Below are 71,835 nucleotides of genomic sequence, written 5' to 3' on the forward strand. Positions count from 1 at the left end.
CAGCTCACTTCGGTTGCCTGGCTGCTGGCCGCCATCTTGGCTGGCAGTTAATTTGCATATCTTGCTGATTAGCGTATGGGAAGTGTAGCGAACTTATGGTTAATTACCATGTTTCTCTATTATTAGATAGGATGTACATTTGGAATGGGTGAGTTTGATGGTAAAGGGTGTCCCAAAATTCATGCAAGAAGTAATTTTGACAGAAAACACAGGTTTATAATTAACAATTGTAAATTTTTTATTCATTCATAGAGTATACAGTATAGGGTTATGTAAGCAATACCATATCCGGTAAGTAGCCTCCACAGCTTTGCTGACACATATGCACTCTTTTGTTGAAATTTTCCCTGACCGTTTTGCATAAATGTGGCTGAATTTTGATGAGGCTCATTTTCATCTTGATGGCTTGGTTAATTGACAAAATTGTCACATTCGGGGTTCAGAAAATCCACGAGTGATTGTTGAGAAACAAATGCATCCACAAGGTGTCACTGTTTGGTGCGTATTTGGGGCTGGAGGCACCATCGGACCATTCTTTTTCGAAATGCAGCTGCTCAGGCAATAACAAAAGAGTGCATATGTGACAGCAAAGCCGTGGAGGCCATTTACCCAATATGCTACTCCATACATAACCCTATACTGTATACTCTATGAATCAATAAAAAATGTACAATTTGTAATTATAAACCTGTGTTTTCTGTCAAAATTACTTCTTGCGTGAATTTTGGGACACACTTTATGTGAATTATATCAATAAAAAGCCAACATTTGAAGAAATAGCAACACGGGATATCTGTGAAGTCTCTGTACTGTTTCTGCAACTTTTCTCTCAGTATGACATTATTTACAGGTTAAAAGTTAAAAGAATAAATAGCCCAGGAGTGTGGAAGGAATGGCAACTGACCTGGAGAGGAGGGTGACTCAGAGCACAGGGCCAGGAGGGAGGAGCGCAGGTGGCGGGATCAGTGGGAGGAGTCGGGGATGCGGGGAGCAGGAGAGGAAATGCTCGAGATCTGTGGGTAGTGGTGAAGGCCCCGGAGGAGGTCAAGTACTGGATTGATGTTAAAAGGCTGCAGAGGCGGGAGAGGGGATGGTCTGCCTGAGAACATCAGGTTTATCAGCAGTGATGGCCACCAGCAGAGTTGGTTTATTTCTTCCCAAGTTGAAGGACAGTTATATAGACAGCATGAAATGATGGCTTTCTCTTTCTTTTGTTTATATTTTTAGGATTTGCTTTATGCTGGAAATGATGTTGGTACTGACGGACAAAGACATGCAGAGGGTTCTGGGCTATGACGCTGAGCCTGTAGAGAAACTGAGGAAATTGCAAAGAGCTTTGGTGAGTCACCTTTACTCATAAGTGCTTTGAGTTCCCTGTGGACGTGAACCCACGTGAAAATCTGGGAGGTAGTTGGAGCTGTGAGTAAGGTGCCAGGCCTGGTCAGCAAGAGTTCCGAGGGATCCAATGGCAACTGTGTTTCTGTGGTGAGACCCTGTGAGTGACTCGTGTGCAGTGAGTCCCTGTGACTTAAGCAACCCCAACACTTACCCTGTGGGGCTGGACTTGGCTGTGCAGCAGAATCAACCTGGAACCTTCTGATCACTTTGGAAGAGGCCCCATCAGGACCAGAGGTGTTAGCCTAGGAGGAGAGGGGGCTTGTCTGCTTAACCTCCCCAGATTTTTTTACATGAGACCCACTGCCCTCTCTGTTTAGGGCAAGTACTCTGTAACTTTCTTTTTTATTTTTATTTTTATTTTTTAAGAGAATTTATATATATATATATATTGGTTTCAGAGAGGAAGGGAGAGGAGGGAGAGAGAGAATCATCAATAAGAGAATCATTGATTGGCTGCCTCCTGCATATTTCATACTGGGGAGGAAACCCACAACTGGGGCATGTGTCCTACCTGGAATCAGACCATGACCACCTGGCTCATAGGTCGGCACTCAAACACTGAGCCAGGCGAACTATGTTCATGTGTCAGTAAAAATGTTTGTATAAATAAAAAAATCGTATTGCTGGTTTACTTCTCTTCAAGGTATTCTTTGAATCTACTGGTAAATTTGGCAAGAATTTAAACTTAAAATTGGAAAATTACCTTCTAAGACCTAGTGGAACTCATTTTTTCCTTAAATCTTATCCCAAGGATATGCTTACTGATTTGAGAGAGAGGGGCATTGATGTTAGAGAAAAGTATCAACTGGTTCCCTCTCACACACACTCCCACTGGGGACTGAACGCGCAACCTAGGTGTGTGTCCTGACCAGGAATTGAACCCAGAGCCTCTCGGTATGCAGAGCGATGCTCCAACCAACTGAGCCACACTGGGAAAGTCATGGAACCAAGTTTTAGGAAAGAACATCTTGGATTGCTCCTAAAATTTCTGCATATCTCAGGTCCAATGTACAGGTAACTCAATGGGAGTTCATGGAGCACCTTGATGACTTTGAGCGGGTTAAATGAGATAGGATGTATGCAACATGCTCATCACTGTGCCAGGCTGGCACTCACGCTATTGTAGTTTCAGTTGGCCTCATCCTGTTTTTTGCATCATTGTTATGAAGTTTCCTTAAAATAGCTCTAGGTTCATGAATTTTGCATCATTCCTCTGAAAACTTGGCCCTGAAAATTGGTAGCAGAGAGTTGGAAATTTTAGCATCTAGTTACTATCTCACTGACATAAGCTCATAATTCAACAGTTATTAAATCTTGATTTGCATAATGATAAAAGAAGTAATTTTCAATATATCAAGATTCTTTAAATTATATGTAATTTGCTGTGTTCTCAGGTCATCATGACATCTATAAATTTGTTTCCAGTTTAGATCACATTTCGTTTGACATCATTTTAAATCTCATGACGCCTCCGACAAAATGAAGCATGTTGAGTTTATGGGACATATTTTACAAGAGGAATTGATTGAGGTAGTTATGAAAAAAAATAAGAGCTTTAGGTGTGATTTCTTTTCATTTTTGCACTTTTGTTAGGGGCAGGAATAGAATATTGGGGACTAGCTATAATAATAAAAAATATTAATCTGGCTCTGTTAACTGTGATTGTTCTGTTCTGATCAGAGAAAGCACATTCTAATCTGTTTGAGAGTTGTACGCCCTGGGGCATGGGAGCTGACAAGGGAATGCAGCCATCCTCCTTTCCCCAGAACAGCCTAGATTAACAACCTGGTTGCCTTTAAGCTGGTCCCTGAGGCACCAGCCCCTTACGAACCCCCAACCCGCATTGCCCCTAACCTGTAATCACTGTACCTTGCCTACTTCCCCTTGCGTGTAATTTCTACTTTCCCATGGAGTCTGTATCATTCTACCCAAGAGAAGCAGCTGGCTTATGGGGAGAGTAAAGCAGGTGTTTCTGGATGACCTGCTGCTCTCCCATTCTGCCCACATTAATGGAATAAACGCCATATATTAGTCAACCCAGTCTCTGCTACAGTCGTTCAAGTATTAACCAACAGCCTGGGCCCATTAGGTTGTCTGTTTCACTTTAAGTAATTGTATAGCAGTTAGTGAAGCTAGGTAATTAACAGAAATGATAATCAATACTCCCCCATCATAAGTCCAAAGATTTCATCTATTTAAAATAATTTACATTTATTTTAAATTAAGAATGAATTTTTAATTAACAACAATTAAAATCAGTACTAGTTTAGAAATAATTAAAACACTATTAGCTCATTTATTTACAGCCTAAATGTTTTTTTACAATTAAATCTTTATTGTTCAGATTATTACAGTTGTTCCTCTTCCCCCCCCCATAGCTCCCCTCCACCCTGTTCCCACCCCACCCTCTGCCCTTACCCCCGCCACCCACTTTCCTCATCCATAGGTGTACAATTTTTGTCCAGTCTCTCCCCGCACCCCCCCAAACCCCTTCCCACCTGAGAGTAGTCAGTCCATGCCCTTTCTATACCGCTGATTCTATTATATTCACCAGTTTATTCTGTTCATCAGATTATTTATTCACTTGATTTTTAGATTCACTTGTTGATAGATGTGTATTTGTTGTTCATAATTGGTATCTTTACCTTTTTCTTCTTTTTCCTCTTCTTATAGGATACCTTTCAGCATTTCACATAATACTGGTTTGGTGGTGATAAACTCCTTTAGCTTTCTCTTACCTGTGAAGCTCTTTATCTGACCTTCAATTCTGAATGATAGCTTTGATGGATAAAGTAATCTAGGTTGTAGGTTCTTGCTAATCATCACTTTGAATATTTCTTGCCACTCCCTTCTGGCTTGCATGGTTCCTGTTGAGAAATCAGCTGACAGTCGTATGGGTACTCCCTTGTAGGTAACTGATTGTTTTTCTCTTGCTGCTTTTAAGATTCTCTCTTTGTCTTTTGCTCTTGGCATTTTAATTATGATGTGTCTTGGTGTGGTCCTCTTTGGATTCCTTTTGCTTTGTGTTCTGTGCCCTTCCTGGACTTGGAAGTCTATTTCTTTCACCAGGTAGGGGAAGTTTTCTGTCATGATTTCTTCAAATAGGTTTTCAATATCTTGCTCTCTCTCTTCTTCTGGCATCCCCATAATTCGGATGTTGGTATGCTTGAAATTGGCCTAGAGGCTCCTTACACTATCTTCATATTTTTGGATTCTTTTTTCATTTTGTGTTTCTGGTTGGGTGATTTTTGCTTCTTTATACTTCAAATCATTGACTTGATTCTTGCGATCCTCTAGTCTGCTTTTGGAACTCTGCATAATATCCTTTATTTCAGTCAGTATATGCTTAATTTCTAGTTGGTCCTTTTTCATAACCTCGAGGGTCTCACTAAATTCATTGGCGGTTTCTAGAAAGTTCTTGAAAAACCTTAAAAGTGTGCTTTTGATCTCATTATCCAGTAGTTCGCTTTCCTCAGTTTCTGTCATTTGTGACTTGTTTCTTTGTCTCCACATTTTTTATGCTTCCCTGTGTTGATAGAGTAACTTTCTGTGTTAGGTGTCCTATAGGGCCCAGTGGCTCAGCCTCCCCAATTACCTGAAGTGGACACTCTTGGTACACCACTTTGTGGGCTTTGTGCACAGTTTTGTAATAGTTAAGTCTTGATGGTTGTAGGTATCACTGGGAGGAATTGACCTCCAGGCCATTAGGCTGTGAGAATCAGCTGTGTCTGCAGTGGGAGAACTTCTGAGCTGGAGACACTCTTCTGGGGCAAGACTTGCTTCACTGGGACTTTGGTGCTCACTGAGTCGGCCCACTGAGTGTGTCCCTTATGGATCTGAGGAGTTGTAATCTGGATGGTCCCACTCTGACCCCTGGGGACAGTGGCTCTTGGATCTCTAAGGTGCTGCTAATTTAGCCTCTGCCTGAGGCTGCACAGCAGAAGCTATGGAGAGATTCCTCTTCTTTGTTTGGGGTTTGGAGGTGCCCAGATGAGACCCAGCTGTGAAGCAATGCAAGCTGCTGTGGGGCCTTGGACCTTCTTTTGGACGTTCTGGGTCTCTCTGATTCAGCTGCAGTTTGTTAGGTAATTTTCAGGTTGCAAAGGGCCAGGCCTTTCATATGCAAAGCCTCTGTGCACAGCTTGGGTGGTGTGGGGTCTCAGGGGATCAACAGGGTGGGAGCAAGCAACTATGGCTGCTCCCCAGTCCTACCCTAAGAGGCCTGCATCTCAGTGTCCCTTTAATCACTGCAAGCACCTCTAAGGGAAAGCCACCCTCAAGTTCTGCCTGATGCCAGACAGTCCAGTTTCTCCCTGTACGAGTCTGGGTCCCCAGAGACTCAGATGAGCTTCAGAGCAGTCTGGAGCTTGAGACTCCCTCCCGATTGAAAAAGACAACCAAGTCCTCATCAGCCAGCCCTCTCCATGTGCGCCACTCCTCAGTTGCCAGCCCTTTTGGCGTGCAACTCGGTACCTCTGCACTTTACTTCTGCACCGCCTCTGAGTCTCAGTGCTTGTCTCTTTCCTTCTAGTTGTAGAATATCCACTCAGCCAGCCTTCCTGTAGTTCTGGATGATGTCCATTTTGTCTTTTAGTTGTATTTTTGAAGTGGTTGTGTGATGCAGCAATTTCCGGTGTTTACCTATGCTGCCATCTTGGATTCCCCAGCCAGCCTAAATGTTTAAATTCTGTTCAGAGGATACCTGCATATTTGCTCTCTAAATGTCTTTCTTGCAGGTGCTAATTTAAGACTCCTTGCACAGAAAGCTATGTACAATATCTTTTTGTTAAAGTATTTTCCAGTCAGGCTGGTGTGGCTCAGTGATTCAGCATCAAACTATGAACCAGGAAATCACTCTTCCATACCCGATCGGGGCACATGTCCAGATTGGGGGCTTGATCCCCATTACTGGGCATGCAGTAGGCAGCCTATCAATGATTGTCTCTCATCATTGATGTTTATATATCTCCCTCCTTCTTTTCCCTCTGAACTTAATAAAAATATATATTTTAAAATTAAGTAAAGTATTTTCCAAACACACAGCTTTACTTTGTTCATTTTTCTCATAAACTACACATTAGTGAATCATTTGTGAAATTGTTTTTTAGGTAGTTGGTTGGGAGCTGAGCTCTCTAGATAAGACTTCACAAAATAAAATGAATGTGTTGTTACCTAAAAGTAACAGATTGATTTCTATAATTCAGCTGATGGGAAAACAATAATTATTAGAAATGTGGTAGACAAAGTTAGAATGAAATAGTTAATTTCCATTTATAATCATGTAGGATACATATATATATCCATTTTGTTTCTTTATATTTTATATGCCCATACAGGTCTTAAGTTTCATAGGGAGAGTGTCCTAATATTTGTGTATTCCAAAGCAGTTAACATTGGGCATGAGCTGCTTGCAGAGCAGTTTAGAATGCGGCCCATACGGCAGTTTGAAATGGGTGGCATGGAATTTGCGGTGCAGAGTCGGAGGATGTGGAGTTGGTGGTGTGGAGTCGGTTGTGTGCAGTCGGTGTGTGAAGAGTCAGTGTGTGAAGAGTCGGTGGAGGTAGAGTCGGTGGACGTAGAGTCGGTGAGAGCAGAGTCGGTGAGTGCAGAGCCTCTTCATGTGTAAGAAGTGACTGTCCCTGCCTCCTGCTCAGGGCTGTTGAGGAGAGTGAATGTTTCAAGGACAGAGGGCGCCTAGTGCAGGGTTCTGGATGGGCAGAGAGACAGTGCCCAGGTGAATCCATAGTCTGTGAGCAAACCCTTCCGGCTGCCAGGCTTTGATCCAAACTATGTCCACTGATGGGAGGTCCATGGCTTCCCTTCTACCAAGAATCTTGGGTTCTGGCTCCTTCAAGGAAAATGGACAGGAGATGGAAAGGCAGCAGTTACTCCCCGTTCCCAGTCGTTAGAAATCCTGAGTGGGGTCAACCTTGGAAAACTGCCACTGAGAGAAATGGTCACATCCCTTGGATGCGTGTTCCCACACTGTGAAGGCATTCAAGGGAGACTCAGACCCCTAAGACACCCAGTGGTTCTGGGAGGGCTCAGGGGCGGGAGCAGAGATAAGGGGAAAAAGCCAAATGGCTCCCCCATGTGTGCTGGGCACTGGGACTGGAGATTCCTGAGTCTTCATGTTGATTCACACTAGGACTTGTGTTTCTGCCTCTTTTTTTAGCTTATATACCTATGCTCTATATGCTTATCCACTATTCCAATTACCAGCACCCTATTCTGGCACCTGGGCCTCCTAGCTCTACCCATCCACAGCGCCCCTCCCCCAATACACACAGAACTGGAAAGCTTACCTGGAGCTTACTTTCACTTTCTTTATTATGTTTTATTGCTTAAAGTATTACAAAAAATATTACATATGTCTCTTTTTTTATTTTTTATTTTGGAGCTTACTTTTTAGCCCAGATCTTTTCAGACTAGTTACCATTTGAGTTTGTTTGTTTTTTTTTTCCTGCTAGAAAGTGTTAGTTGGAAACATTTGAGCTGCCAGGGATATTCAAATAATGTTGCAGGAAAGGGCCAGATGATCATTTCTCCTTTGTTACAGGATCTGCACCCCAAGGTGACATTTATTCTGTTGAGCACCTTTATTAGGTAGTGGAAGGTCCCACATCACTCTCCCAGAGCAGTAGGCACCAACTTGCCTGAAGTTCCGTAATTGAGGTTGGCCCCTCAAGTGATCTCTTTGCCATAACAATGAAAGTTTCCCAAGTGACTTAAATTTACCTTAGGTTTCAGAGTATTTTAGATTATTCCTCACATGGAAGCCAGTCAACAGAAAGCTCTGAATCAAAAGTAGGTTATTGGTCCTTAAAATTGCTAAGGGCCCATCCATGACCGATAAATATCCATGGGTGACCAGTAGGATTGCATCTTCCAAGCCAATTGGGGATGGACAGGGAGATTAAGCATCGCTCTCATAAAGATCTGCTGGTTCAGAATCTGAGTAGTTAGAGAAGGAATAGTAGTAGTCCAGCCCAGGTCCTGGCTTCTATTAGTTTTCTTTGGTTTGTATGATTTGCTGCATAAAGAAGGGAGCATGGTGTTATCTGACTTCATGGGGAAATCTATTCGTACATTAATTTAGTTGTTACTTACATAATAGCTGAGGTACACTGAAATACAAACGGCAATGTAAGTACAGGTAATAACCAAAATTCATAACATTTTCAGAAAACTGCAACATTTGAATATGAGAAACTATGAAAATTCCACATTGTTATTTATTTGAGAATCCAAATAATTTCAAGAAATAAATGTCAGGACTAGATTTTTACTTTGGTTTAAATTTTCTGAGTATATCTTTTTGCTGTATCATCTCTTTTAATTCTCCTAGCAAACTTATAAAATAAGGAAGTAAGTTTCTTATTTTGTAGAGGAGAACTGAGCCAAAAATAAGGACTTGTTTGATAACAAATAGCTATTGGTTATAGAACTAGGGTGTCTGAGTTCTAGAAACTTATAATAATGTCAAGCTAACTCTAATTAATTCACTGAATTATACTGCTCTCAAATCATGACGGTTACAATTTTTTGTTTTGTACTTCATAAAACAGTTGTGGAACTTACAAATTTAAAGTGTATGGTATCATTAACATTGCAATATTAGCTCTGATATTATCTGAAATATCCTAAGAATTTACTATATTTTGAAAATATTTTTATATTAATATTAAGAGAGTAATGTTATTTATCACCAGTTTTGTGCACAGCAAGCAACAGCTAACTTCGAAATATAAAGAAGAAAGGAGGCCTCAAAAATCTGAAAATAGCACTCCCTGGTAAAACCTCTGATAGTGAATTCCTCTTGGAGTTCCTGCCATAGATGAAGTAAGAGTGAGAAAGTTTGATAATGAGAGAGCAGGGAAATAATACCAAACAATGTGTAAGTTGCATGTATAGTTTTTCTAATCTCTTTCTTCATAGCATAGTATTCAGTATTAATAACAACATTAAAATCTGGGGCAATATCATTTGAAAAGAAATTCATTTAGTTAGTCCTTATCCCTAAAATCCCATAAAATATCTTTATGTAAAAAAAATTATGTTTGGATGGTGTATGTTTCCTCTATGTTCATATTATTCCAAATTGGACCTGTTCTAAAATGGATCTTTTGTTTAGTTTTCATTGAAATGGGTTATATTTTGCAAGTACTTGTTATTACATAGAGATTTGTCTCACAAAAAAAGAAACTAAAACTCGGAACTCAACAATACTTTCCTAATATCACAAACAAATGGCAAAGAATAAGAACTATACCCCTTAGCCAGAGTGCAAGAATCTCAATGAGATAGTGTTTTAAAGATGTCTACCCATAGAGCGGAAGTCAGAAAAACAATACCTGTTGGGAAGCAGAGCGTATTGTTCACATTATGCCAAGAAGATCTCATTATATCAACTTTAATCCTCAGAAGTCAAAACAGAAGGAGATATGTTCACTTCATTAATTTGGTAATTATCAGGACACTGGCATTTCTTTAGAACAGTGGTTCTCAACCTTCCTGATGCTGTGACCCTTTAATACAGTTCCTCATGTTCCGGTGACCCCCAATTTCATTGTTACAAATTGAACATAATTAAAGCATAGTGATTAATCGCAAAAACAATATGTAATTATATATGTGTTTTCCGATGGTCTTAGGCGACCGCTGTGAAAGGGTCGTTCTACCCCGAAAGGGGTTGCAACCCACAGGTTGAGAACCACTGTTGTAGAACAAGATGCTCTATTGTCATTGGTGAAAAAATAATCATAATAAATATTCGCAAAGCCCAACGAGGGACTCAACAAATTACAGTAAACGTACAAAAATGTTTCTCAGTAACAAAAATGCCAGATATGTTACCTAGTTCATTGTGCAATCTGAATTGTGTGAAGAGTCTACGGCCATACCACCCTGAACGCGCCCAATCTCATCTGGATTCTGTGAAGACACCTTGGACTTAGTCGACTTTATCAGAGGACTTGTGTAGGTTGGTTTTGCAAGTGATAGGAAACACAAAAATGAAATAGTGTTTTGACCTTGAAGATATGTGTAATACGGGAGAGCTTCCCCAGGTTTATTTCTCTCTTATTTTTTTAAAACAAAATTTTCACAGAAAATATCAAAATTCAGTTACTCATTTTTCAGCTTAATGATACGCCATTTAACTCTCAGGCGTCTTTTAGGTACTTGTTACTGTGATGTTGCAGAATTCAAATACCGTCCCTGCCTCCAAGAGCTTGTTAATATCACGCCATCTATATTATTTTCTATTCTTTATTCAGTGCTTATTAGGTGCCATATCACATTAAGTGCTTACGAATATAGTTATTTATTCTTTCATATGCCTGAGTAATACATCAGTCTCTCTCTCTCTCTCTCTCTCTCTCTCTCTCTCTCTCTCTCTCTCCATATATATATATATATATATATATATATATATATATATATCACATATACAAAACACATATACATAACACATCATCTTTATTCATTTATCTATGGGAAGAATCCTGGTTGCTTCCATATCCTGGCTATTGTGAATAATGTTGCAGTGAACATAGGAGTGCACAGATATTTTCCCCCCAAAATGCGTGTTTATATATATCTGTTGGGTAAATACCCAGATGAGGAATGGCAGTTCTGTTTCTAATTTCTTTAGGAATCTCCATGCTGTTTTCCACAATTACTGTACCGATTTATATTCACATGAACAGTGTGTGAGGCTTTGTCTCTTCTCCATGTCCTCAAAAACACTTGCTCTTTATATTTTGAGAACAGCCGTTCTGAGAGGAGTGAGGTGGTACTTCTCTGTGGCTTTAATTTGCATTTCCCTGATTAGTGAGGTTGAGCTATTTGTTTCCTTGAATTTTTTTAAACATGTTTTTAATTATTTTTAGAGAGAGAGGAAGGGAAAGTGAGAGAAACATCAATGAGAGAGAACCATCACATCCATAGGCTGCCTACTGCACGCCACTGCTGGGGTTGAGCCTGCAACTGGAGCATGTGGCCTGACCAGAAATTGAACCAGGAACCTCTCAGTGCATGGGACAGCTCTTCATTCACTTAGCATTACTGGCCTGGCCTGTGGGTTTCTTTTAAATAGGGAAAACACTGAGAGACTTGGAGTTGACTTCCCCTAACTTTTGATGCACTTGGGTTACATCCCATGCTCATTCTTAAATCCTTAAGTGGTAAACCAGTTTCTTTAATGAGCTTAGTATAATCATAACTCTCTTTGGAGCTGGGGAGATAACACCTTCTTTGTGTATCAGAACAGTAAATGTCCAAATACAGTTGTGGTTCTCCAGCAATAAGGAAGACTAAGGTAGGGAGCCAGCAATACTTACTACAGGGATTCACTGGAGTTTTTGGCAGAAGACTAACAGGATTACATATGATTAGGTTCCTCTGTTTGTGGTGGGATGCAGGGATCAGCAAGATTTTTCTTTTAAAGGGCCTGATTTTAGTCCATGTGGTCTGTCATATCTACTCAAGTGTGCCATTGTAGTGTGAGCGCAGTCCTAGAGAATCTGTCAGTGAATATGCATGACTGTGTTCCAGTGAGACTATTTGCAAAACCAGATGGCAGTTTGTATTTGGCCTGTGGACCGTACATTGCTGACCCCTCCTGTAGAGGATAGATGGAAGGAAAACACATAAAGAGATGGGAGACCAAAGAATATTTTGCCTCTGGTCTAGCATAAGTCTACTATGAAGATTTCAAGCATCCATGCTGAAATGAGTCCGGAAGCTCAATTCATTCCCTTTAAAATGTTGGTGTTTTTCTACCTTTATGTCTTTCTCATTTGTTTTGCTTAAAAAATATTACTAATTTAAGAAAGAACAATAATAGTTGGTAGTATTTTCCCCGCTGTGAATGCCATCATCTAGAAGCCCATATTTGACTAGGGCACTTGACAGTAGCAAAATACAGCAGAGACGGTAGATCTTGTGATGATTGCATGTAAAGACTTACTGAAGAGAGAGAAATCTAAGGTGATTCATAGGTTTCTAGGTCGTGCACTTGCATTTTTTTCAGTTGTGTTGTTAATCCTCACATGAAGGTATTTTTCCATTGATTTTTAGAGAGAGTGGAAGGGAGAGGGAGAGACAGAGAAACATTGATGTGAGAGGGACATGTCAATCGGTTGCCTCCTGCATGCTCTCCAACCAGGGACAGGGAACCTACAACCAAGGTACTTTCCCTTGAACGCAATCACACCTGGGACAGTTCAGTCTGTGGGCAAGGGCTCTATTCACTGAGCTAAACCAGTTAGGGCCTGAATTGGCATTTGGAATGGACATGAAGACTAGGACTTTAACCGATCGGAAGGAAAAAGCAACAGTTCATGAAGAAAGACCAGTATTTTCCCATACAGGTTGAGTTTAATGAGTATCCATGGATATCCCTATATTTTGGATAACATTTCTTTCACTTTTTACTTGTCCTGTCAAAAACTGCCTTTAATAGGTGAGCCACGATAGTGTTTAATAAGAACTTTTTAAAAAGATTAGTAATAAAGAAAAAGAACTCTGCAATCATTAGAACACTGTTTTATTAAATACTAGAGGTCTGCCTGCCCCGATGGGGGACAATTGGGGGTGTGGTCAGCCAGGAGATCAAATGTTGGAAGCTATAGCTTTCCTCAGGCTGGATCTAATTATAAAGGATGGCCAAAAGAAAACCCACAACAGAACTGTTTTGCATTTCACGTGCCATGAGATGAAGTTGTTTATGTGTTGTTTGCAAACATATATCAAGATGGATGATGGCCCTTTAATGATTTTTGCGTTCTTTCTGGGACTCTACTCTTAGTTTCACAATATGATCTTCATGCTTGTTTGTTAAAAGGCTTTTCTCTTTTTGAATGTGCCTGTGCTTCACTGTTGCTCCTGGCAGCCTGCAGATCCTCTTTGCTACCCCATTTAAAGAGAGATTGAAAGCTCACCTAATCGGCAAGTCACTGCAATTTCACAAAATCCCCGCAGCATCTCTACATTTCTCCGCAAAGGACCGCCATCCATTAATGCTTCTGTCGCCTTTTTGGCTAACTTGGAAGGTCTCCTGGGGCTTCAGGCCATGGAGGGAGAATTCCACACCTTGGCTGCAATATTAGCAGAGCCCTCTGGAGACTCTGGTTGGGGTCAGAGGGACTGATAATTATTTTCGTGTGCTTGCACTAACTGTACATGCACCAGGGAGCCAGGGAGAGATTTAGGAGTGTTTGGGGTCATTCGGGTTGGGGGTTGGCCAGGGGGAGGAGCTGCAAGTGGTGGGCGGTCGGATGAACCCCTAACCAGGGTGTTGGGGGCCGACTGGGGGCTGAGCCAGCCAGGAGGGGGGGGCCGAACAAGGTCAGTTGAGGCTGTTTGGCTGTTGCAGTGCATGTCATAGCCACCAGTCTTTCTGGTCATTCTGGCATAATGGTCGCTGGGCTTTTATATAAATAGACTAGAGGCCTGGTGCACAAAAATTTTTGCACTGGGCAGAGGGAGGGGGGTCCCCCAGCCCGGCCTGTGCCCTCTTGCAGTCTGGGACCTCTTGGGATATAATGACCTGCTGGCTTAGGCCTGCTCCTGGGTGGCAGAGGGCAGGCCCAATCCCTAAGTGCAGCCCATGGTCAGGCTCAAAGCAGGGCCGATTGAGGAGTTGGGGGGCCGCCCCATCATGCACAGAGCAGGGCGGATCGAGAGGTTGCGATGCCACCCTCAGTCACGCTCAGGGTAGGGCCAATTGGGGGGTTGGGGCACCACCTCCTGTCACACTCAAGGCAGGGTTGATGGAGAGGTTGCGCCGCCACTGATCACGGGGTTGGGGTGATGCCCCCTGTCACTCACAGAGCAGGGCCCATGGGGGGGATTGGGGCTCCGTACCCTGTCACACAGAGCAGGGTCGATCAGAGGGTTGGGGAGCTCCCGCCTGTCATCCACAGAGTAGGGCCGATAGGAGAGTTGGGGCACCACCCCCTGTCACACACAGAGCAGGGCGGATCAGAGGGTTGGGGCGCTGCACCCTGTGAAAGGGGAAGGTGTCCCAACGCCCTGATCAGCCCTGCTCTGTGCCTGATAGAGGGGAGCTCCCCAATCCCCTGATTGCCCTGCGGCTCTGTGTGTGACAGGGTAGAGCCATAACCTCTCCATCGGCAGGGCCAATGGGGAGGTTATGGCTCTACCCTGTCACACACAGAGCAAGGCCCGTGGAGGGGGCTTGGGGCGCCACCCTCTATCACCCACAGAGCAGGGCCGATCAGGTGGTTGGGCCACCGCCACTGTCACACTCAGGGCAGGGCCGATGGTGAGGTTATGGCTCTACCCTGTCACACACAGAGCCGCGGGGCAATCAGGGGATTGGGGAGCTCCTCCCTATCAGGCACAGAGCAGGGCTGATCAGGGGGTTTGGGCGCTGCCCCCTGTCATGCAGATCCCTGTGCCGGGAGCCTCGCTGCTCTGCTGATCCTTGTGCCGGCAGGCATATTACCCTTTTACTATATAGAATAGAGGCCTGGTGAACGGGTAGGGGCTGGCTGGTTTGCCCTGAAGGGTGTCCTGGATCAGGGTGGGGGTCCCCACTGGGGTGCCTGGCCAGTCTGGGTGAGGGGCTGAGGGCTGTTTTCCGGAAGCGGGTGACTGAAGCTCCTAACCGCTCCTTTTTTTCTTTTTCTTTTGTTTTAATTCTGGGCCAACTTCAGCTCTGAGGCCTCGCTGCTGAAAACATCGATACAATGTTGTGGTCAAGCTGGCTGAAGCCTGGCTGAATGAAAGCCCGTTTCTGGGGTTTTGTTTAGCTTATTATTTGCAACATAGTACATAGTTGCTTAGAGTTGCAGCTGAGAGGCCGGCAGCGGCAGGCAGGGAACATTGGAGTCCACAGTCACTGGAGCAAGGAAGTCTCCCTGCTCCCATCAGTGCATGACTGCCAGCCGCCATCTTGGCTGACAGTTAATTTGCATAAGGATATGCAGATTATCCAATGGGAAGGGTAGCAGTCGTACCCTAAGTACCATGTTTCTCTTTTATTAGTGTAGATGATAATTATTTTTTTCAGTTTTCCTAGTTAGTTGATTATGATAAGGAATTAAACCCTGTTCAGTTGGAGAAATTTGTCAGTGAGATATCTTCCTTTCCTTTATAGGAACTTTGCTATAGAACGTACTGTCAAGCATTGGGATTCAGTATTTCTTATTCTGACTAAATAGGAATGTTGCTCGTTTCACATAATTTTCTGACACCATTGATTCATTTATCCCTTTCATCTGTTTATTCAGGTTGTTATAGATCTACAGAAAACTCGAAAACAAGGAAGGATGGAAGCAAAGTCAAGGACAGGTATTCAGTGAAATCAACTTCTCTATTGTAATCATGTATAACACATCAATCCAAATAACATTTTCACATAATGCAATTTTGTTAGATGTTTCTAAACACACCCCTAGGTTTGCTTATTCACTAGAAAATTTTACAGGACTCAGCATATAGGTGTGCTCACACGTGAGTTTTAACACGTGTGAGTAATAACAGTGAAAGGTGTATAGTAAAATCAGCAAAAGAGAAAAGGTGCATGTGACAAAGTGCGGCAGACATCTGGTACAAGCTTCCCAGAGTCCTCACCCTGTGGAGGTACCAGGATGTGCTTAGTTATTCCAGTGTCAAATTCTGACAACACACATGAAACATGTCATCTACCGGTCTGGTTAGATTCAGTGTCAAGGTTTTTATGGCACACTAGTCACATAGACATCTTCCCCATAGCATGTACCCAAATTCTAGATTCCCAGAAGGAAAACAAGTGTTCAGTAAGAACCTCATGACTTGTGCAAAGTATTTAGGCACAGGGAGTCACACTTATCATTTAGGGAAATGTGGAAAGCCTCCCCAGATTCAGGTTTTCAGACACCAACTGAAGGGTAGGCATTTAAGCAGGACTTTCTAAGGATAGCAATCTTAGGCCTGCTGCATGGAAATTTTCTACACAGCAGGAATAGCCCTGATGGAATTTTTGGCTTTGGCCTAAAATTATGTTTTTAAAGCAAGTAATATGGTAATATAACATGGTATTGGTTTCAGTCCCATCATGTATAATTGCTTGCAGTGCTGGCCACTTTTGTGTTTCTTGGTGAGTATTTCACAGGTATTTGTACCTAAATTACGAGGGCAATCTTAAGGTCCTCTCTTTGTCATTAAGCATTGCCATTTTCATTATGAAGTGTCTTAGAGTGGGCCTCCTTGAATTCATCTTGCATGGGACTCTCTTTGTGTGCTGTACTTGTGGTCCTTGTTTTTCACAGGTCAGGGAAGTTTCAAGTCATTTCTTCAACTAGGTTCTCAATTTTTTGCACATTCTCTCCTCTTTCTCTACAATGTGGATGTTCCTATGGTTTGTGTTGTCCCTGATGTCATTGAAACTCGCTAATTTTTTAAAGAAAAACAATTTTTCTTTAATTTTTTGCTGCTGTAATTGGGTGCTTCCTGCTGCCTTGTCTTCTAAGTCAAATATCCTATTCTTTGCTTCATCTAATCTGCAGTTGATTCCTTCTGCTGTATTCTTCATTTCAGATATTGTACTCCTCATTTCTGAGTGGTTATTTATGTGGATTCTTTGTCATTTTTAATAATTGCTATCTCTGTGTTGAAGTTATTATTACATTCCTTGAGTATCTTTGTAACCATGTTATTGAACTCTGTATCTGATGCGTATTTTCTGTCCATTTCATTTTGTTATTTTTTTTGAAACTTTCTCTGTTCTTTCATTTGGGGAATGTTTGACTCCACATTTTGTCTGACTCTCTCTATTTGTTTCTGTATATTAGTTAGATGTGCTTTGCATCCTAGTCTTGGAATAATGGCCTTATGTACTAGGTGTCTTTGAATCTCATTGGCACAATCTTTCTGATCACCTCTGTTAGGTGCTCTTGGAATGTCACTTGTGTGTGTTCTGTGAACCCCCCTTTTTAAACCCTTGATAGCTGTTGGCCTGCTTGTGGAATGGGTTGATCTTCAAGCTGGCTGACTATACACGGTATACAAGCTGCTGTGCAAAGGTGACCCTATGTTGAGCAATTCATGCCAGCTCAGTTTGCTGTATGCCCCGATCTTCATTTGGGTGTTCTGCTTGTGGATCTAATTGGGTCATGCTCTCAAGTCCCCCCACCTAACTCTCAGGTTTGTTGGTTCTGGGGCCTCTTGGAAAGGATTCTTCTGCAAGTCAATGTCATTCTCTGCCTGTGATTTCCCTTGGGGTACCTGTGTGGAGCTATAAACAGATCGAGTATTTGTGACTACCTCTGTTGGGCCTGGGTGCACCTGGGAGGGGCCAGCTGCACAGCAATGCCTCCTTCCACCAGCATCCACCAGCAAAAAGCCCAAGTCACTTGGAGATCCATCTCTGCCTACAAGCTTTCTGTTGGGGTCATTCACTGAAAGAGTGCCCATTGGTATGTGAGTTGCATGAGGTAAGTGACTCATCAGGTAGGTGCAAGTGGTGTTTTCCATGTTGATACAGATTCAAACTCTGTTTCATTTTTGGGTGTCAGGGCACTCAGCACAAGTCCCAGGGTACACAAATGCCACTTATCAGCCACCAGATACCCGTGGACTGCTGTGATTGGGGTGGTATCAGGAAGACTATAGGGGAAGGCTATCAAAATCATCAAGTCCCAAAGACCAGGATTTGACTGTATGAAGGGAGGGCTCAGCACTGCAATGGTGGCTTTAGTTAGATCAGCAAGGGAATAAAGACCCCCCAACCCAAAGTCACACTACTCAGTCTCTGACACCACCTGAATCCACCCAGACCTCTTTAGGAGATCTCTATGAAACACCATGGGCCCGTACTCCTTTGCAGCATGTAGCTCCACAGGGTAGGGGACAAGGATTCAGGACGATGGTCTAGAACATTCCCCTGGCTGAGACCATAAGGAAGGGAGGGCTTGACATCAGGGGTGATGGATCTGTGAGCATTGTGGGAGAGGGACTCAGCACAGGGAGGGCACCCAGAGGCCACCCCCTCAGCGCTCTCTCCCAGCGCCACACAAAGCAGTCTCCTCACATGACTCTTAGGCCACTCTGAGCCACCCTTTCCTCATAGCCCAGGGTAGGTGGTGGGAAGGATATTATCAGCTGGGCCATTTGTGAGGGCTCCTGGGTTTCTAGCAGAATCCCACCTCTTCCTGGAGGGCAGAATCCCTGCTGATTTTTACAGCCAGATGTCCTGTGGGCTCCTCTTCCAGGCTCTGGTTCTCAGGGCTGGAAGCCCAGTGTGGGGTTGAGACAACAAGCTCGTCAGGGGGACCACTGCACTGAGACATGCCTCTGCATTCTCATCCATCACAAGTGAATGTGGGGCCAGCCCAATTGAATCTCTGTCCTGGGAGTCATGTGAGGAGACTGCTTTGTGTGGCGCTGGTAGAGAGCGCTGAGGGGATGGCCTCTGGGTGCCCTCCCTGTGCTGGAGGCTTCTTCTATAGATCCTTGGTTATAATACTGATAATCAACTAGTCTTCAGTTGGTTATTCAAGTTTGTAGTTCCATAATTGAGTTGTAATTCCGATCTGGTCCATGGAGAAAGTGAGTTTAACTTTCACCTCCTTTACTCCCATCTTGGATCACACTGAAAAATTCTGAAATGCACTAGAGGGACTCACTATTTAGGATAGGGTGAGGTGAAATATTTTAAGTGAGGAAGGCATTGTAATGTTAAAATTCAGCTACTAATTTATTTCTGATATATTTAGCACCTAATGAATTCTTTGATTCCAATAGTGTGACAATTAGGTTTGAGGGCGCATGTTTTTATATTAATTTAGACCAAGTCAAGATTTTCCTTTCTTTTTCTTCTCAGTTACAATTATTGATTTTGGGAATAGCTAAACATAGATTAAGAAATCTAACAGTTAATTTTAAAGTCTATTCTAATTTATCTTTGTTCACAATTGATCATTTGAGGATAAATTTATTTCAGAAACACATACCCCAACAGCCAAGGCATCTAAAAATCAAAGAAAGCATGTTCATTGTCCACCATTGCATCTGGAAAAAATGTCTCAAGAATCACAAATAAACAAGGCATGTGACAAAGAGGATACATCTTCATATTCAGGACTCTCTTTTGTGCAAAAGGATGAGGAATATGCGCATCAAGCAAGGCACATTAGAGAGAGGAAGAATTTACAACTTTCCAAAGATGAGTCAAAGCAGAAGTCACGTGAATTTTCTGTAAAATTCAAAACCACTGATTGTCCTAAGGAAGAGCTACTACATGATAACTCTAAAGAAGGAGCAAGCTTAAGACAAATGCCTTCGAATGTGACAAGTAAAATGCTTGATTGTGAGGGAAAAGGTGCATTTGGAAAGACTATCTCTGCAGCATTACAAACATTTCCTAAACGAGAAGAAACCACTCTCAAAATTGTTTCTCCATCTCATGGACACCCCGGGTCTCCAGAAGACTCTCCGTGGGACTCTTCTTCTGAGCTTTCTTTAAGAGACAAGGAATTACACTCTGAAAATGATCACAAACCTAATGCTGAACAAGTTTTAAACAAAAATGAGCAAAGTTTTTATAATGATACAGTAAATGAAAAAGTAAGGACCCTAGTAGTTACATCTGGAGTGAAAGAAGACCAAGAGTTTCCTATGCAGATGACAAAAAATATGAACCCAAATACCACAGATTGGAACTTAGGCATCAGACCTACACCTCAGTCTCATGATCCAAAAAGCCATCCTGAATTGCAGCATCCCTGCTGCAATGGAACAAAAATCATCATTGAAATGAAAAGCCATGGTATGCCTGCTGTTATAAATATTTATAAGGAAACAAAGCCAAATGAAGGCTTGTTCCAGAATCCATTATGTGCAGATAATTTCAATGCTAATTATTGTACAAGCATGGACTCTAGATTAAAAGATGTGAGTTCCTCTGCACTGCACAATGACAGAACATCTGGAGTATCTGTAATTGAAAAACTAAAGCAAGATATGCAAAGTCTTAAGAATGATATAGAAATGTTAAAAGTAAAGAAGCTGTCTTGGGAAAAAGAGAAAGTTCAACTTCAAAAAGAGGTAGAATTTCACTTGCTGTTACTCTTTGTTTTCTCTCTGTATCAATTCTCTGATCTATTAAGATTTTCCACTCCGGAAAAATATACTGTATGTAAAATGAGGTTGTCTAAGTATGCAATTGTATATATATATATATATATATATATATATATATATATATATATACTCGGTCAACTAAATAGCAGGAGTATAGGAAAATATTCTCGTATAATCATCGATGTTTCTCTCTATCCCTCTCCTATGCTGTTTCCTAAAATCAATAAAAAAAACCCACATAAATTGACCTAACCAGTTTGGCTGAGTGGATAGAGTGTCGACCTGTGGACTGAAGGGTCCCAGGTTAGATTCTGGTCAAGGGTATGTACCTTGGTTGCTGGCACATCCCCAGTGGGCGGGGGGGGTGCAGGAGGCAGCTGATTGATGTTTCTCTCTCATTGATGTTTCTAACCTCTATCCCCTTCACTTCCTCTCTCTGAAAAATCAGTAAAATATGTCTTTGAAAAAAAGAAAAGAAAAGGGGGAATGTAATTTAAAAATTGTTCCATACTCTTGAATTAAGTTGTATCCTCCTACTTTAAAATTTTCAAACTGATTCTATTATTCCTTGAATTATCAAATCACATGACTACTAATAGAAGAATGATTAACCTTAGAACTCAGATTTAATTCAGTGGACATTGATGATAAACATTTTAAATGTCAGCTTTTTTCACACTTCAAACTGATCTCTGAGTCATTGACTCAAAACTAAAGAAGACAATTCTAACTGTTCATGTTATACTTACTTTAAAAATGTATCATTTTTATTTTCTTTAGACACGAAGAGCATCTCAAGAAATCTCAGAGCCGTTAACATCTACGCATAACACTTCAAATATAAGTCATTTGGAACTCAGAACACCACTTTTGCAAGCTTCTCAAGATGATAGCAGAAAGAGAAACAGAAAACCACTTGTGACTCTACCAAGAAGTATTGGAACACAGAAAATGTTTGGAAAGGAAACGAACTTTGTAAGTCAAATGCACAAGCAGAGAAAATAAATTTAACTCAGCAATTAGCCTCTAAACTTAAAACATAATTACTATTGTGCCAGGTTCATGAGATTAGGGGGGCATGAAAGCTAACTAAATAGTATAACTTTGGCAAATGAACTTACCATTCAAATGTTCTTCCAGGACAGTTGCATCTCTCCTCCTCTTTTGGTTTTATGTGCCTTTAGGTTTTTCCCCTTAATATTTTCATATAGTTAACCTGATCTACCAGTCTTTAAACTGAATGTCTTGAAGCTCTAAAATTTAGCAATCCTATATAATAAAAGGCTAATATACAAATGGACCAAATGGTGGAACGACTGGTCGCTATGATGCATACTGACCAGTAAGGGGCTGATGCTCAATGCAGAAGCTGACCCCTAGTGGTCATTATGCACCCACAGGGGGAACACTGCTCAGCCAGAAGCTGCGCTCATAGCTGGCGAGTGCAGCAGCAGTGGCAGGAGCCTCTCCCACCTCCACAGCAGTGCTGAGGATGTCCAACTGACAGCTTAGGGCAGTGATGGTGAACCTTTTGAGCTCAGCATGTCAGCATTTTGAAAAACCCTAACTCTGGTGCCATGTCCGTATAGAAATTTTTTGATATTTGCAACCATATTAAAACAAAGATTTATATTTTTCATATATAGTTTATATATTTAAATGCCATTTAACAAAGTAAAATTTACCAAAAAAAATAGGAGTTCCTGTGTCACCTCTGACACACGTGTCATAGGTTTCGCATCACTGCCTTAGGTCATCTATTGGACATCCCCAGAGGGCTTCCAGACTACAAGAGGGCACAGGTCCAGCTGAGGTACCCCCCACTCCGAGTGCATGAATTCCCTGCAAAGGGCCTCTAGTACTATTATAAAATCACTTGTCAGAATCCCCCTAAATAGAAACATTTAAGATAACAACTTAAACACAATGGGTTAAGTTACTCCAACACAATCAGGTACTTGGTAAATTTACTTTCTTGATTGTGACCTTTGTTATTATTACTAGAGGGCGCCTTTAGACAAACTGTCCTTTATAGTTTTCTACTCTATATAAAGACATACATGTTAAATAGGGAAAGATTATCATAGGGATGAGGGGCAGTATCATTGACAAAGTGGCTAAAACTAATGTGATCTGCAGGAGGAGGGTGTGGGGAAGACAGAAAGGGCAGATCCCACCTCCTATGCCTTGGTAACAGTGGTATAAGCAATGGCCTCTGGAGCTGTTTTCAGTCATTTGATCACCAGCCAGGCTATCTTGTTCTCCCTTAGAGGTTGTTGCTCTAAATTATACCTCAGTGTCAAATGATTAACATCTCCAAGGTAATGAGTGTATTGTACAAGCGTGGTGAAGGCAAATGCTTTGCAGTGTTTTTAAGGGATAATTTTTTAAATCTCTAACGTGGCTACTAAATATGTCCAAGGGCATCTTCAAGGATCTTGTAAGTACCACCCTTCCAGAGGCAGAAAATGTTACTTGATAAGCCATCTGCATCACTGACAGGCTCCTGACTTTGGATTCCTTAGCTGGGACCCCCTCTCCCCACTCCCTAGAAACATAAGTACTTTTCAGAACAGTTTCGAACCTATACTTGAAGAGAGTAACTCTGCTCTGATACATTTTCATTGTTAAAATGCAATTTAATGGGAAATTCCATTTATCATTGTGGCTACTTAAAAAAATGCAAGTCATTGAGGGAAAAATAAAATACTAAGTATCTGCTGTTTACAATCCTACAGGGCTCAGAAGCAGCCAGCAGAGGTCAGCACTGAAGTGCTCCTTCTTGCAGGAACAACAAAGCAGATGACTGAGTACTACTCATATGAGGCCAGTCCTGGAGGCACCTTGTGGTGGAAATCCTGATTATAGTTTTACAGGCAATAGAAAACTTGGTGGTTCCTACTCTGAGAATCTTTTTAATGAACCAAATAAACTTAAAATACTAAACTGATTAATATTTGTCTTTAAGTGAAAATTTTTGCCATCTTCTTGCATAGAGAACATTAATTGCTACTTTCCTTACAGCATTTTTATTTCAGTTTTTATAAAATGTCTTGCTGAGCAGTTGTCAATTTTCTAAATACTGCAATGAAGGAAATATTTGAATTTTTATTTTATATATTTGCATTTTTAAGTGAAGTTCACTTATGTCTATATCTTGCCAGCCCTTGAATGACTGATGACTAACATGGCAATGTCAGGACATCTTGATATAGCAACTCGCTTTTGTTGTGTATCAGTTATTAATATATCCATTCATTATCTCATTCATTGAGTTCTTAGTTCCATAATTCGATTGGTTCATTTTATAGTTTTCATCTCTTTGGTAAGGTCCTCCTTTTGTTCATTAATTGTATTCCTGAGCTCATTGAACTGACTTCTTGTATCTCGTTGAGTGTCTTCATGACGGCTGTTTTGATTTCTCTCTCCTTTATATCACAATCACCCATTATTTTGAGTCCCTTTCTGGAGAAGAGTCATTGTCTTCCTGTGTAATTGTTACCTTGGTGGTCCATGCTGCTTGATGGGTTGTTCCACTGCTGGCACATTTGAAGTGGTGAGCACTTTTCTTATTTAGGAACATTTTCCTTTCCACAATTCAGCAGGTGGATAATTTGAGGTCTTTCTTTAGCTGTCCAGTAGGTGGCAGGATAGTGCAGTTTTTGTTTTCTCTTACCTGTCCTACTTAAGCTTGGGGAGGGGGACTTCTCCTCACTTGCTAAGTAAAGCATTGGCACAAGGTTGCCACTGAATTAATTAGATGGAGTCAGAGCCAAAATCATTCACCAAGTCCTGATTCTGGCTGTGCCATGGGGATTGTTTCCATCTCTCCTGGGCTGGACATGATTCTCATTTCCCAAGTACATTTAGCCAATGTAGAGTCACTTGTTGTTCTTCAATTCATTTATTTGCTGTTTTGTGTTGTTTTCTTCTTTTCTTCTCCTGGTGATCTGGGGATAACCATTTAGCCACTTGGCGCAAAAAGAACAAAGGGAAGAACAAAGACAAGTGTCCAGCGGCCCCCCTAGCTGTGTTGAAACGCTTTCAGTCCTCATCGTCCTTGAACATCCCACCCCCTTCAAAAGAGGTTCTCCCTTTTCCAGATACTGGAGGTTCCCTTCCTTTTACCAGTTCCTCCACCAAATACCCTCCCTCATTTATGAAAAACCCACAAAAAAACCCCAAAAACCCACAAAATGACTAACCCATAAAAAAGAAAAATCATAAAGACCACCAATGACCCGTACTGAAAGGCCAGAGGACCCATAGTGGCCCCCTCCTCCTGACCCCAAAGCAGATCCAGAGCCTTCAAACTACCAACACGCCTTCTGAAGACAACGGCCTCCTCTCCTGTCTGCCTACGGTAACCGGAGTGGCTGTAGAAGGAGGAAAGGGTTCCCGTGCTGCTTCCATTTGTTCTGTTGGTGACAACGCTGTTCCAGCCCTAAGGGTCACACCCCATTTGTGAAACTCCTGTCTCTACCTCCAGCCACTGGTATCTATTCAACAAATCCACTTTGGCCTGGGGATGCTCACAAGGCAATGACAAACCTCCTTTCCAGAGGCAGACGCCATGTGAGCATGCCCCTTAGGACACATGTTAGCTACTTCACCTCCATTAAAGCATGTGTGCGCATATGCATGTGCGTGTGCATGCACAGGTGAGCAAATACACACATGCATGCATTCTCTCAGGGCTGGGCCCTCGTGACCCAGAAATTCGACTCCCTCTCCCAGAAGCCTGGTGGTCCCAGGAGAAGCCCAGACCAGCCAAACCATAAAGACCTGGAGGCCCTAGAGTCAGGCTCACTGTTAACCCAGAACTTTGCCAAGCCAGGCCTGGGCCCCACGTCGTTCAGGCATGGGCGGTCTTCCAGGCAGGTGGCCTCAGGCTTTGCTTTTCTCCAGCTGGCTCCTGGGGCCACTTTTCTATAAACACTGGGTCTGCCCAGCCTGGGTGGATGGGGCAGTGAAAATCCTTGCCCGCCCCCTCCCAGCAAGTGTCCACAGTGTGCAGAGGGGAACATGTGCAAGAAGCAGGAAAGTGATTTGGAAAGTGGCTGCAGTGCCCCATTGTCCCCCATTGAGAATGACACTTTGATTTATTATTTTTGAGTGACTTCCAAGGATAGGAACCAAATGTAATATATTACATACATGTGTTCACACTTGTGAAATATATGTGCTTTGAGGTGTCCCCCAAATATATATACTACAGGGTGTCCCCCCAAATGTAAACACACTTTAACAGCTGATAACTCAATTTTCACTCCATTTCAGTGTTAACAGATTTGACGTAATGGGTGAAGCCAGACTGAACTTTGAACAAAGAAGATGTATCCTCTGGACTTTCTTTTGGGGACACATAAAGGATGAGGTGTCTGGCATAGAAAGGGCCACAGTCCAGGCATCCGGGCTGCTGTTGACAGAAGATGTGAACAAAGAGAACGCAGTGATTCTCGGTGTTTGCGATTCCATTGCTTCCTCAGCAGGAGCGCCTGGAGCAGAACTAAGGAAAGCGATGGAGGCGAAAACAATAAGAATTCTTCCTTCCGTTTGGTGTTTGTACATATCTCTTTCCATAGCTGCCCTGGATTCCTCAACTTTATCTTTTACATATCCCCATAAAGAGCCTAGTGGAGAAATTTTTTTTCATTCACAGGTTAGTGTGGCTTCACCCATTTTTTCCAATCAGTTAAACTTGAAAAGTTATGAAAATTCAGTGAGTTATCAGCTGTTAAAGTGTGTGCACATTTTTTTGGAATTCTACTTTCTGTTACATTGGGAGTCATTCTCTTCCACCGGAGTCTCACCTGTGTTTCTATTTGGGAAAGGGTGGGCGCCCTATATTTATGTTCAAAAGGCAGTCATTCTTTTCCTTCGGGAGTTGATTTATTATTTCTTTTCACTGTGTTCACATTTTTTGGAGCACCCTATGTTTACACTCCATAAGGCGTCATTCACTCTTATCTATGTTTATGCTCCATCGGGAATCATTCATGTTTATTGGGAGGCTGACCTCTGTGTACCTGTCTTGGGGGACACTCCATGTTTATGTTCCATAGGGAGTCATTTCTTTGCATCAGGAGTCTCCCATGCTGCTGTGTGTATTTGGCCGGTTCCAGACACATTTTGTTTCCTCTTGCTTACTAAAGGTGCTCATTGTGGGATGTACTACACCTGGTGATTTGGGTTCTATAAAGATTTTTTTTTTTTCATTTGAGCTAAGGTACTGGGAAAGAAATGTTAACATAGTCAGTACTCTGAGCACTTTGAGTTCTGTATCAAATAGCCATTGATTCTTGGAACACACAAGGATGGGTTTGTAATAAAATGAGGTGTTGTAAAAATGAGTTCTACTTTTTCTCACTGCTTGTCACTGGCAGTGCTGTTGGGGGTTTGGGTCTCCGGGGTCCCTGCTCAGCCCCCCAGTCTCCCCCGGCCCCTGGAATCCACCAGCTCCCTATGCCAGGAGGTGAGAGCATGGGAAAGGGAGGTTTCCTGTTTACCATGCAACAGCGTTTATTTTACGTTCCTATTGGTTGAATCCCATTTTTATATGGGATTTATATCAAAACAGGAGGTAAGCTTAAAGTGATCCGTTGGATTTTTCCAAGGCTACTCAACCAGGAAGTGTCAGAAGAAGGAGGCAGGGAGGAAGGCAGGTAGAGATCCCCTCCTGACCTAATCTAATGGTGTTCTGTCCAGCTGTCACCTGCATGCCCCCTTCCTTCCTCACCAGACCTCTCCTGTAAGGTGCCTCCTGTCACTTCCTTTCCTATTCTTTCCTGAGGTCCTGCAGCTGTGGGAGCCGCCCACTCAGCCAAGCTGCCCTCCCCAATGCTTTGAGACAAACTGAGCAGCACCACCTGCAGGCCTCCTCCCCTGCACCTTTGGCTTTTGCAGGATCTGACACTGGCCAGTCATCCCTGGGAGCTCTCAGCCTCTGTCCCATGATTCTCTCTCCTCTGGGACAGGTTTCTCAGGGCTCACACTTGCCAATCACTCTGTCACTCACTCATTCCTTCCACAAACACTCATTGACTGCTTCCACCATGGAGGTAGCTCCCTCCAGGACCCCTCTGTTCCCCTAGGTCTGACGCTCCCCTCCTAAACTTTAAGCCTGAGGTCGGCTGCCTTAGATCCTCTGTCCAGGCTACGTGCTTCCTCCACTCTCCCTGGTTCCTCTGGGCTCCCTAATTATTCAAGCAAGCCCGCAGTCCATCATAGAAGCCAAAAGCCTACGGTGCAGGCTGGACCCCACCTCTCTCCTTATCCCACATTTGATAGGTCCTCTGAACTTGAGAATGTGTGTAGAATCTTCCCACTCCATCTTAGATGACTGTTCTCATCCCAGGTCCAATATACATCCCATTCCCTGGGTTTGCCAGGGACTGGTCAGATGGTCTGCCTGTGTACCTCAACTTTTCAGTCCTATGGCACCTCTCGGCATTCACCCTGGGTGACCTTCCCTTTTGAACCTTCCCTACCTCAGCCTCCACACTAGTTACTCCCATCCCTTCGTGGTCTAGCTTCTCCATGGGTCACCTCAGAATGCGCCCAATGCTCTACCACCCTCCAGCCCAAGAAAAGCTCATACATGTCTGCCACTTCCATTGCAATCTTCCCAGAAGGCTCCAAACACCTCAAGCCCCAGCCTCTCCTGGGAACCTCCAGATCTGTTTCCAGCTTTTATGTCCCAGAGACACCTCCAACTCGAAATGCTCAGCACACGATTCACCATCCTCCCCCCACCAAAGCCTCTATGTTCATCCTCTCATCACATCTGTCCCCCATCCAGACCTGTGCTGTGCCAGCATGTCCATGCGTGAACCTGAAAGGGTGGGGGCGCGGCAATGGTGAAGGATTAAAGAAGAAAGACAAGAGAATAGAGCTGGGGCTAGGTGGGACGCTGCCCTCTGATTAGAGAGACACTGCCATGGCCTGCAAGCTGAGCCTATTTTTATAGCCAGATTCCATAATGCAAAGTAAAGGCATGGTCAAAATGTTTACAGTGTTCTCCCAGGTTTCTAATCTACTCAATTACATGCACCTGAACACTATCAAGCACCTCCCACAGCAAACCTCACTTAGCGACACGGACCACAGGTTCAGACCATAAGGTCAAGCTTACAACTATAGCCTTTGGCTATAATTTTGCCGGGACTTGCAAGTGGCTTTCCCATGAGAGGATCGTGTCCTCTAATTAGTCTGAAGCTTGAACCTGTCCAAACACAGTAGTCACTCTCCTCACAGACCATGTTGGTTATCCCCCTCTCTCTTTCCCATGTGGTATCCAGCACTCCCTCAGATGCTTCCTACTCTGATGTTTCTTCAAATACCCAACCACACTCAGGTGGTGGGTCCTCCGGGCAGTACCATGTGTTCCCATTGCTGAGGGGGCATCCCAAACCATACCCCACTGAGCTCCATAGATGCACCTCTACCCTGGCATGAGAGCTCTGTGATCTGGAGAGTGGGAAATATCCAAGTGACAGCTCTGGGCTAAGGTCTGCCAGCAGAGAGGGTGGGATCATCTAAGGGGCACTCCCACTGGGGAGAACAGCAAAGTGAGAAAATTAGAAAAGGTTGGAAAAACATCGGGAAGCATACAGCCAAGTGTTTATCAACCAACCAGAGGAAGGGTAGGGAATATGTTTATCTGTATATATATATATATATATATATATATATATATATATATATACACATATATATATGCACACAGCTCATAGATTCCCTCAGAAAGCTCTCATTGATTTCTCCAAACAGGTGTATTTATAGCCAACCTATGCTTGCCCTCAACTAACAGATGAGTGTGGTTCCAACGTGAATGTTGTATGATGTTTTCTTTTATGCTGGCAAGTAAAACAAGCTGAAGGTGTCTATGAGAACCTCACTCAATCAGGTCGTCCTTTTCTGAATGGCAGCCTATGTTCCTCAATTTCTTATAATGTATTTGTATAGCACCTTGGCCCTACCACTGGCCCTGTTTCACAACCATCAGTCCCTGTGTCACTCATGGAATGTTTTATATTTGCAACCAGCCCTTTCACCAGGTCCAGAGAAACCAAACTTTCTGTCCACCAACTGCGCTGAATGCCTGGGGAGGGTGCTGACTTTCATTCACTGAGCAGCTACTGTGGGTCAGACTCCTTCTAAGCACTCTGGGGAAATAAATGGATTTACTTCATGTAGTTCCTGTTAAATGTGGTGACAAAAAGGGTGACTGACTCCCTCTTCCCAATTATCACCAGGAAATGATTGAATGAGAGACAGGCATGCACTCCAGTGTGTAAGACAGGAGGGAGACCCTGTAGGGACTTGGGTGGGGGTAGTGAGGGTGCTGAGTATATGCAACACTGGAGGAGGTTGGTCAGATGGAAGATGAACATTGTCATGCCTGCTCTTGAGTCTCCCTGGCACAGCCCTACACACTGTTATTGAGGCCCTCTGGGCAGATATCAGCCCTGGTCCACCTGTCAAGGCACAGGATGTGAGGTGCTCAGGGAGGCAGTGAGGAGCTAGTGCCTCAGGCAACCCCTCCTCCTGCTCCTCACCCCCAGCCTGGAGGTTGCAGCTGGGAGTCCATTCCTCCACTGTGGCTTCTCTGCAGGAGCTTAGGAGACAGTGATCTGGGCAGGTGGGTAGGGACCAGAGCTCTCCACACTGCCTGTGAAACAATCACCCCCAGAAATCAGGGTGAGGGCAAAGCCGGTCCTTCTGGGGCTGCAAGGGAAGACCTCTCCCAGCTTCTGGTGGTGCCAGCTATCCTTGGTTCCTTGGCTTGGAGACCCATCCTCCCCACCCAACTCTGTGTCCAAGTCACACGACCTTCTTTCGGCCAGTGAGTCTAATTTCCCTCTTACAAGGACACCTGTCACTGCAGTGAGGGCCCAGCCATCCCAGACCCAACGCCTCCTCTGAACTTGATTACAACTGCAAAGGCCCTATTCCCAAATAAGGCCATGGTCACTATGTCCCATCCGCGTGGATGTGGGGACACTGCAGAACACACCTCAGGACAGGTATCACAGGGCACACGGAGACATTGAGGCCCGAGGTGGAGTGGAAACACCAGTTTCATAACAGTAAGGTGAGTAGAAATTTCCTGTAAATACTGGTAAATGCACCCCCAGAACCAAGGGCACATTTTCCTGCGGGCAGGAGGCCTCTGTACCAGGACCTGCAGGGCTTTCCTGTGTGAAGCGAGAGCTCATCTCTGCACTCACCTACTCAGAGCAGAGTTCTGACAGTGGACACATTGCAGCCTCCCACCACCAGGGGGCGACGCGTTGCCCCTCGCAGTGCTCTGTCCTCCAGGCATCACCCGGAAGTCCCGCCTCTGCTGGGAGTCAGCAAGGTTTGTCCAATAGACAGCAGAGTCCAGGGGTGCAGGCTTGTTTGGCCTGAGTGGCTGCTGGCAGTGCAGAGCCCTGAAGCCTGGAGGGGGACGTGGGCCTGGGGGAGGCAGGTGGAGCCCTGAGGCGGCTGCCCTGCAGCGAGGAGGTCCTGCAGGCGTCCTAGGAGGGCAGCCTCGCTGGAGATGTGCTCCCTGAAAGGAGTCAGTCAGCTTCTGCAACAAAGATGGGAAGTGGGGGCTGCGGGGGGGGCAGGCTGAGGACTCCTCGGTCTGCGTGGACCAGCTGCTTAGGGAGGTGCCTTCTGAAGTCAGGGTTTGGTTTCTGAGAAAGACTCCTCCTCACAGGCCAGGCCCGCCCTCCCCGCGGAGGGTGATGGAGCCCCGCGCCTGCCTCTGCCCTACGTGTCCCCAGCTCAGGGCGCTGTCCCAGGGCTTTCCCGGCCCATCTTCCTTTGACGGACCGGGATCCACCTCAGGCAAAGGGTTTGGGATCAGGCAGAATGTCACCAGGTTGTAAGAAACGCCATAGACCCTGACCACCTGCAGCAGGTCATGCGTCCACTGGATGTGGGCCCAGGAGGTCATTGGTCCACTTCGCACATCAACCTTCTCTCCTGGCATGAAGGACACCAGATAGGACTCGTTGCAGGGCCCTCATCATAGTGCCTCGGAGCTTGGCGTCCCCTGAAACCTGTGCCAGAGGGATGAGCTCTCAGGATGCGTGTCCATGAAGCTCCAGTTCTTTGGTGACAGGATCGTCCTCATGGGACCCAGAGTGTGTCACCAGCCCATGGGGACGGTCCCTGGGCATCTCTTGAGTCATTTATCAATCAAACATCAGGTCTCTGCAGAGTATGTGCAAGTCCCATCACATCTCATGTAAGTGCTTAATAACTTCAGCAACATGAATGGTATTGCTTGTTGTAAATGCTCTACTAAGTTACAGGTTATATTGAAGACACCACATTAATTCAAAATTTTAGATAAATTGACGTAATTAATTCCAATTGTGTGTTGAACGCATTCAACCTGAGTAGTTTATACATAAACTAGAGGCCCAGTGCACCAAATTCATGCACTGGTAGGGTCCCTAGCAGCTTCCTGCTGGCAGCGGGATACACCCTCCATTCCCCCAGCCAGCCCCGCCCCCTGGTTCAACTCCAGGGCAACTCCCCATGGAGTGGACACTTTGCACACTATTATGTAAAATTATTTTTATGTCTGCAGATTTCTAATTTCTCTTTTCAAAAATAGATTTCTATTGATTTTAAAGAGGAAGGGAAAGGGAGAAAGATAGAAACATCAATGATGTGAGAGAATCATTGATCAGCTCCCTCCTGCAAACCCCACATAGGGGACTGAGCTCGAAACCTGGGCATAGGTCCTGACCAGTAATCAAACTATGACTTCCTGGTTCGTATGTTGACTCTCAACCACTGAGTCATGCTGGCTGGGTAATTTCTCTTCTCTCTCTCTCTCTCTCTCTCTCTCCCTCCCTCTCCCTCTCTATTTCTTTAAGTTATATTTGAGCTTAATGCCCTGGTCATAGTATGCTCTTCAAGTTGATTTTCATGCAGGGGCACCAATAGGGAGTTTACAGGTTATATTTATTATTTGTTCCCTAAAGAATATCCCCTGTCTATGCACACTCGCCTCTGTGAAGTCATTCTCATCTGCCCAACTGTGCCTTTCTCTGGAGTCTTGTAGCATTTAGTGTTTGCCCTTCAGCAATGACACGTGTATATCACACTAACCTGTCTGGTTGAGCTCACCTGAACCCACAATTGAAGCAGCCCCCCATAACCTGCTCTTCCCCTCAGGTTTCCTCTTCCAGCCTCTGTTCCTCAGAGTTTAATCTTTTACGACTAGTGGCCGAGTTGCTGGTCACAACTGCTAGTTCTGTTTTGGGGTCTTCCTTCCCAGGTCCAGCAGGACTGCATTTGTGGAGGTCTCATTTCCCAAGTGGACCTTCGACACCACTCTATGCCTCCTCCTCCAGGCTCAGTGGGCATGTCAGAATGAGTGCTGTTAGATGTGCAGTGCTGCAGACAGAGATGTGTAGTGGTATTTTTCCAAGGAGCCAGATGGTTGCTTGCTGAGGCAGTCCCTCCTAGACTTAGAAGACGAAAGGCTGTGCTAACATGGGAGGCTCCAGTGCTGTGGCAGATTGCTCTGTGCTGCAGCTGCCAGTCTGTGTTGCTGGGTATCAATACTGTACACTCAGACTGGTTTTTAAAGTTTCTGTCCTGTGGGCCTGTGCATCCTACCATGTGTATAATGATGCGTTGATTTTAAAAGTACTGACTCCTTCAGCATAAACACTAACAGCTTGTTGAAAAGAAGGATCCCTGAGAGTAACTTGCTGCCACAATTGTCAGGTGTTTGCAATAACGTTTTGTCTGTTCCATTGGTGCAGGTGAAAGCTCCCAATCTGGAGGCCACAGTGAGGAAGTTTGATGACGTCTGTAAAAAGGGCAGTGAAGGCAAAGAGTGTGACAACCTGTTCACCATCATTGCCCATTTGTATGACTTCCACCTGGGACAGTCTTTCCTCATATTAGTCATTTTGGAAAAACTTACAAGAAATTTCACAGAGAAAGATAGGAACTGATCCTATTAACACATTTCGTACCGCTCAGGAGTTTTCTCATGTTTCCGAGTCATCTGTTAAGGACCTCTCAGGAGTGTTCTCATTTTTCACGCCCAAGGAAAAAAGAGTGAATCTAGATACTTATGTAAATTTTTTTGGTCCCTCTTCATAGAGGAAAATGTTTTACGCAGTACCATACATTAAAAAAGTACTAGGAACTTCAATTGTTTAATTGTTTTTGTGAATAAAAATGTTATAATTATTGAAAAACAACACCTAAAGTGCATTATGATGATTTAAATAACGTGCAGTTTGCCCAAAAACATGCAGTCCTTGGCGTCTGTCTTAGCAATTTCTATGCGGTACGCAATGTGTTAATGCTGAGAAATGTGGGCTTTTTGTTGAGAAAAGATAATGTTTTGTCACTTTAAGTGACCACAGAGAACCAGGCCAAAGCCAGCGGGGCAGGCAGCAAGTTCCAGGACAAGGCAAGGTATGATGGGTCACTCGACCTGCCTCCTGACTACCTAAGTGTTCAGAAGCTTACCGGCACATAGAAATAAGTGGGGTTAAATGCTATATTTCATTTCCTATTAATCTGCTATCTTCTGCTTCTGTGATTTGAATTTTTAATCTTTAAAACTAGAGTTCAGGTGCACAGATTCGGCTCTCCGACATCCTCCAAGGAGTCCCAAATTGCTAGAGGGTGCAGGGCTGGCCAAGGGACCCCACTGGTGCACGATTGGGCCAGGGAGGGATCGTGGGAGGGCTCCAGGGCGTGTCTGTCCCATCTAGCCCAGTCCTGATCAGCTGGACCCCAGCAGCAAGATAACCTACCAGTCACAGCATCTGACCCTTGGTGGTCTGTGTGCATCATAGCATCTGGTCAATTGGTCGACGGTTGGAGAGACAATTAGCTTAATATATATATATATATATATATATATATATATATATATATATATATATATATTTGAGGCCCAGAGCAAGGGATTCATGTACTGGTCGGAGGGGGCCATGGCCTTCAAGGATCAGCCTGCGGTGGAAGTCCACTCATTCTGGTCAGCACTAGAAGAGCATGCTAACCACCACAGGGCAGATCCTACATTGAGTGTTGGCCCCCTGTTGGTCAGTACGCTTCATAGTGACTGGTCATCGTTCTGGTCATTCTGTTGTTTGGTCACTGGGCTTTTATTATATACTAGAGGCCCTGTGCATGAAATTCGTGCATGAGGTGGGGGAAGGGGAGGGTCCCTCAGCCCAACCTGCACACTGTCCAGTCTGGGAGCCGTCAGCGATGTCCTACTGATGGCTAAGGCTCGCTCCCTGAGGTTCTCGGCTCTCTGCAGGGCCTGCCTGCTCCACACCATGGAGATGGCAAGCAGGCCCTGCTGGGCGCTGCCTACTGGCCACACTTGCTTACTACCACATCCCCCCAGCGACCCACCAGCAGGCCCTGCTGGGCGCTTGCCTGCTCGGGGGTCCCCTTGATGATCTGCCAGCAGGCCCTGGTGGGTGCTGCCTGCAGACTGAATTTTCCTGCTTGGGGATTCCTGTGGTGACCCACCATGCCCGGCTACCTGTCAACAGGCCCTGCTGGGTGCTGCATTCGGGCAGTGCTTGCCTGCTTGCAGATTGCCGGGGTGACCTGCCAGCTGACCCTGCTGGGGGCTTGCCTGGTCTGGGTCACCATGGCAGTGCCCACTGGCCTCACATTGCTGGTGTGACACAGCCAGCATCCTGCCCTGGCTGCTTTGGGCACCTCCTTTTTTTCACAGTGATGATTAATTTGCATATTACTCTTTTATTATATAGGATGATGTGAACAAGCCTTTTTTCAGTTTTAAGAAACAGGATAGTTCTTCAGTTTAAGAATTGATTTAACACTCATGTATTCAAAAGTTATTTACTGAGGAAGGCCATTTGGCTTGGGGCTCAGGTGTCAGCACACCTGGACTACCAGCTCAGCCAGTGGACAGCCCTGTACCTGAGTCTTCCAAACCTCAGTTTCCCCTTCCAGAAGGCAGAGCTGAGCATGGCTCCTACCTTGATTTCTTTTCTGAAAATCAGAGTAGGGGAGGACAGGTAAGCCCAGGATGCGTGAAGAGCAGGAAAAGGGTTTGTGTGGGGCCCACAGAGGAGCAGGGCAGAGGCCATTGCAAGAATTTGGGCTTTTATCCTAAAGGCACCAGAGGGTTCTGAGTGGGAAAATGGCAAAGGAAGTTTTCATGCTAATGGTCCCTTTGGCTACAACATAGAAGACGGAGGTGGTCAGGCAGGAAGATGGAGCCAGTGGGGGGAGGATTAGCTCAGTTGCAGTGGGTGTGGCAGTGAGGACTGACTAGGTGGGTGAGGGGTGTGAGGGAAGGCCAGGGTCAGCCCATGTTCTCAGCTTGGGCCTTCGGTGGACAGCAGTACATGCAGAAGACCCACACTCAAAAGGGAAGATGGGCTCTTTTCTGAAATCCCGAAATGGTCACTGTTAGGAGGTGTGTTCTGAGCCCTCTGAGGAGGTCCTAAGGCTCTGAGGTGGGAAGCCTCAGGGTTGAAGCACTGACATTCAGACCTTTGGGAAGAAGAGTGGTTGAGGGTAGGAAGAGTAGGAGGAAGGTCATGGGAACCAGGCTGGAGTGTTCCAGAGAAAAACTTCCCCATATTGAATGCAGAGGTCAGGTTTAAAACAGAGAATTCAAACCTGCTAAGAGGTCAGTTTTAAAACAGAGAATTCAACCTGGCTTAGTAGTGGAGAGTCTACTGATGAACCAGGAAGTGATGGTCTGATTCCCAGTCAGGGCATATACCTGGGTTGTGGGCTCCATCCCCAGTGTGGGGCATGCAGGAGGCAGCTGAGCAATGATTCTCTCATAATTGATGCTTCCGTCTCTCCTTTTTCAATCCTCTCTGAAATCAATAATATATATATATATCTCCTCACTGGAGGATATTTTTCCATTGTTTTTTTTAGAGAAAGTGCAAGAGAGAGGGAAAGACAGAGGGAAATATCAATGTGAGGAAAACACATCAATTGGTTGCCTCCTGTACACACCCTAAACCAAGGCCTGGGCCAGGGTGGAATCTGCAACTGAGGTATGTGCCCTTGAGCAGAATCAAACTCAGGACCCTTTGGTCCAGAGGCCAAAGCTCTATCCACTGAGTCAAACCAGTTATCGCAATAAAAATATGTTTTTAAAAATAAATCAATTTTAAAAGCACAGAAGTTAGCAGAGGCAGAAAATACTCTCCTGGTTGCCTACGGGTGGTGGGTTGTGGGGAATTTTGGTGTGGCTGTTAAATTGTATTTGGAACTGCTTTTTGGTGAGCGCTGAAAATGATGTAAAATTGTGGACATGGATGCACAACCCTTAATATACTCAGTGTATATTTTGAATGGGTGAGTTTGATGGTATGTGAACTATATCAATAAAAAGTCAGCATTTGAAGCAATGGCAACATGGGATATATGGAAGGTCTCTGTATTGTTCCTACAGCCTTTCTCTCAGTATGACATTATTTCCAGGTTAGAAGCTAAAAGAGTGAACATCCCAAGAGTCTGGAAGAAATGGCAACTCTTGTGGAGAGGAGTGATGATCCAGAGCACAGGGTTAGGAGGGAGGAGCACAAACGGGGGGATCAGTGGAAACAGTTGGGGGTGGGAGAACAGGAGAGGAAAACCCAGAGATTTGTGGGTAGTGGTCAAGTTCCCAGTGGAGCTCTGGTGCAAGCTCAGTGCTGGATTGATGTTAAAAGGCTGCAGAAGGTGGAGAAGGATTGGTCTGCCTGAGGCCATCAGGTTTATTAGCAGTGATGGCCACCAGCAGAGTTGGTTTATTTCTTCCCAAGTTGAAGGTCAGTTGAACAGACAATTTGAAATGATGGCTTTCTCTTTCGTGTGTTTATATTTTTAGGATTCGCTTTATGCTGGAAAAGATGTTGGTACTGAAGGACAATGACATGCAGAGGGTTCTGGGCTATGACCCTGAGCCTGTAGAGAAACTGAGGAAATTGCAAAGAGCTTTGGTGAGTCACTTTTACTCATAAATGCTTTGAGTTCCCTGTGGACGTGAACCCATCGTGGAAGTCTGGGAGGTAGTTGGAGCTGTGAGTCAGGTGACCGGCCTGGTCAGCAAGAGTTCTGAGGGATTGAGTGGCAACTGTGTTTCTGTGGTGAGACCCTGTGATTGGCCTGTGTGCAGTGAGTCCCCGTTAGTTTAGCATCCTCCATCCTTACCTTGTGGTGCTGGACTGGGCTGTGCAGCAGAATCATCCTAGAACTTTCTGATCACTTTGGAAGAGGCCCCACAGGTGTTAGCCAGAGGTGTTAGGACCAGAGGTGTTAGCCTCGGAGGAGAGGGGGGCTTGTCTGTTTATCCTTCCCAGGTTTTTTTATGTGGGGTCATAGCTGAGACACACTGCCCTCTCTAATCAGGGTGAGTTCTCTATCCTTCCTTTATTATTTTTATTTTTTAAAAAATAATTCCATTATATACATATATATAATTGATTTCAGAGAGAGAGAGAAACATCAATGATGAGAATTATTGATTGACTGCCTCCAGCACACCCACCCTGGGGATTGAGCCCACAACTGGGGCATGTGCCTTGACCTGGAATCAAACCATGACCATCTGGCTCATAGATCGATGCTCAACTACTGAGCCAGGTGGGCCAGGCTTAGGTGCAGTAAAACTGCTTATATAAATAAAGGAATGTTATTGCTGGTTTAGTTTACTCCAAGGTATTCTTTGAAACTATTGGGAAATTTGGCAATAATTTAAACTAAAATTTGAAAATTAACTTCTAAGACCTAGTGGAACTCATTTTGTCTTTCAATACTGTCCTGAGGATATGCTTACTCATTAGAGAGAGAGAGGGAGAGAGAGCGGGGGAGGAGAGAGAAATGTTGATGTTAGAGAAAAGTATCAATTGGTTGCCTCTCATAGGCACTCCCATTGGGAACTGAACACCCAACCTAGGTATGAAACCTGACTGGGAATTGAACCCAGAGCCTTTCAGTGTGTAGAGCTGTGCTCCAACCAACTGAGCGACACTGGCCAGGTCATGGAACCAAGTTTTAGGATAGAAAACCTTGGATTACTCCTTAAATTTCTGCATATCTGAGGTCCAAAATACAGCTAAGTCAATGGAACACCTTGATGACTTGAAGTGGATTAAATGAGATACAATGTCTGCAACATGCTCATCACTGTGCTAAGCTGGCACTCACTCTATTGTGGTTTCAGTCGGCCTCATCCTGTTTTCTGTGTCATTGTTATGAATTTTCCTTAAAACAGCTCTAGGTTCATAAATTTTGCATCATTTCTCTGAAACGTTGACCCTGAATATTGGGAGCAGAGAGTGGAAAATGTTAGCATCGAGTTACTATCTCATTAACATAAATTCAACAGTTATTGAAATCTTGATTGGCATAATGATAAAAGAAGTAATTTTCAATATATCAAGATTCTTTCAATTATAAGTAATTTGCTGTGTTCTCAGGTCAGATCACGACATCTATAAATTTGTTTCCAGTTTAGATCACAGTTCGTTTGACATCATTTTAAATGTCATCATGCCTCCCACAAATGAAGCATGTTAGTTAAGTTTATGGGATAGATTTTACAAGAGGAATTGATTGAGGTTGTCATGAAAAAAAACAGATTTAGGTGTGATTTCTTTTCATTTTTGTACTTTTGTTAGGGGCAGGAATAGAATACTGGGGACTAGCTATAATAATAAGAAATATTAATCTGGCTCTGTTAATTGTGATTGTTACGTTTTGATCAGAGAAAGCACATTCTAATCTGTTTGAGAGTTGTACGCCCTGGGGCATGGTAGCTGACATGGGAATCCAGCCATCCTCCTTTCCCCAGAACAGCCTAGATTAACAACCTGGTTGCCTTTAAGCTGGTCCCTGAGGCACCAGCCCCTTATGAACCCCCAACCCGCATTGCCTGTAACCTGTAACCACTGTACCTTGCCTACTTCCCCATGCGTGTAATTTCTACTTTCCCATGGAGTCTGTATCATTCTACCCAAGAGAAGCAGCTGACTTATGGGGTGAGTAGAGCAGATGTTTGTGGGTGACCTGCTGCTCTCCCATTCTGCCCACATTAATGGAATAAACACCATATATGAGTCACCCCAGTCTCTGCTACATTCGTTCAAGTATTAACCAGCAGCCTGGGCCCATTAGGTTGTCTGGTTTCACTTTAAGTAATTTTATAGCAGTAAGTGAATCTAGGTAATTAACAGAAATGATAATCAATACTCCCCCATCATAAGTCCAAAGATTTCATCTACTTAAAACAATTTACATTTATTTTAAATTAAGAATGAATTTTTAAATAACAACAAGTAAAATCATTACTAGTTTAGAAATAATTAAAACGCTATTAGCTCATTTATTTATGGCCTAAATGTTTTTTTACAATTAAATTTTTATTATTCAGATTATCACAGTTGTTCCTCTCCCCCCCCCCCCAGAGCTCCCCTCCACCTATTCCCACCCCATCCTCTGCCCTTATCCCTGCCACTCACTGTCCTCATCCATAGGTGTACAATTTTTTCCAGTCTCTTCCCACACCCCCACACCCCTTTCCCCCCTGAGAGTAGTCAGTCCACTCCCTTTCTATGCCCCTGATTCTATTATGTTCACCAGTTTATTCTGTTCATCAGATTGTTTATTTGCTTGATTTTTAGATTCACTTGTTGATAGATATGTATTTGTTGTTCATAATTTGTATCTTTACCTTTTTCTTCTTCTTTCTCTTCTTAAAGGATACCTTTCAGCATTTCATATAATACTGGTTTGGTGGTGATGAACTCCTTTAGCTTTTTCTTACCTGTGAAGCTCTTTATCTGACCTTCAATTCTGAATGATAGCTTTGATGGGTAAAGTAATCCAAGTTGTAGGTTCTTGCTATTCATCACTTTGAATATTTCTTGCCACTCCCTTCTGCCCTGCATAGTTTCTCTTGAGAAATCAGGTGACACTCATATGGGTACTCACTTGTAGGTAACTGATTGTTTTTCTCTTGCTGCTTTTAAGATCTTCTCTTTGTATTTTGCTCTTGGCCTTTAAATTATGATGTGTCTTGGTGTGGTCCTCTTTGGATCCCTTTTGTTTTGGGTTCTGTGCGCTTCCTGGACTTGTAAGTCTATTTCTTTCACGAGGTAGGGGAAGTTTTCTGTCATGATTTCTTCAAATAGGTTTTCAATATCTTTCTCTCTCTCTTCTTCTGGCACCCCCATAATTCGGATGTTAGTACACTTGAAGTTGTCCTAGAGGCTCCTTATACTATCTACATATTTTTGGATTCTTTTCTTCTTTTTGTGTTTCTGGCTGGGTGATTTTTGCTTCTTCGTATTTCAAATCTTTGACCTGATTCTTGTGATCCTCTAGTCTGCTGTTGGAAATCCGCATAATATCCTTTATTTCAGTCAATGTATGCTTAATTTCTAGTTGTTCCTTTTTCATAACCTCGAGGGTCTCACTAAATTTATCAGTGGTCTCACTAGATTTCTTGAGGGTCTCACTAAATTTATCGGTGGTTTCTAGAAAGTTCTTGAAAAACCTTGAAAGTGTGATTTTTGAACTATATATCCAGTAGTTTGCTTTCCTCCATTTCTGTAATTTGTTACTTGTTTCTTTGTCTCCGCATTTTTTATGCTTCCCTGTGTTGATAGAGTAACTTTCTGTGTTAGGTGTCCTATAGGGACCAGTGGCTCAGCCTCCCCAATTACCTGAGGTGGAAACTCTTGGTATACCCCTTTGTGGGCTTTGTGCACAGTCTTGTTGTAGTTAAGTCTTGATTGTTGCAGGTATCACTGGGAGGAATTGACCTCCGGGCCAATTGGCTGTGAGAATCAACTTCTGAGCTGGAGACACTCTTCTGGGGAAAGACTTGCTTCAGTGGACTTTGGTGCTCACTGAGTCTGCCCCCTGAGTGTGTCCCTTATGGATCTGAGTAGTTGTAATCTGTATGTTACCACTCTGACCCCTGGGGACACTGGCTTTTGGATCTCTAAGGTGCTGCTAATTTAGCCTCTGCCTGAGGCTACACAGCAGGAGCTAAGGAGAGATTCCTCTTCTTTGTTTGGGGTTTGGATGTGCCCAGATGAGGCCCAGCTGTGAAGCAATGCAAGCTGCCGTGGGGCCTTGGACCTTCTTTTTGAAGTTCTGGGTATCTCTGATTCAGCTGCAGTTTGTTGGGTAATGTTCAGATTTCAAAGCGCCAGGCCTTTCATATGCAAAGCCTCTGTGCACAGCTTGGGTATGGTGGGGTCTCAGGGGATCAACAGGGCGGAGCAAGCAGCTATGGCTTCTCCCCATTCCCACCCTAAGAGGCCCGCATCCCAAGGTCCCTTTAATCACTGCAAGCACCTCTAAGAGAAAGCCACCCTCGAGTTCTGCCTGATTCCAGACAGTCCAGTATTTCCCCGTATGAGGCTGGGTCCCCAAAGATTCACCTGGACCGGGAGTTCAGAGCAGTCCAGAGCTTGAGACTCCCTCCCGATTGAAAAAGACAACGGTGTCCTCAGCTGCCAGCCCTCTCCATGTTCGCCACTCCTCAGTTACCAGCCCTTTTGACCTGCGCCTCCGTACCTCTGCACTTTACTTCCACACCTCCTCTGAGTCTCAGTGCTTGTCTCTTTCCTTCTAGTTGTAGAATTTCCACTCAGCCAGCCTTCCTGTAGTTCTGCATGATGTCCGTTTTGTCTTTTAGTTGTATTTTTAAAGTGGTTGTGTGAGGCAGCAATTTCCAGTGTTTACCTATGCCACCATTTTGGTTTCCCCAGCCAGCCTAAATGTTTAAATTCTGTTCAGAGGATACCTGCATATATGCTCTCTAAATGTCTTTCTTGCCGGTGCTAATTTAAGACTCCTTTCACAGAAATCTATGTACAATATCTTTTTGTTAAAATAATTTCCAATCAGGCTGTTGTGGCTCAGTGATTGAGCGTCAAACAATGAACCAGGAAATCACTGTTCCATACCCGATCAGGCACATGTCCAGGTTGGGGGCTTGAGCCCATTATGGGGTATGCAGGAGGCAGCCTATCAAGGATTGTCTGTCATCATTGATGTTTCTATACCTCCCTCCTTCTTCTTTTCCCTCTGAACTTAATAAAAATATATATTTTAAAATTAAGTAAATAAAGTATTTTCCAAACACACAGCTTTACTTTGTTCATTTTTCTTATAAACTACACATTTGTGAAATTGTTTCTTAGTCAGTTGGCTGGGAGCTGAGCTCTCTAGATAAGACTCCACAAAATAAAATGAACTTGTTGTTACCTGAAAGAAACAGATTGATTTCAATAATTCAGCTGATGGGAAAACAATAATTATTAGAAATGTGGTAGACAAAGTTAGAATGAAGTAGTTAATTTCCATTTATTATCTACTTTTTGTTTCTTTATATTTTCTTTACCCAGATAGGTTTTAAGTTTCATAGGGAGAGTGTCCTAATATTTGTGTATGTCAAAGCAGTTAACATTGGGCATGAGCTGCTTGCAGAGCAGTTTAGAATGCGGCCCATAGGGCAGTTTGAAATGGGTGGCATGGAAACAGTGGATTGTGAGGTGCAGAGGTGGTGGACGTGGAGTTGGTGGTGTAGAGTCAGTTGAGTGCAGAGTCAGTGTGTGAAGAGTCGGTGTGTGAAGAGTAGGTGGACGTAGATTCGGTGGACATAGAGTCGCTGAACTTAGAGTCGCTGAACTTAGAGTCGGTGAGAGCAGAATCGGTGAGTGCAGAGCCTCTTCATGTGTAAGAAGTGACTGTCCCTGCCTCCCGCTCAGGGCTGTTGAGGAGAGTGAATGTTTCAAGGACAGAGGGAACCTAGTTCAGGGCTCTGGATGGGCAGAGAGACAGTGCCCAGGTGAATCCATAGTCTGTGAGCAAACCCTTCCGGCTGCCAGGCTTTGATCAAAACTATGTCCACTGATGGGAGGTCCATGGCTTCCCTTCTACCAAGAATCTTGGGTTCAGGCTCCTTAGGGGAAAATGGACAGAAGATGGAAAGGCAGCAGTTACCACCTGCTCCCAGTCATTAGAAACCCTGAATGGGGAAAACTGCCACCGAGAGAAATGGTCACATCCCCTGGATGCGTGTTCCCACACTGTGAAGGCATTCAGGGGGGACTCAGACCCCTAAGACACCCCGTGGTTCTGGGAGGGCTCCGGGGAGGGAGCAGAGATGAGGGGAAGGAGCCAAATGGCTCCCCCATGTGTGCTGGGCACTGGGACAGGAGTAAGTCCATCAGACTCCTCCCGTGAGGGGACCTGCAGGGACCAGCCATGGCGTCCCACACCCAGCATGTGCCTGACACCCAGAGGCCCATAGTATTATTTGTTGTGTCTGAGCCCTCATTTCCAGGAAACTGCCGAGAGCTGTTGGTTTTCCAAGAGGACATGTGGAAACTGTTCAGATAGGAACTGTGTTGAATAAAAGCTTGCCCGAATAGCTATTTATTTCCAGCCTCAGATCAGTGGAGTGACAGTGGAATTGAGAGGCCTAGACTCAGCACTTAAACCCTGGACAGACTCTTAGCCCACCCCTTCCTTGTTATGGAAATGGGCTCAGTGAAATCTCATGCCTATCAGTAGCTGTACATGTCAGACCCTCTTGTACCACATGTACAACAGATTGGGGCACTGTTAGGTTTATGTGGTGCCCTTCTCTGACTTTCTGCTACTGGTTTGTTGCTTTTGCCGACATAGTGACCTGCTGATGGTGAAGAGTTTCTTATTAAGCTCAGTGGCTTGACTGGACTGGGCAACATTTAAGGTCTTCAAAACAGACCAGGCCTGCCTGGCCAGGGCTGATGCCCAGGTTGGAGGAACCTTACCCAGGGGTTGCCTGTTAGAGACAGCCGATCAATGATTCTCTCTCATTATTCATGTTTCTATCTCTCCCTCTCCCTTCCTCTCTATGATATATATATATTAAAAATACATTTTATTTATTTAAAATATGTGTGTGTGTGTGTGTGAGTGAATGTTTAAAAAAACCTCAAAACCAGATAGGGCCTGACTGCTGTGTTGCTTTTCTGTAAGGATGGATGTAGGTGGGTGACTATTGCAAAAAGGGTCTCTACTAGTGTTTAACATGTGGGTTGCGCTGTGATTTGGAAGTCCCTAAAACCTTTCCAAGACATGTTAAACCTGCTAAGGAGCCGCAGAACTGCCCATCATCATATTCCTTGCTTTAAAGCCCAGTGCTGTACGCCCCTTTGTTCAGACACCACTAAGAGACATTGGGTGTCTTCATCACCTAGGCCACTGGGTCCGCATGTGTGTTAGTGGCTGTAGGTCTCCCAGCTGGGCTCTGTGTTGGAGTCACTTCTGTGCAGCTGTGTTTTTGGAATTGAGAAGGTGTATGGAAGCCCTTCATTCTGGGGGAATGAGGATAGATGCATGGGGGTGGGGCCTGTCCAGAGGGTGCCCCGGGGTACATCCTCACCCCACATCTCTTCCTGCACTAGGATCGTGGACACATTCCCCAGCGGTTTCTTGAGGAGCTTTTGGGGGACAGCATGGCCCTCAAGGCTGAACAGGTCCAGAGGATGAACCAGCCTGCCCACCTGAGCTGGGAGATGGAGCAGCTGTCAGAAGGTAGGTAGCAGCCCCTGGTGCCTGGGAGTCAGCCTGGATGTGGCTTCCTCATCCAGGGAGCTGAGCTCTTGGATCTGAATCTCATTGTCAGCTCATCCTCACCCCAAGGGAATAAGATTTTATTTAAAAGCCATTTGGAACTGTGTCATTGAAATTCTCCCCAAGGAGAACATGAAGGGTCTGGCAGCCTTGACGTGAGGACATGAATTACAAAGTAATAGATTTCTCAGCTCCCATGTGGACAGTCCCAGGAGCTTCCAGATGACAGCACGCTGGCACCCTTAGGATGTCTTAGATCTGTCTGTGGGGGATTAAAAGCTCTGGATGGCAGGAGACTTCCCCAGTGGTTACTAACCTCCAGTCTACCTGACCCTGGGCATGATTTCCTCCATTCATTTCATAATTGGGCAGATGGGTGCAGTCTGTACTCTGTCCCCCCTGGGCAGGGGTTGCTACATGTTGGCTTCTCAGGGGAGCCAGGCCTCTTCCCATCCCGCTTGTGTTTGCCCCCTCACAGCCCCAGAGGAGGTGTGGCGTTGGCCAGGGGAAAGTGGTCTGGGGGCAGGCAGTGCACCAAGCAAACAAGTAGCCAATTCCTGTGCTGAAGAACATCACATGTGCACCTGAGGTTTCAGGTGAAGGTGTGCTTCGATCTCTGTAGAGCTCAGGAGGGCCTTGGGCGTGTTGGGGTGGGGGGAAGGTGCTGCTTTTCCAATATTGATCAACATTCCTAAGCATCATGGAGAGACTGTTGAAAGAACCTGGATATTCCTTCTCTTCAAGGGTTCCCATCAGTTCCAAACCTAAAATCAGTTCATTGAACTGTGAATCTGTGTGAGAAGCCAGTTGTTTTTTTTTTTCTGGGGTTTGTTATCTCGGCACTCCTGGGACCAAGTGTGGGCCAAATGGGGATCCCTGTTCTAGGACTTCAGGTTCCTGGGGAGGACCACTGCCAAGTGCTCAGGTTCATGGGGAGGACCACTGACCCCTGGTGGAAGGCAGGAGTGGGGCCGGCTGGCAGCGATCTCTCAGACCTCATGTTTCTCTTAGAGATCAGGGAGGTTGGTGGGTTGGGAAGTCTCCCTGATTCAGGCCCTCTGTGTAGTTTGTGAACCCTTTGAGGTCAGTGCCCTTGAATACTTCTTGGTGTTCACACTTCAGCTACTTAGCTAGCAGGAGCCTTACCAGTGGGGACTAACTCTAGTACAACTGACATTCATAAACAAAGTGTGAATGTACTTTTGTGAGGATGGTGTGGTGGCATCTTGAGTCAGAAAGGCCTGGCTTCAAGTTCTGGCTCCTCCAACTGTTAGCCAGGTGACCTCTTTTGAACCTCAGTTTTCTTATCTGCAAAATGGGGTAATGAAGCTGCCTCACAGGATTGCTATGTGTACCTCCTGAGAGGAGACAGTGAAGCCTTACGCTGTGCCAGGCCACCAGGGCACCAATAAAGATGGCTGTCCTCAACACCCTTGTTGAATTAAAAGACCCCCTTTGATCTGCTTCTTGGGGTGTATGTGAACACAGTATGCAGTAGACAACCATTGTTTTTTCCCCATAAAATGCTGTGTCAACATAAGAGCCTCTGAGGGGCTGGCCTTTAGGGGAGAAGAAATGAGGCTGGTCATCAGCTCCACTGCAGCACTTGGCGATTCTTCACAATCATTTCCCAGGAGCACAGAACCACAGGGTGAGGCACTGAGTGAGTCAGGAGGTGGGCTGGGTGAGTTGCAGGACAGTGGAGATGCATCTAATGGCTCAAAACCATACACTGAAAAATAGTTAAAATGGTGAACCCAGTGTTGTACATTTATTTCACCCCAATCTTCATAACATGCATTTTTATAGATTTCAGAGAGGAAGGCAGAAGGAGAGAGAGAGAGAAATATCAAAGATGAAAGAGAATTATTGATTGGCTGCCTCCTGCCTGACCCATGCAAGGCATGGAGCATACAAACTTGGCATATGCCCTGACCTGAAATCGAACCATTACCTCATGGTTCATAGGTTGGCACTCTATCGCTAATCCACACTGACTGGGCTCATCCCGATTCATAAAACTGTTATGTTTAAAGCGAATGCTGCAACGGTGCCATTGAATGAGCACAGGTTGTGACTTAGTGGAGTATTCCACTGTTAGTGTCATTGGTAGCCTTGTAAGGATGAAGCCCTTGGCGTGCTTCCATGTGTTGACAGCATGTGTGTTTGTCTGTGGGGTGCGCTGAGCTGGAGTTGGGCCACGAAGGTTCATCTGCACCACTGCTGAGTTGACTGCTGCTTGGGGTCTTCAGTCTGTTCTGGCTTCTTGGGTCTGTGCTGCTCTCCTTGGTGGGAGCTGATCACATCCACCTTCATGTGCTGGGGTGAAAGCCGGCGTCCACTCTAGGTCCTTCCAGCCCCAAGGGGGTGAATAGGAAGCAGATTGGGTGCAGTCAAAGGAGCAGAGCAGTGTCAGTAGGGTCCCGGGTTTGAGGATGTGGCCCTGGAGGGACAGGTGAGGGAGCACCCTGACCCCTCACACATTCATTTACCTAAAATCACGTACCTGTGTGTGGCAGAAAGGGGCTGAGAACTCCCGTTCTTCCCTGGTATGTGCTCCTCTTTCTGTTCTGTGTTCAAGCTGTGTAAAAGCAAAGGAGGAAATCTGCCTTCTTCTGTCCTTACCTTATGTTTTGATCTCGCTTAGACTTTTTCAAGCCATTTAAATGTACTTTCTAATTATTTTTTCAATGCTATTGTAAAAGTACAAAATGAAATCTCAATCTGAAGGCCCTGCCCAGGGATGGTAAGTACTGGGCATACTTGCCTCAGAGCCTCTACCACCTGCAGACGTACTGGTCAATTATCACAGCCCCCATACCCTGAGCTGAGCCACCCAGACCCCCATCACCTTGAGGGCTGGCACAGAAAACTCCATATCTTTGCCATCTCTGTTACTCTCTGAAATCCATGACTTGATGGCCAGGTTAGAACTTGGTAAATAGTGGTTCCAGCAGTTGTACCAAGTTGAGGTTTTGCATTGGCCTCTCCACCATCACATTCTTTCTTTTTAAGCTCTGGGTTGCTTCCTTACCAAGCCCCAGCTGAGCCAGCAGAGGGGCCATAATGGCCTGAGGAACACTCAGGTGCCTACAGCAACAGCAGCCTGTGAAAAATTGAGGGGACCCAGCCAACCGTCCCAGGTCCCTCCAATCTACGGCCCAGGGTGGTGGTTGTCTTGGGGCCGGGGGCAGAGAGTGGAAGCCCAGGCCATGCAATGTGGGCTCTGACTCAACTTTACTCCTTAGCCTCCAACCGTATCCTAGAAAACCAGACCCTCCAGGGCGTGTTCCAGGAGATGCGGGGTGCCTCCGTGGCCCAGCAGGACAGCAGCCTGAGGTGCACGGAGCTTCAGGAGGAGAACCAGCAGCTCCAGAAGCAGGTATCGGTGGGTGGTGTACAGAACATACGTGCAAGCAGGTGGTTAGGTGGTGCACCCAGGTGTTGGTGTGGATGTGAAACTGGGAGAAATGCAGAATGCAGGGCAGCACCAGTTATGGTAGCGGGACACGAGTCCTCATGGAACAGAGTCCGAGGCAGCAAGACATGTCGGTGCAGCAGAGTGAGTGGACACTATGGACGTGTCTGTGCCCCATTGCCTTCATCTTCATCTGTGAAATTGGGTTAATGATGTGCCCCCTGTAGGTGTTTTGAGGATCATATGAGTTAGCGAAGGTAAATGGTCTGAGCACATAGTGTTTACTGAAAGGAAAGCAGCGCCCTGTTAGAAAGCACAGAGCGGGCCTGAGAGGGAAGCAGTCATGGAAGCCACGCACATGTGTATAGGACCACGGATAGACCCCTTCATGGCTGGGTCTTTGTCTCTGCAGAAGGAACAGTTGGAGATGGAACTCCTGAAGGAGAAGAACAGCAGCCAGGAGTGGGAGACCCTCACTGAGGAGCTCGTTAAAGCCCTAGAGCAGCTGCTCAATGAAGTTGACACCCTGAAGGTGGACAGAGCCATTCAGGTAGGCACCCCCAGAGCTTGTGCCTCCCCTGGTGCCCCTGCCTACAATGGGGAGTGTCCAGGATCACAGCCCTGTCCTGGTCATTGATAAGTGATTCCTGGGTGAACAGTTTCCTCGCTCAGCTGCAGCTCAGAGAAGCAATCCTCAGCCACAGCAGCAGGATGGGGACAGGTATCTCTGCCCAGGAACACTGGCCATCTTGTTTTTTATTGACAGGACTTGGGGGAGGAGACAGGTGGTGCTTCTGGCTTTGGTGCCTGGAGGCCAGGGATGCTGCTCCATGTCCTGCAGCCCCCAGGACAGCCCCGCAGGACAAAGAATGATCCTGCTCCATTGTCCAAGGTCACCCTGAGAACCCTGGCAAACCTCCAGCGTGGATTTGCCTGGCACTACCACAAGTCCCAGGGAAGGCATCCCAGCACTGGGGCAGCTGCTCATTGATTTTACCCAGGGACGAGGCTTCCCCCTCTGCCAGCCTTGGCAGTGGCTGTTGTACCTCCCCAAGAAGTGGGCAGGAAGGTTCATCCTTGAGAAAAAGCCTGTTAAATTGTTCTATGAGGTAAGAGGTTTCACTCTGTGAAACAGACTTTCACAGGGGCTGGGTCTTTCGATCTGCAGAAAGAAAAGTGGGAGATGCTACTCCACAAAGAAAAAGAAAAGACCCAGAAGATGGAGACCATCAATAAAGTACAGTACCAGGCCCTCCTGGATGAACACAGCCGCTACAAGACCCTGCTGCATCGTTCCCTAGAAATAGAGAGCAAGGCGTTCAGGCGTAGGTGGGTGCCGTCAACTGTCAGGGTGACTAGCGAGCTCTCCAGGCTCCTGTCCCCCTTTGCTCTGGTCCCTCATAGTTCCTCTGGATCTGCTGCTTCACAGGGAAGAGAAGTGAATGGAACTCCCCCCTATGCGATGTGGGGTGGGTCCAGCTGGAGGCTGAGGGGCAGGGGGGTCCCCCAGGGGAGGATGGTGTGCCCACCTGATCCCGGCTCAGGGAAACGATGTGTCAGCATTGGGGTCAGTGCTCCCCTGGGGTTCCTGCCCCCTCTTCCTCTTCTCTCTCAACCAAGAACAAGGAGGGGGCGCTCACCACAGCTTCCGATGTACAGGGATGTGCCTCACCAGCTTCCAGGCCTCTTCTCTTTCAAAGTCTCAAAGTCTGGGCTTCTCTGTGTGTTTTTTTAACTTTTAAATTTGGAAACTTTTGAATATATGGGAATGTGCAGAATTGTATAGTGTGATTCCCAGGTACTCATCCACGACATCAGTACTTCGATACTGTGCCCATCTCATGTCATCTTTACCTCTGACTCTCCACCTCCATACTCCTTTTTTTAAGGTAAAATTGATGTCCATTGACATGCACAAATCTCAACTTTGAGCTTCTGCCAGATCAGGGCTTTGTGTGCGTGCAGTCAACCAACGTCGCAGAGCTCCTGCTCCAGCAGATCCCAGATTGCTCCGGGTCCTGGGGCAGGTGCAGTGGCATACAGAGCTTGTGGGAGGTCTGATGTGCACAGGATACCAAGTGAGGAGAGAGGGGGAGAGATATGGCTAAAGAGAGCCTCTCCCACACTTGGGGCAGCACAGGAGAGAGCTGTTGTCCACTTCCTATGCTTGTGAGACACCCCTGCTCACAGCATTTCCTTTGAATCCTCCTCAAAAACACTGAGCAAACGTGGGGTCTTCAGTAGTTTAAGCAGCTGAGGTGCAGGGAGTTTCTATCACAGGGAGCCTGCTGAGGGTGCCTGCTGCTGCCGTGAGTGTGGGGGCCATGACATTCATTTATTCACTAACCCAGTGCTTCCTGTAGACTACACAGGGCTTTCCACCCCCTTTATCCTCCAAGTGCTCCATCCTCTGGGGGGTGCCAAGACATCTGCTCCTACCAGACTCTGTTCCTTCCAGCCAGAATGAGCATCTTCTGCATTTTGGCATCCCCCTCTCTGCCTCCTCCTGCACCCATCCCAAACTCCCGTGATGCTTAGTGAGCTTCTGTGGGGCATGTGGTGCTAGCCCTGTGGGAATGCTCCTAGCTGAGTAATGAGGGGAGACTTGTGTGGTGCCCACCCCTCACCAGTTGCCTTCAAGCCCGATGATGTGGTTATAACAGTGTCATTATATTCTTTTTTCCCTCTTTTTTTATTATTAAATCTTTATTGTTCAGATTATTGCATTTCTTCCTCCTCCCCCCCATAACTGCCCTCCACCTAGTATCCACCCCACCCTCCACCCTCACTCCCCACCCACTGTCCTCATTCATAGATGCGCAATTTTTGTCTAGTTTTTTCCCGCAACCCACACACCGTTTCCCCCCAAGAATAGTCAGTCCATTCCCTTTCTATGCCCCTGATTCTATTATAATCACCCCTTCATTCTGTTCATCAGGTGATTTATTCACTTGATTTTTAGATTCACTTGTTGATATATGTGTATTTGTTGTTCATAATTTGTATGTTTACCTTTTTCTTCTTCTTCCTCTTCTTAAAGGATACCTTTCAGCATTTCATATAATACTGGTTTGGTGGTGATGAACTCCTTTAGCTTTTTCTTATCTGTGAAGCTCTTTATCTGACTTTCAATTCTGAATGATAGGTTTGCTGGATAAAGTAATCTTGGTTGTAGGTTCTTGGCATTCATCACTTTGAATATTTCTTGCCACTCCCTTCTGGCCTGCAAAGTTTCTGTTGAGAAATCAGCTGACAGTTGTATGGGTACTCCCTTATAGGTAACTGACTTTCTTTCTCTTTCTGCTTTTCAGAGTCTCTCTTTGTATTTTGCTCTTGGCATTTTAATTATGATGTGTCTTGGAGTGGTCCTCTTTGGATTCCTTTTGTTTAGGGTTCTATGCGCTTCCTGGACTTGGAAGTCTATTTCTTTCACCAGGTAGGGGAAGTTTTCTGTCATGATTTCTTCAAATAGGTTTTCAATATCTTGCTATATCTCTTCTTCTGGTACCCCTATAATTCGGATGTTGGTATGCTTGAAGCTGTCCTAGAGGCTCCTTACACCACCTTCTTATTTTTGGATTCTTTTTTCATTTTGCTTTTCCAGTTGGGTGTTTTTTACTTCTTCATATTTCAAATCTTTGACTTGATTCTTGTGATCCTGTGGTCTGCTGTTGGGAGTCGGTACAATATTCTTTATTTCAGTTAGTGTATGCTTAATTTCTAGTTGGTACTGTATCACAACATCGAGGGTCTTGCTAGATTTCTTGAGGATCTCACTACATTTATAGGCATTCTCACCAGTCTTTTCGAGGGTCTTACTAAATTTATCGGCGGCTTCTAGACAGTTCTTGAAAAACCTTAAAAGTGTGGTTTTGAACTCTAAAGCCGGCAGTTTGCTTTCCTCCATTTCTGCTATTTGTGTCCTGTTTCTTTGTCTCCGCATGTTTTATGCTTCCTTGTGTTGATAAAGTGGTTTCCTGTGCTAAGTGTCCTCTAGGGCCCAGTGCAGCCATGGGCAAACTACGGTCTGAGGGCTGGATATGGCCCCTTTTAAATTAATAAAACTAAAAAAAAAAAAAAAGACCATACCCTTTTATGTAATGATATTTACGTTGAATTTATATTAGTTCACATGAACACTCCATCCATGCTTTTGTTCCAGCCCTCCGGTCCAGTTGAAGAACCCATTGTGGTCCTGGAGTCAAAAAGTTTGCCCACCCCTGGCCCAGTGGTTCAGCCTCCCCAATTACTTGAGGAGGACACTCTTGGTGCACACCCTTGTGGTCTTTGTGCACTGTCTTGTTGTAGTTAAGCCTTGATTGTTGTAGGTAACACTGGGAGGGATTGGCCTCCAGGCCAATTGGCTGTGAGAATCAGCTGTGTCTGCAGTGGGAGAACTTCTGTTCTGAAGCTCTAGGGAGGTGCTAATCTAGCCTCTGCCTGAGCCTATCCAGCAAATGCCTCTGTGCAAGGCTTGGGCGGGGCAGGTCCCAGGGCATCAACTGGGTGGGCAGTGCGAACAGTTATGGCTGCTCTCAGTCCTGCCTTCAGATTCCCTGATTCTCAGTGTCCCAGCAATTGCTGCAAGTACCAACGAGAGAAAGCTGCCCTCGAGTTCTGACCAATGCCAGACAGTCCCACTTCTCCCGTATGAGTCTTGGTCCCCAGAGACTCCCTAGGAACTGGAGCTCAGAGCCTGAGACTCCCTCTCGATTGAGAAAGACAACTGTGCCCTCAGCTGCCAGCCCGCTCCACGTGCACCTCTTTACCTTAGTATTTTACTTCCACATCTCTTCTGAGTCTCGGTATGCTTTTCTCTTTCCTCTAGTTGTAGAATTTCCACTCAGCCAGCCTTCCTGTGGTTCTGGGTGATGTCCGTTCCATCTTTTAGTTGTATTTTTGAAGTGGTTGTGTGAGGCAGCAAACTCCAGTGTTTACCTATGCCGCCATCTTGGATATTTCCATGATATTCTTAATGTCTGCTCACATGGGGAAGGTTTGTGCAAGTGGCATCTCACTGGCTCTGAAGGAGTGTTTCATTGTCATTCTACTGGTAGCTCCTTGCTAGATAGACCTCCTGTGTTATTAGGTAGTGTTTGCTGGTGCACAGAGAGCTGGAGCCCTTGGTCTGTCTGCAGCAGGGCTACAGGGTGGGAGGTGGAGGTGCCTGCAGCACAGGCTGGTGCGTCTGTGTTCATTTCACTTGACGCCTGAGTGGGACCCTCACTCCTTCGTTCCCCAGCACATGTTTCCTGGGTATCAAGCCTCATCCCGTTGACTCAGTGGGGAGTGAGACTCTCAGTTTCTGCCCTGCAGTAGGGTGGTCACCAATGGTTGGAATGTACTTAATCCATGACCTTATAAACACTGAGACAGGAAGAAAATAAAAGCGCTGAACTGAGGGGGAGATGAGGGGGACCTGAGGGGAAGGTAAGTGCTGGACTGGAGGTGCCTGGAGGAACAGGCTGAGTGGATGTGCATGTGCCTATGTGCCAATGGACCCTGGCATTTGCGTGGTCCCCAATGGGCAGGCCTCTGGCCCCCACGCTGCCTGACTCAGCATAGGGAGGCTGTTCTGGATCTGGGCAGAGTGCGCACCAGGCCCTGGTGCGGTGGGAGGTCAGCTGTCATGTGGGTGGAATTCCCTGAATATGTGCTGGTTTCTGTGAGAAGGGTGTGAAGTTCAGAAAACAGTGTTGGTGTTCCCAGCGGGCTCATGGAGAGAGGCTGCTGAGACAGGGACGGGAAGGGACCCTGCAGACGTGTTGGGTGGGAAGAGAGACACTTAGCTCTGGGGCTGGAGGAGACTCCTGCCCATTACCGCAGCCCTAAGCTCTGCAGAGAGAAGCCGCTCACAGAGGCTGTGCATTCTCCTGTGTGTGGGTGCCTAGCGGGTTTGTTTCCCTCTTCAGGGAGCAGGACCAGCTCCAACATGAGGCAGCAATACAGGAGCTGAGGGACTTAGTGAGCACCCAAAGAGAGGCTCTGAAGCAGGCTGCCCAGGAAGAGAGGCTGCCACAGGAGGAGAGGTAACCGCCTTCACCCCCTGCAGTGGCATCTGCCAGGTTACATTCAGAACAACTCACTCAGCACCCACTGACCTAAGCTCAAGCGAGTCTCCTGGTAATGGTATATTTTTCCCAACCCTGTCATGGTCACAGCTGGTTGGTCACAAGGTAAAGGCAAGCCAGATAGTGGCTGGGATGGAAGGATAGCAACACTGGGATCCTGCATTGTCTACATGTGGATGACCTCCCCTCTCACCTTGATGATGGTGATGATTGTATTGGGCGTGGACTCCTCCATCCTCTAATACCAGCCATCCCATGAGGGAGAGACTCTTGGTCTTTGGCATTCACGCATTGTCTACTGGTGAACTCACCTCCTCACTGAAAAGCACTTAAACCAACAAATTATAACCATGGCTTTTCATGGGACTGTCCAGATTGCAAGAGACAGGAGTCGCCTGATGGGCACATTTGCAGATGAGGTTGAAAAAGACCTTTGTCTCCTGCCTTTTTCAACTTTCACACTGCAAACCAGTGACCCTTTTATGGTCCATTGAGTGCCAAGGATTTCTATTTTCCTGCTTTTTGGTGGTGATGTCATTGTTTGAAATGCCCCCCAAATGGATTGCTGAAGTGCTATCTAGTGTCCCCAAGTTCAAGGCTGCACTGGGCCTTTTGGGGAATAAGAGGGGTAGCACGTGAGGTTCCTTTTAGTCCAGGGTATGGTGCACTTGGCTGTGAGTATATTACAGGAGGTGTCTTGATGACTTGGTCGGTTGACAAAAATGTGGCCAAAGACTCACACGAACCGGCGGGTACATTTCCAGTATCCATTAACTGAGTGTTCGCAGTGGCTTGATAGAACTTTATACCAAAAATCATGAGAATTGACTGCACTACAGTTATCTCTTAAAACAAAACAAAACAAAACAGAACAAAACAAAAAACCACAGATGAGGGAAGAAGCTCAGAGAGATTAAATAACTTGTTCAAGTTCATGCTCCTAGTTAGCGAGCCTGTCAGGAATCAATTCCAGGTCTTGTCTCAACCCAGAGGCATGTCCATATGAAGCCTTCCTTCCCACAGCCTTGTTCTAACATGTATTGGGGGTTATAAACTCAGGTGCCCTCAGTGGCCAGGCAGGTCCAGCAGGTGGGGGAAGGAGTGTCAGTGTTAGATCAGACCCTCGTGGAGAATACACACCCCCTGAGGGCTGCCTGTCGAGAGGCAGGCCCAGGCTGCCAGGTTATTCTTTTTATAATCTTTTTTTAAAAATCCTTACAACATGATAATTTTTCCATTGACTTTTACAGAGAGTGAAAGGGAGGGAAGGAGAAGGGGAGAGGGAGAGACACATCCATGTGAGACCATCACATCTATTGGATATCTGTAGCACACACTCAAGCTACAAGGGGGAGCAAACCGGCAACCCAGGTCTGTTCCCTTGAATGATACTTTAACCCATGACCCTTCTGTACATGGGTCATGCTGTAACTACTGAGTCATGCCTGCCAGCACCTTTTGTTTATGCTTTCTCCCCACCACCTGAGAAGATAGATACCTGAATGTTGACCTGACACTTAAAAATTTTTAAATATTGTTGAACTAATTAATTTAAATGGAAAAATACAGATGATGTGCACCAAACAGGGCACATCTGTGTTCAAAGTGAGTCCATGAGCTTCTGGTCATGTGAGCTTTCTGGTATAAATCTGCCCCCTGATACTCAATTGAGCAGTTAAGATGACGATGATGATGATTTCTGTGGATTTACATAATACTCTCCAATCTCATACGTTATTTGTCTCAGGAGAGGAAATAAGAAAGGGCTTGGAATTGGGGAGAAGTGATGGACAAAGACATATAAATTTACAGCAAAAATGTTCTGATTCCATGTATTTCAAAAGTATTTCGTCAAAGAACCCTTTGTTCCAAGTCAGCAGGTCTGCCAAAGCCTTCCATGGGAAGGATTCTCATAGGGTGCTCTGTTGAAGTGGTGTCCGAGCCTGCCTGTCCTCTCTCCCCCAGCCCACAGTGGGCAGCTGCGCTAGCATTCTAGAACCCCAATGGACACAGTTTGAAATCCACTAAGTTTGTTCCACCCTCATTTACACACGGGAAAAACAGAGGCCCAGAGAGGTTGTGGTTTTGATTAAGGTGCACACCTGGGTCAGAAGCTGGGAGTGCTCCTCAGCCCTTGGCCCTGTGGCTCTCCACCCCCAGAGTCAACTTCTGGAACCAGCTGATGATTGCAGAGCCGAAGGAGCTGCACACCCAGAGCAAAGTGATGCAAAGCTCCCCAGAGGTCCTGCAGCAGGAAGTGATGCTCTGGCAGGCCCAGTACAAAGGGGCCAAGGAGGACCTGCACAGGATGGAAATCTCGCTGAAGAAGCTGAGCAGCCAGTGTGAGGTGAGGCCTGGGCTGGTGGGGTCAGGACCCCCTGCGTGTGCCCTGAGCGACAGCCTTGGCTCAGCCAGTTCGCAATGGGTCCTCATTGGCTTCTTTGCTCAAAGACCGTATGTGAATGTCACACAGAGGCCGAGAGGAAGCCAGAGGCATTTGAAGGGGACAAACCCCATGACTGGTGCGATTGAGTTAGAAAACACCTTACACCTGAGCTTTGTTTTTGAAAGGTCGGGGCGGTGCATGGAAACAGTCAAGTACTGTTTCATTTCCGAACCCTCGGCTGAGAACTTTGCTCTTTGCTCACCCATGTCCTCTCATTTAATTCTCCCAATGATTTTGTGAGCTGGGGTTCCCATTCTCATTGCTCTTAAGTTGTGGGTTGCAACCCAGTTTGTCTGATGCCAAAAGTTGAGACTTTTTTGCTACAGCAACAGGGATGATATTCTAGAGCAGAAGCAGTCCAACTTCAGTCATACATATTCATATCCAACCCCTGCTCCTGTGTGTTTTTATGTCTGTGAAACAAGAATACATTTCTAAATATGTTTTATTTCATTTTATGGATATCAGTGAGAGGAAGGGAGAGGGAGAGAGTGATGGAATCGTCCATGAAGAGAGAAAATCCTTGATGGGCTGCCTCCTGCAGGCTCCCTACTGGGGATCAATGCCACAACTGGTCATGGTCCTTGACGAAGAATCGCACCAGAGACCTCTTGGTGCTGGGAGGATGCTCAACCAACTGAACCTCACCAGTGGGGCAGCTTATTAACAAGATGTTCTACATTGTTTTGCAAGATTGTGATTAAGGCCTCAGAATTTGTTGTCTATTTTGCAGTTGCAGCTCATTGCAGCTCAGACCGCTTGCGTTTTCAGTGCTCAGTGGCCACAGGAGGGCTGTGGTTCCCTGATTGGACGGGACACTTGGCCATCCACATGTCATTGATTGTGTTGGTCATTCCCATTGTCGTAGATCATACCGAAATGACCACCTTTGAGCATGTGGCCTTTTTCTTCTTTTGGGAACAGATTCCCCTCAGTGGAATCACAGGGGCGCATGGTATGTGAGACATTGTTGACCTCTCTGTGACACAGGAGGTCAAAATTACCAGCAGAGGTTAGGCAGGTACCAACTAGAAGAGTCAGGGCCTGGTATCCAGGGGGTATCTGATAATGGTTTTGCATCTTCTCATGTAGGTGCTCTCTCATGAGAAGGAGAACTTCCAAGAAGAAAAAGTTAAGCTGAAGAGGAAGATTCAGACATTGGCCAGGAGGAACAGAAAGCTTCTAAAAGAGAATGAGGAAGGCAAGACTCGGCGCATTTAAGGGGTGTGGGCTGACCTGTCAACAAAGGGGTCCTTCTTTCTAGTCCACGCCTAGGCCTCAAGATGCTGGGCAGAGAGCCCCCTGGTGCACTGGTGTCCCAAGGGAAGGGGACACACCACCTTCCCATTGCATCCTCCTATCATTTTCCCTGGAATGGTCCTAGAGTTCTGCAAGTAGGGGTGGTTGGCTTTTGAAAGATACTGCCCACTACCAGATGGTTCTTAATCTGCCTTTGGAATTCAGTTCAGTTTAAAAAATATGATGGCAGTAAAGAGTGGTGCCCAGGGAAGAGATTCAGATTGCAGGCGGAGGCCTTTCTATGTGTTTTCCCTTAATGAGCTGGGCAGAGGGTTGTTGCTGCACCATGGTTTTCCTTCCTCTGTGGACAAGACACATTCCTGGCTTTGGGAAGGCCCTGTGAGGTGCACAGAACTAGTTACCGGGTGGCCAGGAAGTAGTTGGAGTGATAGGAAGTGAGCAGAGCTGTGTGCACAGCAGACAGATGTTGAGGAGCTTCATAGAGGCCGAGAAGGAGGCCTGGTGGTGGGAGTTGGGGTTCTGCTGCTGACCCAGATGGGGATAGGTCTAGCCAGTGGGGGGACATGAGATGGAGCATGGGTAGTCTGGGTGCAGGGACGGTGCAGGCAGTGGCAGGAGGGAAGGCTGCATCAGGCAGCGCTCAGCTGTAGAAGGCATCCACACCAGGCTAATGAGTTGGATCCGCTGGGAAGTAAGTGTTGATGGGAAGCTGTTCTACAGGGCCCAGGAAGCTGCCAGAAAGGAGGGCAGGAGGAAGAGCCTTGGTGTTGGAAACCTTGTGGTTGGAAGTCATGTAACCCGAGATGCCTCTGGTGGGTCCAGGGTAGTCTTCCCCCCTCCGTGCTATGCTGCTGAACTGTCCTTCTTTGTGATCAGGAATGGCTGGCTATGTAGGACAGAGGGACATGGTCCCAGTGACCACGGGGGGCACTGTCCAAGTCCCTGGGGTCACAGTGCTGCTTTATTGTCCTCTCAGATTCATCTGCGCATCTACAGGTGGTTAGCCACCTACCCAGGATGGTTTACATGGAAAGCCACACTGTAGTTTTGGGGTAGAAATGACTGTGGCCTGAGTTGACTGTCTGTGACACAGGAGGTCAAAATTACCAGCAGAGGTTAGGCAGGTACCAACTAGAAGAGTCAGGGCCTGGTATCCAGGGGGTATCTGAGTATGGTTTTGCATTATCCGGTGTCTGCAGGAGGCTATGGAGTTGGCAGGCTTGCTGAGCCTGTTCTGAGCGGAGTCTTCCCCAGTCCTGGGAGGGTTGTAGATCCTGCCTTCTGTGAGTTTGTGCACCCAGGGGTGCAGGCTTGGTCAGAGCCAGACAGGAAAGCAATCTAGCATAAAGCCAAGCAGCACGGCCGTGAACAACACAGTGCCAAGGACGCTGGGAGCAGAGCAGGTTCGGTGTCCAGCCGTTTGAAAGCCATCACTTCTAACGGGGTGCTTACTTCATGATGAACTGGTGGAAATTTCCTCGTATTAGTGGGACCTCAGCAGCTTCATGACCGACAGAGTCTGAGCAGCTGCCTTGATCCTGAGGACTCATTTTCCAGCAAGGAAACCGGGGTCTGAGCTGTCAAGGCCCACGGATTTCCCAACCTGAGTTTCACATGGTTCAGGGCTTGCTCTCCTGAGATGACGTTCAGCCTGATCCTCGGTGCTTCGGCAGGTCTCCTCGACGTGTTAGGGTTCCCGGACCCACGTCACGTGCTTCCATCCCCATATTCCCGAGTCAGAAATCAGTAAGGCCATGAGCACCCTGTTGTCTGAATCCTAGGAAAATGCCGGCCCTTCTGAGCCTGGTCCCACGCTGGGCAGATGAGTCGATTTACATGTTTTATTTTAAAAACCAGATTGTTTTTCTTTCTCGTCTATTTACAGGGAAAATGTAAATTTCTTACCGACAATCATAGAAGAGCAAGAGGAAACACTTGTGGGTTCCTATGAGTCTTGGGGTCCTGTTCCACAAAAGTGAGTTTGATTTAATGGCAATAACTTAAGCACAGAACAGAAAGCTGGCTCTTTCACGAGTGGGGAAAGCTGTAGCCATCTACAGCAGTGGCCAGTTTGTGGGGCCCCCATCTTCCTCTCTATGGCCGGTCCCCTGTGTGCATGTCTCTCCCAGCACTGAAAGAATTTAGAGTTTCTTTTGGTCCCGCCCTCCATACTCAGGGTTATCCTAGGAGGGATGGCGAAGACCAGCTGGTCATGAGCCTGTTAAAGGGGCAGAGAGTCTGTGGTTTAAAGCCACTAAAGCAGGACTCTCAGTTTGTGTCTCCAGGTTTCAGGACCTAGAAAACCATGTTTCTGTTTTGGGAAGGAATCATGGGCCAGACACCTGCCTAGCACCCAGGGTCTTCAATTACAGGGACCTCTAAGTATTCCCTACATTCCTCTGGAGTCTCTGGACCCCAGGGTGGTTCACAAACACGTTCCCTTCTTGCAGTTTATCAGCCCTGGTGGCGGGCCGTCTTTGTCCCCAAGACTGCTGGTCTGCTCCATACAGCAGGGCTTCCTCTGGTGCGGGTCTGAGCCCCATGAGCTGGGCCTTCAGATTGTCCTGTCCCAGCCCAGCCTAGAGGTCATATCACCATGAATCCTGTAAGACCTCTCTGTTGAAATCTCAGAACCACAGAATCTTCTACCTTCTGCCTGACCCTTCTGTTGACAGGGAAATGAGGCATCTATGAGGGAATTAAGCAATTTGTGAAAGCACTGTGCCGGTCTGTGGCAGAGCCAGGATTACAACCCACATGTAGTTCTTATTCTATTCAAATGCCCCCATTTCCAGTTAGCTGCAATGTTTTACTTACCCTTTAAATTCACTGTTTTCATTTATTTCTTTTTATTTTCTTAACCTCACTTGAGGACATTTTTTCATTGATATTTAGAGAAAGTAGAAAGGAAAGAGGCAGGGGAGAGAAACATCAGTGGGAGAGACACATCGATTGGTTGTAATCCTGTCGGCACTCTGATTAGGGCCAGTGATGAACCTGATTGTTGTATTTGAAGTTCCATTTCCTAAGAGGCTAGTGTGGGTTTCTGCCACAATGAATGCTTCTACCATCCCTGGGTCTGTGTGAATTCACTGCCAATAGTGTTCCACCTCCTGAGACCCACATATGAACATGGTGGTGCTGGAGAAGAGCACCATCCGTCTGAACCCCAAATGAACAGCCACTTGCCCATCTGGAGGGACATTGAGGGTTGGTAATGTCCTAAACCTCTACTTCCTGTAGGAAAAAGTGGTGGACTCGAGCCAGATCCTTCATCAAATTCTTCAAACCCAAAAACAACGGTTCTGGAGATCCAACACAGCGAACCCGAGACAGCCCTCCTGGGCCCCTGGAGGCCACCCCATCATGCTCATACTGGGTGGAAGAGCAAGATGCCCCCAGCGCACCACCTCCAAAATGTAAGAGGGGTGACTGAGCTGTAAGTGGAAAATAAAGGGGAGGATCTCAGGTCTGCTCCATGGGCAGGGCAGCACCAAGGAGATGGTGTGCTGGGTGTGCACAAGAGTGTCGGAGCCGGAAGGGGGTGTGCCTTCCCTTAGGTATGTGAACAACCAAATATAAAATATAAACCCTTGTCAATGTTGGACACTTTTTTCCCAGAACAATGTAGTTCTGCTAGCATAAGGAGCCTTGCCCATCACATATAGTTGGTAGGTCCTGGGATGTACAGTGCGGATCTCCATAGAGTTAACGCAGACACTAGAGCCTTCTGAAGACCAGGGCCAAGCCTGAGACTCATGAGCTCGCAGCGGCTGGCATTACAGTACCTGACAAGATCTAGGGAGGGTGACAAGCCTCCTTCTGAGTGTGACATGTGCACAAGCCTTTCTGGGTGGCATTCACCACTTTAACTTTTGGTGTGTCACTGGAGATGCAAAAACGAAGTGTGCACACACATGCCCACTGTTTGGGGACTAATGCGTGCATTCCCAGTCTTTACAGCAGGTGAATTAGGTCAAATGCTCACATGCAGGTAAATGATAATGAAGCTTATTAACATTTGCTTTATCTAGACGGGTTCTTTAGCCTGATGTTTTCATACTGGATCCTTAAATGTTGTGACATTTATTACCTCAACTTCTGTTATTGTATAAATTGCCTTAATGAATATAATTAGCCTAATTGAGTTAGCAAACCTTTCAGAGAAAAAAAATGCTTGACAGATCCAAACTGTCATTTGGATGCATGAATGAGCAGGTGAGTGGTAAGTAATAGTAATGGCAGCCGTGCAATGGTGCTTCCTGGGCTCAGTCCACTTTAGGGATTTGACCCGCTTTATCTACCACCTTTAGTCCTAACTGCCGGGTGAGGTAGGCATGATCCCTATCCCCTTTTCAGAGCTGGGAAAGTGAGGATTGACAGGGTGAAGCCCTGGCCCAGAGAATAAGTGTTGGAGCTGGGATCCCAACCTGGGTCTGACAGATCATGGTGCCTGAACTTTAACCCCTGTGAGCACTGCCTGCAGTTCAAGCTGCTTTGGTCTCTGAAGATGCTGAACCAGCCTGTGGCCCCAGCATTGAGTAGTGGGTCCTCATCCTGTGGTGTGAGCTGTGGTCAGCAGGTGGCGATGGGGGAAAGAAGTAACGGAGGTTCTTCTATGTATGAACTTGAATCCTCAATCAGAAATCTGGTGAATCAGTTATGATCATGCACATGACATGCTCAGAACATTAGACCAATTGTCAGACTATAATTTAAAGGTCATGAAGTGGAGGTTTAGAGTAGAGGATGCGTATTGATCTAAACAGGAATAATTCTTTTTGAATATATATTGTTATTGATTTCATAGAGGAAGGGAGAGGGACAGAGATAGAAACATCAATAATGAGAAAGAATTATTGATTGGCTGCTCCTGCATGCCCTCTACTGGGTTGGAGCCTGCAACCCAGGCATGTGCCCTCGACATAAATCAAACCTGGGACCTTTTAGTCCACAGGCCTGTGCTCTGTCCACAGAGCAAAACCAGAGCTGAACGGGAATCATTCTTGATGTTGAGAGTGTTTTGTCATCAAAAAGTGGTAGAGCCCTAGCCATTTTGGCAGAGGTAGGTACTTCCATTATTTTCAAAGGTATCCTTCTATAAGAGGTTATGTTACATGTATAAGAATTATTAGTGCCCTGACCGGTTTGGCTCAGCGGATTGAGCCCAACCTGCGGACTCGAGGGTCCTGGGTTCGATCCCGGTCAAGGGCATGTACCTTGGTTGTGGGCACATACCCAGTGGGGAATGTGCTGGAGGCAGCTTATCCGTGTTTCTCTCTCATCGATGTTTCTGACTCTATCCCTCTCCCTTCCTCTCTGTAAAGAATCAATAAAATATATTTTTTAAAAATAATTATTAGTTATCCCTGGCCGGATTTTGCTCAGTGGATAGAGCGCCCACCCACAGAATGAAGGGGCACGGGTTTGATTCCTGGTCAAGGCCATGTGCCTCGGTTGCAGGTTTGATCCCGGTCCTCAGTTGGGATTCATGCGAGGAGCAACCAGTGGATGTGAAACTCTCACATAGATGTTTCTCTCTCTATCTCCACCTACTCTCGCCCTTCCACATTCTCTCTAAAAGTCAATGTGAAAAATACCCTCCAGTGAGGATTTCCAAAAAAAATATTTTAGTGAGTAGTTGAGATAGCCCATTTTACTGCAGAAACATACCATTAAGTGTTCCAAAGTCTTTGAACAGGAGCAGGAGTTAGGGTGTGTGAGCCAAGGTGTCAGGAAACCTGTCATAAAAATGGATGAGTAAGCCCAGCTGGTGTAACTCAGTTGGTTGAGCATCAACCCATGACCCAGGAGATAACAGTTTGGTTTTGGTCAGGGCACGTGCCTGGGCTGTGGGCTCAATTCCCAGGACAGGACATGCAGGTTGCAGCTGATCAATGATAGAAACATCATTGATCTTTGTATTTCTTTCTCCCTCTCCCTTCCTCTCTCTGAAATCAATAAAAACATTTTCAAAAAAGAATGAGTGACAAAACCCAAGTCCTAAATTAATAAACATCCGTATTTCAAAATTTAACACATTGAAATTGAAAAATGATCTAATGCATCATCTCCTAGAGCAATATAGACTTCTCCTCACTTGCTAAGTAAAGCATTGGCACAAGTTTGCCACTGAATTAATTAGATGGAGTCAGAGCCAAAATCATTCACCAAGTCCTGATTCTGGTTGTGCCATGGGGATTGTTTCCATCTCTCCTGGGCTGGACAGGATTCTGATTTCCCAAGTACATTTAGCCAATGTAGAGTCACTTGTTGTTCTTCAATTCATTTATTTGCTGTTTTGTGTTGTTTTCTTCTTTTCTTCTTCTCCTGGTGATCTGGGGATAACCATTTAGCCACTTGGCGCAAAAAGAACAAAGGGAAGAACAAAGACAAGTGTCCAGTGGCCCGCCCGGCTGTGTTGAAACGCTTTCAGTCCTCATCGTCCTTGAACATCCCACCCCCTTCAAAATAGGTTCTCTATTTGCCAGATACTGGAGATTCCCTTCCTTTTACCAGTTCCGCCACCAAATAACCTCCCTCATTTATGAAAAAGCCACAGAGAAAAACCAAATGAAAAAACAAATACCTAAACCATAAAAAAGAAAAATCATAAAGACCACCAATGACCCATGCTGAAGGGCCAGAGGACCCATAGTGGCCCCCTCCTCCTGACCCCAAAGCAGATCTGGAGCCTTCAAACTACCAACACACCTTCTGAAGACAACGGCCTCCTCTCCTGTCTGCCTGCAGTACCCAGAATGGCTGTAGAAGGAGGAAAGGGTTCCCGTGCTGCCTCCATTTGTTCTGTTAGTGACAACGCTGCACCAGCCCTAAGGGTAACCCTCCATATGTGAAGCTCCTGTCTCTACCTCCAGCCACTGGTATCTTTTCAACAAATCCACTTTGACCTGGGGATGCTCACAAGGCAATGACAAACTGCCTTTCCAGAGGCAGACACCATGTGAGCATGCCCCTTAGGACACATGTTAGCTACTTCACCTCCATTAAAGCATGTGTGCGTATATGCATGTGCGTGTGCATGCGCTGGTGAGCAAATACATGCATGCATTCTCTCAGGGCTGGGCCCTCCTGATCCAGAAACTTGACTTCCTCTCCCAGAAGCCTGATGGTCCAGGAGAAGCCCAGACCAGCCAAACCATAAAGACCTGGAGGCCCTGGGTGGACCGTGGAGTCAGGCTCACTGTTAACCTAGAGCTTTGCCAAGCCAGGCCTGCTTTCCACATCCTTCAGGCCAGGGCGGTCTTCCAGGCAGGTGGCCTCAGGCTTTGCTTCTCTCCAGCTGGCTCCTGGGCCACTCTTCGATAAACACTGGGTCTGCCCGCCTGGGTGATGGGGCACTGAAAAGCCTTGCCCGCCCCCTCCCAGCAAGTGTCCACAGTGTGCAGAGGGGAACATGGGCGAGAGGCAGGTGCAGCCTGATTTGGAAAGTGGCTGCAGTGCCCCAGTGTCCCCCACTGAGGATGACACTTTGATTTATTATTTCTGAGTGACTTCCAAGGGTAGGAACAAAATGTAATATATTACATACATGTGTTCACACTTGTGAGACATATGCGCTTTGAGGTGTCCACCAAATATATATACTACAGGGTGTCCCCCCAAATATAAACACACTTCAACAGCTGATAACTCAATTTTCACTCCATTTCAGTGTTAACAGATTTAATGTAATGGGTGAAGCCAGAATGAACTTTGAACAATGAAGATGTATCCTCTGGACTTTCTTTTGGGGACACATAATGGATGAGGTGTCTGGCACAGAAAGGGCCACATCCAGGCATCAGGGCTGCTGTTGACAGAAGATGTGAACAAACAGAACGCAGTGATTCTTGGTGTTTGCCATTCCAATGCTTCCTCGGCAGCAGTCCCTGGACCAGAACTAAGGCAAGGGATGGAGGTGCAAACAATAAGAATCGTTCCTTTGGTTTGTTGTTTGTACATATCTCTTAACTTAGCTGCCCTGTATTCCTCAACCGTTATCTGTTGTCTATTGTCAACTTTATCTTTTATGTATCCCCATAAAAAGCCTAGTGGAGAAATTGTCTTTATTCAAATCTTAGTTTGGCTTCACCCATTTTTTCCAATCAGTAAACTTGAAAATGGGTGAAAATTCAGTGAGTTATCAGCTGTTAAAGTGTGTTCACAAATTTTTTGGAATTCTACTTTCTGTTCCATTGGGACTAATTTTTTTCTCCGGATTCTTACCTGTGTGTACATTGGAGGGGGGCACCCTATATTTACATTTAAAAGGCAGTCATTCTTGTCCTTCAGGAGTTGATTTATTATTTCTTTTCACTGTGTGCACATCTTTTGGACCACCCAATGTTTACATCCCATAGGGAGTCATTCATTTTATCAGGAGTGTGACCTCTGTATACCAATCTTGGGGACACTCCATGTTTATATTCCAAAGGGAGTCATTCATGTTTATCGGGAGTCTGATCTCTGTGTACCTTTGCTGGGGGGACACTCTATGAATGTTCTATAGGGAGTCATGTGTTTGCATTGGGAGTCTCACCTGCTGCTGTGTCTATTTGGCCGGGTTCCTGACGCATTTTGTTTCCTCTTGGGTACTGAAGGTGCTCATTGTGGGATGAACTAACCCTGGTGATTTGGGTTCTATAAGGATTTTCTCCATTTGAGCTAAAGTGCTGAGAAAGAAGTGTTAACATGGTCCATTTTCTGAGTGCTTTGAATTTTGTATTAAGTAGCCATTGATTCTGGAACACAAGGACGGGTTTGTAATAAAATGAGATGTTGTAGAATTGAGTCGTAGTTTTCCTCACCGCTCATCACTGGCAGCACTGTTGGGGCTTTGGTTCTCCGGGGTCCCTGCTCATCCCCCCAGTCTCCCCGGACCCTGGAATCCACCAGCTCCCTTTGCCAGGAGGTGAGAACTTGGGAAAGCGAGGTTTCCTCTTTACCATGCAACAGCGTTTATTTTACGTTCCTATTTGTTGAATCCCATTTTTATAGGAGATTTATATCACAATAGGAGGTAAGTGTAAAGTGATCTGTTGGATTTTTCCAAGGACATTCAAACAGGAAGTGTCAGGAGAAGGAGGCAGGGAGGAAGGCAGGTAGAGATCCCCTCCTGACCTAATCTAATGGTGTTCGGTCCAGCTGCCACCTGCATGTCCCCTTCCTCACCAAACCTCTCCTGTAAGTTGCCTCCTGTCACATCCTTCCCCATTCTTTCCTGAGGTCCTGTAGCTGTGGGAGCTGCCCACTCAGCTGAGCTGCCCTCTCCAATGCTTTGAGCCAAAGTGAGCAGTAGCACCTGCAGGCTTCCTCCCCTGCGCCTTTGACTTTTGCAGAATCTGACATTGGCCAGTCACCCCTTGGAGCTCTCAGCCTCTGTCCCATGATTCTCTCTCCTCTGGGACAGGTCTTCAGCGCTCACACTTGCCATTTTCTCTGTCACTGCTTAATTCCTCCCTCAAACACTCATTTAAAGCTTCCTGTGTGCTCTCTCCCATGTTCCACCACGGAGGCCGCCTCCTCCCCCTCTGCAGGGCTGACACACCTGGTCCCCTAGCACGGACTGCTATTGAGCTTCAGGTCTGAGGTCAGCTCCCTTTAACCCCCTGCCCTCCCTGCAGGCTTCCTCCACTCTCCCTGGCTTCTCTGGGCTCCCTACTTATCCACTCACACCAGCTGTCAATCACAGAAGCCAAAAAGCCTATGGTGCAGGCTGGACCCCTCCTCTCTTCACTTCCCACAGGTGATCGCTCCCCTGAATGTGAGAATGGGTATGCAATCTGCCTGCCCATTGTAGCTGACTGTTCTCATCACAGGACCCCCAACACCCTTGTCCTTGGGTCTTGGCAAGGGCTTATCAACTGGTCTGTCTGCCTCCTGCAAATCCTCCGCCCCATGGCACCTCTAGGCATTCACCCCAGTGACCTTCCTTTTTGAACCTCCCTCCCCTCAGCCTCAACAATAGCTACACCATTTCTTTGTGGTCTAGCTTCTTCATGGATCCCTTCAGGGTACACCTAATTCTCTATGACCCCCCACCCCTGCCTCCAGACCCAGTTAATCTCATACACATCCAGAGCTTTCTTTGCAATCTTCCAAGAATGCTTCAAACACCTCTAGCCCCAGCCTCTCCTGGGAACCTCCAGATCTGTTTCCAGCTTGGATGTCCCAAGACACCTCCAACACAAAATGCTCAGCAAACTATTCACCATCCTCCCCCACCAAAGCCTCTGTGTTCCTCCTCTCATCACCTCTGTCGCTGTCATCCAGGCCCTTGTTGGGTCTCCCGCTCTCGTTCCCATGTCCTGTCCATCACTCCCTCAGCTGCTTTCAACTTTAATGTCTCACTCACATAGCCAACCAAGCCCAGGTGTTGGGGCCCCCTGGGCAGTACCATGGGCTCCTGTTGCTGAGGGGTTATTTCAAACCATATCACGCTGAGTTCCAGGGCCCCACCTCTACCCTGGCCTGGGAGCTGTGTGATCTGGGGGTGGGAAATATCCAAGTGACAGCTCAGGGCTGAGGTCTGCCTGCAGAGAGGGTGGGATCACCTGTGGCACCAGAGGGGCTCTCCCTGGGGAGAACAGCAAAGTGAGAAAATCAGAAAATATCAGACAAACCTTGGGCTGGAAGCATCCAGCCAAATGTTTATCAGCCAACCAGAGGAAGAGGAGGGAATATGTTTACATGTTTGCATATGCACACATACACACACATGTATATATACATGTAGGTAGACAGCCCATTGATTCCCTTAGAAAGCTCTCATTGGTTTTTGCCAAACAGGTTTATTTATCGCCCACCTATGCTTTCCCTCAACTAGCGGATGAGTGTGGTTCCAAAATGCATCTCACAGGTCACATCCTAAGGCACTCTTGGTTTGGGCTTCAGCCCCTCACGGAGTGGCTCACTGGCCCAAGGCAACATAGCCAGTTAGAAGTCACAGTGAGGCTTGAACTGGGGGCTGACTGACTCCCAACTCTAGGGATATCGTTCTAGCCCCATGCAGCCTCCCAAGTGACCTGGTTGTAGAAATCCAAAGTCAGAAAAGCCTCGCCTGTCACCGGGCCCAGCTCTAGGGACTTTCCTGAGGCAGCCGCCCTGGTGAGCATCACAGGACTGAGCTAACCAAGAGGACCAGATGCAACTGAACGGGCTGTGCTTCTCTCGGGCCTGAGCAAGGGGTCAGGAGTCTAGAGCTGTGTGTGTATGTGTGTTTCCAAGGGTGACAAGAGCACAAACTGCGACAACAATCAAGGGCTTGTCTGTGTCTCCTCCCTGACACTTGTCCCTCTCCTCTTGGCAGACTGCCCGCACCAGGGACAGCTCTGAGGGGCCTTGGAGACTATATCCCCTGCCTGCCGGCCAGAACATGCTATCACCCTGTCCTCACTATGGTGGCAGCAGGGACCTCAGCAATTTTTATTTTAAAAGTGATCTCAATTTTAATTCCTTCTTCTCACTTTTGCCTTACTGGTTTACTCAGTGTAATGGCTGCCCTGACGTCAAGATATTTGGAGATATTTCAGCCAACACAGTCAACATGGTCCTACCTATGCCCTTGTCTCAAAATATGCTGCTGGGCCCTGGTGGTGTTGCTCAGTGGCTGAGCGTCCACCTACTGAGCACTATTCATGGGAAGACAGAATCCTGACTCCTTCTCTATACAGCATATTGGGAGTAAAAATGATGCATCCAGGTGGAAATATGATTAGGGGTTGGAAGACAGACAAGGAATGAAGAAGTCAGAAATAGACACTGAGAGAGTCACTAGCAGGCTGGCTGCAAATAATGACTCTCCAGTAGTGATAGAATAAAAAAGTGGGGGATATCTTGGGAATATTCAAGAGATAGGTGGCAACTCTTCTATGGTTTTGACTTCCCCAGCAGATTTCCACATACACACGTGTACACGCCTGTGTTTGCATGCACATACATATACACATAACTGACTGCCCTCCCTGGAAGCACAGAAGAAGAAGCCACCAGAGGAAGAAGCCACCCACCTTTGGTCCAGGTGCCAGCGCCTGTGGCTGGCCGCAGCCTATGAGATGGACAAGCCATCCACCTGATGTCCAAGGCTGCAGCCACACAGATAAGCTGCCAGTCCTGTGTTCCGGGGCGCTAGCGCCTGTGGCCAGGGAAATAGGTTCCCTCTTCTCCTACTGCAGTCATTACTTCAATATTCCCCTTCTGAATTTCTCTCCTGTGCTGCAACCCAACTCCACTTTTCATAGGAAGGATACAGAACAGAGAGAGCAGTGTTAAAAGGTTACATTTTTAAACTGGTAGGTTGATACTTAAACATATAAATGGAAAGCTACAGTCCTTAAGATAACAAAGGCTACAAAGGACAGGGACAGCACATGACCTATTATATCCAGCAATCCATATGGGAACTGAAAACTTTGCAATGATGACAATTAGTGAAGATATGAATCAACTAAAATAGTTGACAGGGACAATTCTTCCATCTTTGAAAATATCTACATCAAATCTGTTTAAATAGATTTTCATCTGCATAATATAACACATTCTGATAAGACCACCACCAATGTGGTCAGTGTTGTGCCAATAAATGTTTAATAGCTGAGGGAACCCCCCCTCAAGTGCACAAAATTTCATGCACCGGGCTACTAGTTGATTATAAATTGCATTCAGATCCAGAGATAGAGAAGCATTGATCAAACTTTCAAACCTCAGAGGGAAGGTAGGAGAGGGTGGGGGTAAGGAGGAGAGATCAACCAAAGGACTTGTATGCATGCATATAAGCCTAACCAATGGACACAGGGAGTAGGGGTGTCTGGGAGGGTAATGGTGGGATGAGGACACATATGTAATACCTTAAGCAATAAAGAAATTAAAAAATGTTTTAATTTTTTTCAGAGAGGTTAGAGAGAGGGAGAGATATAGAAATATCAATGATGAGAGATCATTAGCGATAGGCTGTCTCCTACAGGCCCCCTATTGGGGTGGAACCCCCCAATTTAGCATGTTCTTTGACCAGGAAGCTGAAGATAGTCATTGTGGTTGGTTTGGACAACCAGGATCAGAAAGCATGGTTATGGCTGAACTGTGGGCCCTGTGGACAGAGTTGACCTTCTCTGCAGGAGGACTCACAGTTTGCCTAGAGCCCCAGGCTGCCTTCTGATGGGTGCTTTGTACACAGAGGGAAATTTTCAGAACTGCATGCAAATAAAAAGACCAGTGGCTTACACTTTTGCTTAAAAGTGTATCTGTAAGGTACTTTAGTATACTCACCACAATGATAGTACCCCAGAGGAAAATGACATACACAGAGGCAGAATTGATGATAAGCATCCACAGAATTTCAGAGGATCTGGCCAAAATTCACAACAACGGGGCAGGATATGGAATAAAAGAAATAAAATTTGATATAATGAGGGGCCTACGACATTTACAATAAATCTATCTCAAGAAATCATCTTTAGAAAGCCAAAATCAGCTTCCAAGATGTCCATATTGGATTCCTGTGTTTTAAGAAAGACTTCAAGACCTGGCCAGTTAATCAGTGG

The 71,835-nt window shown here is 45.8% G+C and overlaps 1 protein-coding gene across 1 annotated transcript; it reads left to right on the plus strand.

Annotated features, from left to right (window-relative positions):
- The first annotated feature begins 6,823 nt into the window (after positions 1 to 6,823).
- On the plus strand, positions 6,824 to 58,255 carry LOC138998591 (protein Daple-like). The gene is made up of 10 exons (XM_070400733.1): positions 6,824 to 6,997; positions 33,270 to 33,376; positions 37,349 to 37,460; positions 44,931 to 45,060; positions 48,348 to 48,481; positions 48,930 to 49,067; positions 49,653 to 49,846; positions 54,430 to 54,546; positions 56,749 to 56,935; positions 58,127 to 58,255. Exons 1-10 carry the CDS (start codon positions 6,824 to 6,826, stop codon positions 58,253 to 58,255), a joined length of 1,422 nt encoding a protein of 473 aa, XP_070256834.1.
- Positions 58,256 to 71,835: the final 13,580 nt, after the last annotated feature.

This window comes from Myotis yumanensis, unplaced genomic scaffold, assembly GCF_028538775.1.
Source record: "Myotis yumanensis isolate MYYU_CA2020_CCGP unplaced genomic scaffold, mMyoYum1.0.hap1 SCAF_20, whole genome shotgun sequence".
Lineage (NCBI taxonomy): Eukaryota > Metazoa > Chordata > Mammalia > Chiroptera > Vespertilionidae > Myotis > Myotis yumanensis.

Bases quoted from the DNA above. Each gene is read 5' to 3' on its own strand.
- LOC138998591 (XM_070400733.1), top strand. From the start codon at position 6,824: ATGCGGCCCATACGGCAGTTTGAAATGGGTGGCATGGAATTTGCGGTG. The intron at 49,068-49,652 runs GTAGGCACCCCC...TCTGTGAAACAG, and splicing joins AGGTGGACAGAGCCATTCAG to ACTTTCACAGGGGCTGGGTC. The intron at 56,936-58,126 runs GTGAGGCCTGGG...CTTCTCATGTAG, and splicing joins AGCTGAGCAGCCAGTGTGAG to GTGCTCTCTCATGAGAAGGA.